Genomic DNA, 72,089 nt, shown 5'->3' with positions numbered 1-72,089 from the left:
TCCTGCCAGAATGGCTAAACTTAGAAACACCAATGCCAACTAATGCTGGAGAGGATATGGAGAAATGGCAACACTCCTCCACTGCTAGTGGGAGTGCAAACTCATACAGACATTTTGGAGATCAGTATGGTGGTTCCTTAGGAAAATGGGAATTATTTTACCACAGGACCCAGCAATCCCCTCTTAGGCATATATACCCAAATGATCCACATCCATGCAACAAAGACATGTGCTCAACAATGTTCATAGCAGCATTATTTGTAATAGCAAGAACCTGGAAGCAACCTAGCTGCCCCTCACTGAAGAATGGATAAAGAAGATGTGGCACATCTATGCAATGGAATACTACTCTGCAGAAAAAAAAATAATGGTATCTTTAAATTTGTAGGCAAGTGGATGGCACTTGAAGAAACCATCCTGAATAGGGTAACCCAGTCACAAAAAAGAGGAACATGGTATGTACTCGCTCATATATGGATTTTAGACCTAGAGCAATGGATCACCAGGCTATAATTCACACCACCAGAGGAGATTCATATAAAGTCCCTCACAGAAAGTGGAATTGACAATTCCCCCAGAGCAGATGGGAAGGGGGGCAGTGACTGGAGAGAGAAGTAGGACAAAGAGAAGGGGATGAGAGGAAAGCAGGAGCGACTAGGAAGATTGAGTCGGGGTAAGTAGAGAAGACAGGAGAGTGAGAGAGAGAGAGAGAGAGAGAGAGAGAGAGAGAGAGAACATAAAAAAGAAGCCATTATTGGTTTGAAGAAAAAACTGAACCTAAAGAAAGGTCTAGAGACCTACAAGACTACCGCCAACTGACAGTTTGAGCAACCGTGGAAAGGCTACCATAAATGCTCTTTCCAGATAGTGAGATCAACAACTAACTTATCCACCATCATGGAGCCCTCATCTAGTACCTGTTTGAAACAGAAGCAAACACCCATAACTAAACACTGAGTTGAACTAGAATCCAGATGCAGAGGGAGAGGACATGACCAGATTGCAGAAACACATAGAGACAGCTGATGAACAAGGAGATAACGGGTCCCCAGACTGATAGCTGGGAATCCAGCATGGGACTGACTCAGGCCCCCCTGAATATGGGTCTCAGCCAGAAGGACTGAGCAGTCTAAGGGACCTCAGAAAGTGGAACCAGGATGTATTCCTGGTGCACAAAAGGATCTTGCAGACTCATCCCCCATGGAGGGATACTGCCTTAACCTAGAGACAATAGAGAAGTCCTAGTCCCTACTTCAAATGACTTGACATATTTACATGACCCCACATGGATGGCATTGCAATACATGTGGAATTGGGGTGGGGGATGGGAGGGGAGGGTGGTCAGGGTGCATGTGAGGGGGCAGAGAGGGATAGAGGGAGGGAGGAAGGGAGGGGGAATTGGGATCGACATGTAAAATAAAAAATAAATAAAAATAATTAAAAGAAAAAATGAAAAGTGAATCTGCTTCCTTCAACAACTGTCAGCTGCAATTAGCTCCTCATAAAGAAGCAAGTCATATGGAGCTCCCACCATTTAGCAGGCTGTTCTTTAGTATTTCTGTCTATTGAATTCTGATTTTACCTTGTATAACCTTCTTTATATTATTCAGTCATCTGTACATTTGTATTCTCAGTTGGGAGCTTGATGCGGGATGCCTTTCTGTATTCTATAAATATATGTTTCTCTTATTGGTTGGTGAATGGTGAATAAATGCTGATAGGCCACTAGTCAGGCAAGTATAGGCTAGGCCACCAGACTAGGAAGTCTGGGAAGAGGAAGGCAGAGAGAGTCTTTCTCGAGAGATGCCATATAGCCACCAAAAGAGTAACATGCCAGACTGTTACAGGTAAGCCATAGCCTTGTGGCAATACATAGTTTAATAGAAATGGGTTAATGATTAAGAGACAGCTGGCCAATAAGAAGCCTGAGCCATCAGCCAAACAGTTTATAACTAATATAATCCTCTGTGTGTTTATTTAGAACTAAATGGCTTTAAGACCAGGCAGGACAGAAACTTCATCTACAAGAGCTTGTTTTCTTCCTTCCTTCCTCCCTTCCTTCCTTCATTTCTTCCTTCCTTTCTCTCTCTCTCCCTCTCTTTCTCCCTCCCTCCTTCCCTCCTTTCCTTCCTTCCTCCCTTTCTTTCTTCTTCCTTTCTTTATTTCTTTTTTACTTTTTTTGGACATTCTTTAGTGTTCTGTTTCTGGAGTGTTGTCTAATTAATTCATTCTTACTGGGTACCATTACCGTAAGATTAGTAATTTTTAGAGGGGTCGTTACTTTTTTTGGGTATTATTTCTTTACTTGAGACATTTTTAATCACCATATTCCATATTGTTTTAGTTGGAATATTTGAAGTGTACAAGTGGAACTTAGATTGCTATAGTTGAGGTATATAGCTCAAAAATACTTCCTCTGGGAGCTCATGGTGCATGGTACAGCTCTCCATTATTCCCTGGTAGATATTAGCAGCTGCTGCAACCACAGCTGTAGATAGTCCCGTATTCCCTGTGTTAATAAGCTTTCCTAGTCAATGAACAACTGTGAGCACTGTTGACTGCAACAACTATTGAAAGAAAAACAAAAAACAAAAAACAAAAAAAAAACGGATAGTAAAACAGGATAGTAAGGTTGGCTTCAAACTCACAGAAATCTGCCTGCTTCTGCCTCCCGAGTGCTGGGATTAAAGGTTTGTGCCACCACCACCTGTCCTGGAAAAGCTTTATATACATAAAATAAATAAAATCTTAAAATTAATATAAAATAAGAAATAAACATAATACTTCCAGAATGAATTGATGGCCTACTTGTGCTGAGTTGATGTGTAATATTCTCAGATCTCTATGGCCCTACAGGCTGCACTTGGTGCCATGTTAGGGTGATGGAGAGCCATATGTCTTTGCAGCCCCCTTTTTCCATGCTGATCAGGTATGTGAAAAAATAAAGATCCTAAGTTCTTCTTGGTGGATCCCTCTGACCTCTGCACCCCACCTTGACCTCTTCCATTCCTATAGATCTGGTGGACATTAGGAAGAGCACTTCTTGTACAGTTTCTCTTGTCTTGCTGTCCACAGGCTGCTTGATTTGACTAGTGTAGTGCTCACTCAAAGGGACTTTGTAGCACCTTCAGTGTTCCAGCCCACTTACATGGAACCATCTCCTCAGGTTTTAAATGTTCATTTTCAGATATTGTCTCTTGAAGGCAAGGTGCTTATTGTGTATCATCTTGGCTGCTTTCTTTCTCTGAGTGTTAATGGTAGGACTTCTGAAATCGGTCTGCTACCTAGGAGCCTTTTGTGGATTTTTATCACAATGTCATACATATAACTACTTATACCCATGAGTTAATGCAGAAACAAATTATATATTCCATCATGAAAAGGATTAGTTTGAATGAGCATGTTTTTTCTTTTCTTTTTTCTTCTTTTCTTTATTTTTCTTTTCTTTTTCTTTTTATTTTTCTTTTCTTTTTTTTTTTTTTTTCTTTTCTTTTTTTTTTTTTTTTTTTTTTTGAAGCAGGGTGTTGCTATGTTGCCTTGGCTAGCCTGCAGCTCCCTATGCAAACCATGCTGGCCTTGTCCTCCCACAGATCACTTGCCTCTGCCTCCTGAATGCTGTGATTAAAGGCATGTGACACCACACACTCATTTTTATATAAAGATACTGTGTCTTCCCAAACAGCTGGTATCCCTCTTTTGCTTCTGGGAGAGATGTTTGATCATTCAGTAATGGCCTCTGCAGTTCCTGGAAATGAGACCTCAGAGGCTGTGGATTTGCATCCCAGCATGATTTATGTAGAGTCGACCTTGACACTCATCTCATCCTAGTGGAGACTTTCAATGGTATCTTTAATTTTCTCCCATATTCTCTGTGAAACATTTAGATTTTCCTCTGGTTTTAACCAGTCTACTAATTAAAATAAAACACAGTTTATGACAAAAATTATATGGAACTAAGATAGTGAAAATAAGGGTACTAAATATGTTTAATTTAGTGGACTGAAGTCAAGAAAAAAAACCTAAGATCTCCTTGTGAATATTAATTATTTTATTTTAAAAGACTTTCTGTTAAATTGTCCATAAATTTGTTAGCAGTAGGTTTTTCAGGTACCAAGTATATGATTCTCTTCTCTTCAATAGATAAGCCAACTTTGAAATTGCACAGCAGACTAGATGTTAAAATTTCTTTACTATTCATCATTTTTATATCTAAAATTCTTAACGACCTTGAACCTTTGTATGAACCAACATTCTCCATTAAAACAGAACCCACATACACAGACATTGAGGGATAAATTGAGATTATTGGGTTGGCTATGTGATTAGAGCCTGAATAGTCTAGTAATAGCTGCTGCATGCTGTAGAGTAAGATAACCTTATATCTGCTCAGTCAAGAGCTAGACTAGTCAAAGAAGAGGGACCAGTATCTGTCTCCATTGAGGGAAGAAGACCTGAAAACTGCCTGGAAGTCTCTGGTATGAAACCATCAGAGGATGAGAAAGCCAGTGTCAGATGTTCTACTGGGGTAATAGTATTATTGGTAGATACACCAGGAAGAATGGAGTTTATACGTGTTAGTTACCTTCCTCCTTCCACTTTTCTTACACACACACACACACACACACACACACACACACACACACACACACACAGAGTTGGGTGGTACCACCCATATATGAGGTTGGTAATTCCCCTCAGTTGTTTTTGATACCAGTTCTCTCACAGACACATCTACAACTGTGCTTTATTAATCTTCTAGGAATCGTTTACCTGGATCAAAGTGACAATTAAGATTAACCATCACACTCTCCATGAGGTTTTTCATTGTCTTTACCAGCCAGACTCTTAAACCATATTTTCTATCACTTATACCTTAGACTTTAGTCATATCTAACACATTATCTTGACAAATTCATTTTGACCTATCTCTATTACCTTTTCTAATAATGCAAGAATGAATGCCCACAAATCATTTAGAGACACATAAAAACTACCACAGAGGCCATATTGTCATTAGGTGACATTTCTATTATTTATACTTAAATCAATGTGTATTATTTTTGTTCAGTTTAATTAGCATTTATTCATTGTGTGTATTTCAGAGTTTCATAAAGACATTTTCATACATATATAGTTAGTTATCTTTTTAATATGATGCTGCAGTTCTATATTTGCCGTTAATACAATGTGTATGGTATAGTAATCATGTTAGATTTCATATTCTGTACTTTTCCAATTCTCTATTCTCCTATAGTATACTGGAGAAAACCTGGTATTTCAATGTTCAAAATTATGAAACTAGTGAGCAACGAAGTCACCAGACATAAGATTGAAATTATAGTTCTAACTCACCTTATAGGACTAGTCCAAACACATTAAAGGTTAAGAACCTTACCCCAACATTTGTTTCCTAATGTTTAAAGTCTTTAAAATCCACTAACTAAACAGAATTGACACAATTTGTGAATTTTGCATAACTTTTCTAAACATAGGTTCATTCTATTGAGTTTTTCAATGGAAATGCACAATTTGTTAGCAAGATTGAAATGAGTCTTTGGGCATGACCTTTGGGGAAGTTCTAAATGGCTTGTTCCATCCCAATGAATCAACTTAAACATGAAAACCTTGAGAGCAGAGATCAGCCAGCACATTTTGGCTTTTGTTCCCATTGAGTCATGCTGTGTCTAAGAGAGGCCACATGGCTTTCAGCAACAGATCCTTGCCCCTGTCTGGGACACAAAAGGAGAGAAGGATGTAGATTACATACCTATATTTGGTACTGAAACAAATAGCAGCATTCATGTTCTGACACTCAAATACCAAGAAAACAGAAGAGATTGCTACATTGGGGCTATTACACCCTTCCCGACTTTGATTTAAACGTTTAGTGAAACTGGTCAGCTAAAAATAGTTTTGGAGGTAGAGAATTGGTTCCATGGTTAAAAGAACTTGTTGCTATTGCAGAGAACCAGGATTCTATTCCCAGGACTGACACTGTGGCTTACAACCATCTGTAACTCCAATTCTAGGTTCATCCATGACTTCAATTCCAGGGGTCTCATTCATGTGCGTGGTTCACTTACATACATGCAGACAAAACATTAATACACATACAATTAAAATTTTTAAATAGATTACTTTAAAATAATACCAGGCTACAGAAACATACAGAGACATCTGATCTGAACAAAGGGAATCATGGATTCCCAGAATAATACCTGGGAAACCAGCATTGTACAAACTCAGACCCTCTGAATATGGGTCTCAGTTAAAAGGCCGGGACAGTCTAAGGGACCACTGATAGTGGAACCAGGATGTATTCCTGGTGCATGAAAGGACTTTGGGAGCACATTCCCCATGGAGGGATACTCCCTTAGCCTAGAGGCAGAAGGGGGGTCTAGACCTTACTCCAAATGACATGACAGATTTTGATGATCCCTCATGGAAGGCTTCACCCACCCCAGGGAGTGGATGGGGGTCGGTGGGGGGCATGGAGGAATGGGAAGGAGAGGGAACTGGGATCGATATATAAAATATTTTCAATATATATTAAATTTTTTTAAAAAAGGAAAAGAGATACCATAATAGAGGGAGTAATTATATGTTTAATGAGAAACCTGCCACTGGGGAAATGTCCAGAGACCTACAAGGATGACCCCAACTAACAATCTAAGCAATAGTGGAGAGGCTGCCTTAAATGCCCTTCCCCAATAATGACATTGATGACTAACTTATATGCCATCCTAAAGCCTTCATCCAGTAGCTAATGGAAGCAGACTCAGACACCTAGAGCTAAACACTGAGCCTAACTCCTGGAATCCAGTTGCAAAGAGGGAGGAGTAATGAGCAAAGGGGTCAAGAACAGGCTGGAGAAACCCACAGAAACAGTTGGCCTGAACAATGGGGAGCTCATGGACCCCAGACTGATATCTGGGAAAGCAGCATATGACCAATCCAAACTCCCTGAATGTGGGTGTCAGTTAGGAGATCTGTGCAATCTATGGGGGCCTCTGGTAGTGGATCAGTTTTTATCCCTAGTATAAGAATGAACTTTGGGAGCCCATTCCACATAGATGGATACTCTCTCAGCCTAGACACACAGAGGAGGGCCTAGGCCTAGGCCAAATGATAGGACAGACTTTGAAGATCCCCCCCATGGAAGGCCTCACCCTCCCTGGGGAGCTGAAAGGGAATGGCATAGGGGTGTGTTGGGGGTCAGGGGATCAGGAGATGGAGAGGGAACAGGGATTGACATGTAAAACAAGACTGGTTCTCATTTAAATTTTAAAAATAGGGGGAAAACAAAATTAACATAAATTTATCCAAAAAGAAAAAATAAGGCAAAAAAAAAAGTCTTCAGAGATATTCTTTAAGCCAGCAAATCAAATCTTTATGTCTTTTATCAATAATCTCTCATTTTGACAAGCCCTGAAAATGATAGTGAAGGATTTATTAGTGAAAATTCTCTCAAATAACAATTATAAAATATAAACAAAATATATACAAAATGCTTTAAGGGCCAGTGAGATGGCTTGAAGAGTAAAGTTTCTTGCTAAGAAGCTAGATGACTTATTTACATTGATCCCCAGAATTCAGGCAAACAGAAACTTTACTCCACAAGGTTGACCCCCACATATGCAGCATGACTACTCCCTCATGTACAATAACAGTAAACAAATACATTTCTATTTTAGCAATACAAGTAAAACTCTTCAAAGGCATTGTAAGGACTCTGAATTCAGAGAGATCCCTGAAAAGGAGTGAGAATTGTGTGAGATACCTGTGTCCAAAGGCATTCACCTTGCTCCTATGATGTATTAATCCCTTCAGACTGCTATGACAAACCAGCATAGTCTAGGTGGCTTATAAACAATAAAAATAAATCTCTTGATGGGAAGTTCAAAATCATGTGCATAGAGGATAGGAGCCTGGTGAGAGGCTGCCACCTTGCTCAAAAAAAAAAAAAAAAAAAAAAAGATCTCTTCATGTAATCTCACTATCAAATATGCAAAAGAGCTGTGGCTTTCTGACTCGATCCACAAACACCTCACCCAGTGCCTTGCTGGGGACTCGATTTCAACCTTTTAATGTGAGGGAAAAAGCAGTTTGAGGCACATGGTTGTAGTTGAAAAACTCTTCAGCTTTATCGTCTTGGTTCATCATAGCAAAGAGATCAGCAAAGAAATTATATAAAAGGAATCCAGGAAGCAAGGGAACTAAGATTCAAAATGTCATGTAGGAATATATGTTCTGTATAGATTGCTAGCTGGCTGCTGGCAGAGGGCAAGCAAAGGATCTAGAAAAAATCATGTCAAGTTTAGAGGAAAACCTAAGCAGGAAAGCCTTTGCTGCAGCAGCAGAGGAGTTTCTCTGAACTAATTTCATTGACTGCATCCCTCAAAACACAGATAACATGATAATTTGATAGCAAATAGGCTAAAGCTCACGGATATCCTTAAAATATGGAGGAGATTTTCTTAAAAGTCCACAGGAAAGATGTGCCCTGTATGCAGAATAAACTTTGCCAAATTCCTAAATGCATGCATTCCAGAAGCTAGCGCCTAGGAACTGTTGGGACATAAATTTGAACAGGGACAACAGGAGAGCTGTAGTATGCAGTTTGCACTGTCTTGCAGTTAACTGTCTTGAACAAAACTGTGACCAATTCAAAAAGGGGTACAAAAGATATAGAGTTGCTATCCAGCATTTTATCTGCCATGTCCAATCCCAACAATCCATCATCTGATCTACATAGAAACAGGAAACTGTGAGCAAACTCAGAAATTAAAAATTAGTAAATGGAAATTGACTTAGGGCTAAAGCAAACTCTACCTTTTACAGATGTATCCAGAGAATTAAATATGTGTGTTAACAGAAGTGGTCTTTCAGAATAAACTCTACTGAAATCAGTTGGGTTATATATTTTCTTAGTTCTATTTCTACTGTTATAATAATGGACAAAAAGAAATTTAAGGAAGAAAGGGGTTAATCCAAGTCACAAGACCACTCTTGTAGGGAAATCAGGGTGAGAGGATTGAAGCTGTTAGTCACATCCACAGTCTACAGCAGAGAGAGCATGAATGCATGCATGCATATTTCAGCTCAGATCACTGTCTCCACTCTTATACATCTAGGATGCTTTCCTTAGGAAATGGTATCATCCACAATAGGAATGACTTTCCACCTGATTTATCTCCCACTTACATACCCACATCCCACCCTGATCTATACAATCCTTCATTGATCCTTCCTTCTGAGATGACCCTAGATTGTATCAAATTAGCAATTAAAATTAACCATATCTCTACCACTTGACAACTTGACACACAAAAGCATAATATACTTTAAACCATTACCCCCAACCTCATTCAGCCTATATCCACATTAAAATATGCAAAAACTAACTACACTCACTCCAGCTTAAAAGTTCCTATAATTTTCAAAAATTTAAATTCTTTAAAAGTTCAAAGTCTCTTAACTATTATTTTTTTTAAATCAAAACCAACCTATAAGAGTACAGAATAGACAGTGGAACCAGGATGTATTCCTGGTGCACCAAAGGACTTTGGGGGAACATCCTCCATGGAGGGATACTCCCTTAAACTAGAGACAGAGGAGAAGTCCTAGTCCCTACTCCAAATGACTTGACAAATTTAGATGACCCCTCCTGGAGGGCATCACCCTACATGGGAGGGGAGGGTAGTCAGGGGGCATGAGAGAGTGAGAGAGAAAGAGGAAGGGGAGAGAGGGAGAGAGAGGGAACTGGAATCGATATGTAAAATAAAAATAAAAAAATAAATTAGTATATATTTTTTAAACAAAAAAAAGTGTACAGAATAGATATTCCTACTCAAAAATGTGAGAACTGGGCATAAAACAGTTACACCAAAACAAAACTAAAATTCAGGGTGGTAAATAATAAATCTCACAGCCCTAAGTCCTGAATTTGGTGCTCATGCTACAATCAGCTTGAGCAGCTCCACCTTTCACCCACTATGTTAGGCAGAGGGGAGCGCCACTCCACAGCTACAGGATTTTTTGGTAAGTGATCCATAATCCTCGAATCTCTGAATTTTAGATGTCTAATGAAAAAGCTTACTATGATAGACAGAGTGCTAGATCCTAAGGACAACCCTAAAGTCTCCAAAGAAGACAGATGGGACACAGACTTGGATTGTGATGACACTAATAACTGGGAAAACTCCCCCATGCCTGACTTGCTGCTGAGGTCGTGCACAAACTTTGGACACTGTTAGGTTGAGTTTCCTACTCTGCCTAAGTCAAAGCAGGCCAATTTTCCCAAGTTTCTCATTCACCGGAAGATCTCACAGTCCTTCTAGATCTGACTGTTGAAGGCCTATGCTGTCCTATGCAGCAGCTGAAGATGCAATGACGTTCTGTTTAACAGTCAAGACAGACCTCTGTCTCTAAGAAAACTACCCCTGTAGCCTAGGGTAACTGTCCAGGTAACAGTAAGTCTCTGTGTTTTACTTGTTTGGATTAGATTTCCTGCTATAGTTTTTACTTCAGATATGTGATGGTGTTCACATCTAACCATAGCTTTATCAATTTAGCAGCATCAGCCTGCTCAATGCATTTCATATATAAAAAAAACAGGCTTTCTAGAGCTATTAGATTACCTGATGAAAAAGGCAAACTCACAGACAGGTTTGCCTTACCAAAAGCTCCATATTAAAGGGCAAACAGGTTTCAGATGTAACTTTTTACTATTTCTTTATTTAAAAGAATTTGCTTTGCAATGACTGCTCTCAATAATCAACCACTTCCGTCTAATGATAGAGTTGAACAAAACTTAATGTTTATAAAGTATAAAAGTCTGACATAATTTAAATATATAGATACAAGTTACAAACATGAAAATACAAAAACTTAAATAAGTCATGAAGACCTAAGAATGATTTAAAATAAAAAATGTTTCATATTTCTTTCCCTTTCTAGGTTACTGTTATTCTAAGGTGTCAAAAGTTCAGAATTTTAACATCAATGAAATTCTGGTAAGCTGGTAAAGTGCTGAATACTAATACCACTTACAAGCTTAAACTTTTTAGTTTCCTTTATTTTTCCTCTAAATATATACTTAAAGATGCTCCTCATCATGCTAAAAATGTATCTGGATCACCTATGTATCCAACCATCTGGACAGAGAAAAGAATATTTATGCTTTTTAAATGAAAGCCATAGCTTTTGCAATGACTCAAAGATATGAGTCTCCTCCAGCTGTTTTACAGACACCTGTTAGCTACTTTTTCTACAGTACTAATTTCAACACAGATTACAAACTATGATAATGTGTCTAAAACTTTTATCTTTTTGTAAATATTAAGATTCATATGAGCTTCAGGGAGTCACAAACTGAATCCACCAGTCAGAGGTCAAATGGACTACAGATAAGTGCTCCTGTCTTGTCAATCAACAACTTCCCTGCCTACTCCTATGCCTGAGGGGGACATTACAAATGTATGATTTTTCCTTTAAATTCCTAATTTTAACATCTGTCTCTAGTCCATCTGTGTCTCTGAAGATTTCCTTTCAGCTGGTAGACACCATCTAGAAATCTGCCACGGACTTCAAACAGACCCACAAAATTATGTATTCTATTCAAGCCCCAAGTAGCCCTACAAAACTAGAGTTGTGAACTTGCTGAAAGCTTGTATGTACAAGTCCAGCTGACATAATTACATCAGCTGGGTCAGTAAACCAGATGCTTCTGATGAATTCCCTATTGTCTGAATCCCATCCTAGATTCTGACTAATGTTCCAGCCTTCCTGGGCCCTGACAACAGTGTCCTAAATTGAGGTGGGAAGCAGTTATAGAAGAGAATACATCTTGCCCTCAACAAAAGTTGGATGGAGTGTTAGATCCAAAGGAAACTCAGTGGCAAAGGAGATAAAATGGCTGTACATACCAGGCCCCCTCATGCCAAAAACTAGATCTACCAACAGGTAGGTTCGTTCACTAAAAGTGTTCTATAATACAATAAAGTACTCAAGCTACTCTATGCAGAACAAAGAGGATGACTTTAAGTGTATTCTTTTTATGTTAGTCAATCAGACATAATTAAAGAGATCCTAACGATAACACAAATTTTCTCTCTCTCCAAATAGAACATGGGAAGATACTTGCCCTTGCTGGCACTGTCAGCCATACAATAAATAGAAATGACAGTTCCCTGTGAAGAATATGAAAGAGACACATAAACAAGGGATGAGGATGATTCACCTGACCAGCTACACCTTAAGATTAGAAACCATCTTGTTAGAAGGTCAAAATAAGTATATTCCCATTTTCTGTAAAACTTAAATTTGACCAAGTCTTGACCTATTTTCTGGAATTTGACATGATCCACTCCCTATACCCTAACCTCCTCCCTGACAACATAAAATGTTCTACCAAATAGTTTTGAAATGTTCTGCCAAGTTCCTACACAACAACAACAACAAAAATTCTTGAAACCCCTCTGGCCTGAAGTTTGGGGGCCAATATAAACCTACCCTTCTCATGAGTTTGATGCTACTTTCTAAAAGTCTGCCTCAGGGAGATCACACTGTCTGACAGAAAATAAGCTTGACATAAGGATTTGGGTAATGGTCTTTACTCTTTTTTAGTGGGATTACCACCAGGTGGAGGTATAGCCTGGCCACCTTGGACTACAGCTGTATCAGCTTCTGTGTGCTGACCCTAAGATGACACTTTCCCATTGTCTCAGTGTAGCTGAGAGTCTTCTGTGCAAGGATTCTGATATATCAAATACAGCTGCTCTCTGGCAATAATATGAATATCACCTTTCTTAAAATTCTCCTGCCAAACAAGTCAGTTCATTATCATTACTTTCCACTTAACTTGGGTTCTTGGGACAGGAGAAGATGAAGCTAAATTATGATCAAAGTATCACAGATTCAAATGGACTCTACCCTGGTAGAGTCCTTACTGCTCTCTGAACTCTTGAGCCTCATGTCTCCACAGTAGCCATTCCTCTGAGCACACTTGTTTTCTTAGTTCCCATTATAATGGCCACAGCCTTTTCAGGCTAAAGTTCAAAACTCTTGCGCATTCTTCCCATAAAACCTTCCCAAAACAGACTGGAGAGGTGGCTTAGTGATGGAGAGCACGGACTACTCTTTCCAGAAGACTCGGTTCAATTCCCAGCACCCATATGGCTAGTAGAAACGGTCTGTAACTTCAAGATCTGACACCCTCACACAGAACTACATGCAGGCAAAACAACCAATGCACATAAAATAAAAATAAATTCCCACAAGTCCAAGAGTCACAGAAACAGGTTTTTTCATAGCAAAAGTCCCATCTCTTGGTGTTTGTTCCATTTCTACTGTCAAGGAAAAAAAAACACCTTGACAAAATCAGTTTGAGGGAGAAGAGTTTATTTGGCTTATAGTTCCAAGGCATAACTAACAAAATCCGGGAGCAGCTAGTCACATCCATAGTCAGGAGAAGTGAGACGAAATAAATGTATGTATGCTTCTACTCAGCTCACTCTATCCATGCCTGAATGGTTCAGATCCCCTGTCTAGAGAATAATACCACTCCCAGTAGGAAGGTCTTCTTGTCTTAATACAATCAAGATAATTTCCCACATACATTCCCACAGAACAAGCTGACCCTCACTAAGACACCTTTCTCAAATGATTCCAGATTGTGTGAGTTAAGAATTAAAACTAACAAGTACACATATGAATATACCTTTTCCATGATAATTTTCTCCCTTGTAGAATGAAGAAACGAAATATAACATGCATAGTCATGACAGAAATTAAATAACATATGAGGGAAGAGAAACTTTTATTCACTGATGATGGGAGTAAACTGGTGTAGACATTGTAGAAATTAGTATGGAATTTTCTCAAAAAATTAAAAATACATCTATTATATAACCTTGTCAGTAAATATCCAAGAGTCCAGATATTTGCACAGAGATACTTATGTATTCATGTTTACTACTGCTCTGTTCATAACAAGAAGGGAATGGGAGCAGCATAGCTGTCCATCGACAGATGAATGAATGGATAATGAAAATGTGGTAAGTATACACAATGGAGTTTTATTCATTCTAAAGAATAATTAAATTTTTTAAGTATATAGGGAAATGGATAAATCTGGAAAAACTCTTACATTAAATAAAGTAACTCAGCTTCAAAAAAATCAGATACACATGTTATGTGTTATATCAGGATCCTAACTTTAAATTATATATTATCTACCTACCTATCTATCTATCCATCTATCCACCCATCCATCCATCCACCCATCTATCTGCCTGACTATACACAGGGGTGGAGAAAATGGAACATGTAATCCTAAAAGCAACAATTAGGGGAAAAATGGTGTTGAAGAAAGGAAGTAATAGAACTAATGTGACAAGAAAGTATGGAACAATCTCAAAGGAAGCAAATTTGTTTGAAAATACCATAATAAAACTTAATGGGTTGGATTAATTTAAGACATAAATTTTTCAAAAGGGAGGAAGATAATTAAATGAAATAAATGTAGCATGTGTCATTTGGTTTCTAATACCTAATTCGAGTCAGTTCAGTAATGTAGCTGCTCAAGTGATACACGATTAATTTCTTGGCAGAGCATAGGACTTAAAACTGACCTGTTCATGTGGCCAGTGCAAATGCAGGGAGTGGTGTTTGGAATGGTGACACTGTCCTGAGTCTACTTGTTCTGTTACTGTCATTATTCTTCTCTGATAATACATTCTGTACATTTATAGCCTGTTTTTAATTTAGATGTAAGCCAGTTGCTTTTATTCTTTTTAAGTTATGTATTGTTTGTCTCAATAACGGGCATAGTCAATTTCCTTTTTCCCCTGCATTCATTTGCAGAATGTCTGTTTGTTTGTGGATGGGTGTGTGGGATGTTTGTCACACACTGTTGCTACAGCAAACCCAGCACTATCTAAGGAAGGTCATGCTTACAATATATCAGGAACATTTTGGTTATTTTAAAATGGGCAGAACTTCTAAAAGTTAGCAATTTATTACCATGCACACTACTGATGAACAGGCACCTTTTATTTGCTTAAAATAAAAAAATAGACCATAGACAATAACTTTTGGATTGTCTACAAGTATTTATTCATTCACATTTGGACATAAATTTCATTCTCTGTTTCTGTTTAAGGCAAGCTGTATTACATAATGTTTTGGCTTCTGCAGACCTCTCAGTAAACTCAAGTTGCATGGATTGTTTTTCCATTGTCTGTTGGACAGTGCTCCTTGTTACAACCTAGACAGTGGACACATATCAGTGTATTGGTAAAATTACTTCTCTAGGAAAGACATGAAAACATCTTCACCCTCTCCTAAGGTCCTAAAAATAAACCCAGATGCAGTCTCACCAAAGTTTACTCTGGGGAGCCAATGAATTTATTATTCTTGCTTATAGAGCAATAAGTGAGCAGTTATGATAAGAAGTATAACTTTAATGCAGCCATACTTGAAGTTCTGCACTCAGCATCATGATGAATCCCCAGGGCCGTGTCAATGGAGACACTTCTACTCTGTCCCTGCCTCTCTATATACTCTGGCCATCACTGAGAGTCTTACACGGGACTTGGGTGAAGGATGGCCATGTAGCTGAGTAGCTGAGATCATTCTATGAGAAAAATGAAGAACTGGTCTTGGGCAAAGACAGGAATATATAAGGAGCAACAGCAACAGGTGCCAAGAAAGTAAAAATAGCATGAGGGACTGAGCAGGACAAAGAGTTCCACACAGAGGCCCTGGCCAGTCCACTCCAGGCCTTCAGGATGAAGGAAGTGTGATCCTGCTCAGCAGTTTTGGGGCACCTCAAGGAGAAAACACAGTCCCACTTGGTGCCTTACTGCCCTGGAAGACTGTACTCTTATGGTGAGCAAATGAATCATATGGGAGAGACAAAATGGTTCTTGTCCCATGGACAGAGGCAGATGTAACGAGGTGAAAGTGGTAAGGAGTGGGCTGATACAGGGGGCTTGATGGCCACGCAGGGCTAAGGTGATGTCTGGACCTGAGCCTTCCATGCTCTCCACGTCAGTGTGCCCTAAAATACCCACAAAACTTCCCATGCTGTGTTTACATGGTGTTAATAACTCTTCTAGTAAATCCCTTACCCCAAAGACTCTCCTGTCCTTGTGGATCCTAAACCTGAAAACTTTAACTGAATTTTTTGGGGCACTCATTATATATGAGAAGTATTCAAATTTTCTTAGTTGCCTCAAGAAAAAGTTTTCATTTCTCCAAATTGCTTCTTGTAGGTATCTCTCCCCCACATTTCTATTGCTGGGACTCAGTGGGCACAGTGTTGGCCTAGTGTGCATGAAGCCCTGGATACAATCTCTTATACCACACAACAGTTGATGTTGTGGCACACACCTTATAATCAATCCCAGTGCCTGGATAGATAGAGGTAGGAAATTCAGAATTTCAAGGCCACTTTCAGATATCAGGACTCAAAAAATGTTTATGGTATTTTTTCTGTAGTGCCTTAAATCACCCTCCTCCTCTCTCTAGCAGTTCCAGGAAATCCAGCCATGGTTCTGGGTGGTTGTATTTGCATTTGCTTTAGCCCACATATGCTTTTTTTGCAGAAGTTGTTGGATATGGATGCTTGATGAGAACAGAGTTCTGCTTTTGTAGGAAATAAAATTTAGGTAAGGTTAGCAGCTTACTTCATCTCACCATCATACTTTCAGAATAAAATTTTCCTCACATAAGTTCTCTTCACAGTGATTAGACACACAAGGTTGTTCCCATGTTCCAGCCACTCATTTACAGAATAAGCAACCCCTTCGTTGTTTCATTTGAGATGGAAGGTATTGATCCACACCAATGTTGTGGATTGTTTGGGTCAGTCAGCTGCACTTCAGTCTAATCTCGTATGTACATGGATCTTGGAAGATAGACATACAAATGTACCCAAAAGAGTAAGTAAAAATCCATTTTTTTCTTCTTACAGAATGTCGCAGGGGAGGTCATACAAATGTGTAACCCTTTGAAACATCTTATATCTGAGTTGGACTCATCTTTCTTTACAAGACACTTATCGTTTGTTCTTTATAACACCTTCCTCTCAGGATATAACTCTAGACTTCTATGTTAAACTCATTTGTGACTCTTCTTTTCCAGATTTTGACTTTTGGTCATTGTCCCAACACTCAATTTTTCTAATCTTTCCTCTCCTAAAGCTCCTATCCTAATTTCAAAGTTATTCAATGTCTCGGGGCTCACTGACTCTCATATTCCAATGATGACTTTTCTTATCGAAAAAAACCCATCATTTAATCTGGTGTTGATTACAAGTACACAGTGTGCATGCCTGAGAGAAAAGCAAATGCCTAGATTCCTTTCAGGATTCCTATTGTCATTTTTATCCAGGTCATTTTAGTCAATGTACTTTCTTACAAAATAGCAAGATATTTGAAACAAGAGTCAACTCTTTTCTTTTTCAACTCTAACAAAGCATTCACTACAGTTAAAGGAACATCCTAAGTATGACTTTAGCTGAATGACAGTTTGAAAGGTGTAAATCTATTACTTTTTCATATATTCTGTCACTGTTCACTTTAAAAAAAATGTGTCATATGCATGTGTTGTCTGTGTGTGTGTTGTATGTGGTAGTTTGCATGTGGAGATCAGAGTACAACTTGGAGAAGATAATTCTCTCCTATCATGTAAGGCCAGGAATTGAAAGACCTCCTGGGAAATAATTTAACAGTGGGTGATTTATCTGGTGCTGGTCACCTCCATGTTCTTCATGGAGCCCAAGACCAAAGTAGAGGAGCTAAGTCTCAGGAGCAGATAAGAACTATATCTACATTTCTTATCCACATTTTTTTTATCATGGTGCTTCTTTATATCATATTTCACTTGAAAGCCTTTTGGACTAGTCATGAATAAACATCACAGTAAGCAAACAATGGGTAGAACTTCCATACAGAGCTGCCTTTTGTGCAGGGCTACCAGACATATCATGAGTGAAGAGAGAGGTACCTTGCAGAGGATCTGCAGTTTGTAACACTGTCTAATCTGCTCCCTCCACAGTCTTAAAAGCTATATTTTCCATTTTATCCATGTGAAGCACACACATTCAAACAAACAAACAAATCAACAAGCCAGGCTATCTGATGATTCTTAGCTCAGAAGAAATGCTTTAATCCCAATACAATTAGTCATGAATGTAAAGAATTTCTCATGAGAGTCTATGAATCTCAAGCTTCAAATAAGAGGAAATGGACATTTCCAATAATAATCTAAAATTTAACCTGTTAAATTTGGTGTGTGATAATAAAAATTCAAATATCTTGAGTCAAAATGAGTATGAAATCACAAAGATAGGCATTTGTATGTTTCGAGCTAAGTTCAAAGAATCAACAAATAACACTCAGCCTTTAAGCCTTCATATTTAAAAGAACATTTTAGAAGCAAGTGATATGGATAGGTTTTAGAGTGATTTCCCAACATGCATGAAATTCTGGGGTGGTTGGTGCATACTGTGTTTCCAATACTTGGGTACTGATGTCTGAAGCATAAGACACAGAGTTTTGAGGATAACCTGGGATAACACAAGACTATCTGAAAAGAAAACAAAATAACATATTAACAATAATATATTTTTTACCTGTTGTACATAGAAGTATTCATCAATTGTGAAAACATCAGTTAAAAACCTGCTAAGGAAGGGCTGATCATCACCCTTGCAAACCCTGCCTGCCATTCCGGTGCTCACTTGGGAAACAGAGGGTCTAGGGAGAAAGGATACCCTTCTTTGTGTGCTCTAAGTTCAGTTGAGAAACCCCACCTCAATGAATAAGGTGTAAAGGGGTATAGAAAATTTTGCAAAGATAGTTTCTGACTCCCACATGTGTGCTTGCACGCACACACACACACACACACACACACACACACACACACACACATGCACACACAAATGCAAATATACATATGTATATAATGCATATGTATATAAACCACACAGACACACATAGCAGAAGGGAGTCTATTCATAGAATACTGAAGAATACTGAAGGATAAATGAGAAAGCATAGATACTCAATACTGGGAAAGAAAATAAAATTAATTTGTAATTAAACTAGCAAAGTTAAAAGTATATATAATATTGAGAAATCATGAGAGTACTAAAGATTGGTTCTCTAGTCAACATGGACAGACTGCTACAGTATAATTGCAAGGGAATTGGCATTATGTTTTTAAAATTATCTTTTAATTAGGAACACCAATAATAATAACTTATGGTGGAGAGGATGTGGAGAAAGGGGAACACTCCTCCACTGCTAGTGGGAGTGCAAACTTGTACAGCCATTTTGGAGATCAGTATGGCGGTTCCTCAGGAAAATGGGAATTAGTTTACCATAGTACCCGGCAATCCCCCTCTTAGGCATATACCCAAATGATTCACATCCATGCAACAAAGACATCTGTACAACTACGTTCGTAGCAGCATTATTTGTTATAGCAAGAACCTCGAAGCAACCTAGATGCCCCTCAACTGAAGAATGGATAAAGAAGATGTTGCACATTTACACAATGGAATACTACTCTGTGGAAAAAAACAATGGAATCTTGAAATTTGCAGGCAATGGATGTCACTTGAAGAAACCATCCTGAATGAGGTAACCCAGTCACAAAAAGAGAAACATGGTATGTACTCGTTCATATATAGATTTTAGACTTAGAGCAAAGGATCATTAGCCTATAATTCACACCGCCTGATTTTGTATTTTTATGCATTTTGTATATGTGTGTGTTTCTTGTGCTCTTTCTTTGTTTCATTTTTTGTTTGTCTTATTTTATTCTTGTTTGTCTTTTTTACTTGCTTTTTTTTTCTTAAGAGAGAGAAAGGAGGCATGGAGTTGGAAAGGTGGGGAGGAGGGAAGGATCTGGGGGGAGATGATGGAGGGAAAACCATGATCATAATATATTGCAAGAAATTATCTTTATTTTTAATTATAAAAGAAAAAACAAAACAAACAAAAAGAAAAGACATACTCTTACAGACTTGCCTATTGTCAATCTAAAAAAGCAGTTCCTCTCTTAAGTTCCCCTCTTCCCAGATGACTCAGATTGCTTGTCAAGTTGACAAACATTAACTGTACAATACACTGTTTTCAAATTCCTAACATTTTTTAGTGCTCCTGACCAAATACCTATCTTGTTTATTGTTTTAAAGTGTTTCTTTTAATCCACTAAGTATTTCTATGTGTGTTTTTATCAGTATGTTCATTCAGATCTCTTGTTTTACCAGAAATGTGTTTTGAAAATCAGTTATCCAATAGAGGATATTTCTCCTTTTCTAACTTTTACTCAACAAATTATTTTCTTTAAGGTTTAACTCTGAATATAATTACATCAATTCTACTTATTCCCTTTCCTATCCTCTCTCAAACCCATCCCATGTCACCTCCCTCATTCCTTCTCAAATTGATTGCCTATTTTAGTTAGTGTTATAAATATATATAAATTCATGGATATGTAAACATAACTTGCTGAGTTCATTTAGTGTTGCTTATGTGTGTATAATTTTAGAGTTGACCACTTTTTATTAGATAACAAATTAGATTTTTGCTAAGTCATTTGGTGATTTTGTTTATTTAATTAATATTTTTCATTTATTTTATATACTGACCACAGTTTCCCCTCCTTGCTCTCCTCCTGTTCCCTCCTGCCACTTCCCTTCTATCCCACTCCCCATCCACTCCTCCTTCATCTCCATCCAGAAAGAGGTGGGCCTCCCATGGGCTTGAACAAAGCATGGTACATTAAGTTGAGTTAGGACCAAGTTTCTCCCACTGCTTCATTTTACTCTATCCAAATATAAAAATTAAGTCATCATTGTTAATCTATTGCCATATATGTAAAAGATCTAGCTAGAGAAGCTAACACATAAATGTGTACCCATTTTAACATAAATTAAAATAAAATTCAATATAGCAAATTGACAATGCTTTAGAAAGTAGTAATTTCTAAATAATTTTCTCTGTATATCTGCTGGTTCCCAGAAAACAAATTCAAGAAAACATATCTAAATTTAGTACTTTCCTTGGAAGATTTATTACTTTAAAAAAAATTTAAGCCCAGCTCTATTTGCTGTTTTATAGTGATCTCAAGGACAGAATAAAATAACTTCATTCAGGTTTTTTTTTTTTTTTTTTTTTTTTTTTTTTTTTTTAATTCACTACTGGCACTGTCTTCAAGAGTTTTACAACTTCCATAGCAAGTTAGAATTTGAAACCTGCAAAATACTGAGTTCAAGAACAGTTTATATAAACAGTTCAAAGACAGCAAAAGGTTTTCCAGAAGCCTGTTTCATGTCTGCCCATCGCTTGTTGGCTATAAATTTGTCCCATGATCATGGCTAGCTGCAAAGGAAATTAGAGGTATAACTTACTTCTGTGGTATCTGCAGAGGAAGTCAAGTGAGAACTTGATTCAATGATGTCTGGATTGAACTATTTAAACTATATGTCATTAAAGTGTATGTACTAGGATGACCAACCAGCCAAGATTTCCTAGATGTAAAATCTTCTTTTAGTTATTTTTGTAAATGATAGTAGCATCACCCATTAAGCTTTTCTCTGTGCCAATGGTTAGACTGAGCATATTATTAATTGTTCAACAATTCTGTATCGGGTTTCATTATATTCATTTTACAGACAAGAAAACTGACATACAAAGAAGTTAAGTTCCTTTTCCTCAAAGTTCACCATCTAGTATAGCAAAAATAGAGACACTTTTCAAATCAGTCTTTGTGTTTTATACCATCCTTGGTTGTAATTTATTCTGCTATTTAATACCTTAAGTATTTTCTTTTTTATATTTCAATACATGAATTTTAAATGAATTCCATTTATTTGCTTTATTTTGCTCTGCATTATTCTTTCAACCAGCCATACTATTCTGTATGTGTGTGTCAGATAATTTTCTGAGCAGTAATCTACAAAAACAACTTAGTTTGTGTTCATCATATGGTAATAGCTGTTCTTAAATGTCTCATCCTTCTTGAATTTCATAAGGATATTATTCCACATCCTTAAGCAACCTTCTCTGACTTAACATGACATAGTTTTAGAATCATTTTTAAAGGATTGTGAGAGCTTAAGTAGAATATAGATTATCATCCCTCTATTGTTTTTACAATAGAAATAACTTTCAAGATTTATGTAAACCATAATTTTCATATAATGTTCAAGAAAAAAATCACAGTAAAAGTGATCTGTTGAAAACTCGAGGAACTACAACCTGAAGTGCATCATGGGTAAAGGAAAGGAGTATCTTTCAACTCCTCAGACCTTCCTCTGTACTGGGGGGGGGGGGGAAATTGCAGTTCTCAGTGCCAGAAGTCTATTTGATTTATAGGTAGATTTGGTTGATATAAAAATAATTGTTGTAAATTACTCTGAGAACAATATAAAATCAAGAATACATTTATTGCCCTAGTAGTGCAGGATCCTCATGGGCAAATCATGAAATGTCACAGCCTCTGACAAAGTTCTTACCACATTGGATAAACAGATTCTGCACATGCTATTAAGAACTTGAAGAAATGCCAACGTTGGGAAATGTTTGGAATTTAATTCATAGTCAAATACAGATAGATAAAATTCCAGTGTTGGCTCTGGTTTGGCTCAACTAGACCTTGAGCTAATCATGCTACACAAAATAATACACAATGATAGGTGAGAATATTGAAATGTTGGTTGGTGTTTAATGGAAATGATTTACCAAATGTCAAACAATGATAACTGTGATTACACAGAGCTACCGTTAAGGCCGATGCACTTGTCACTAAAATATGCACTGCAGAAAAACAAACTGTTCTTTGTTGCATGTTCTTTGGTTCCTGACCACTTTTGGCCTCCCAGTTAGCAGTATCATATTTTAAAATACTTCTAATCTCGTTCTCATCTACCCTCCCTTTCAAAAAGCACCATTTAGATCTACCAGGACCATCTTTCATCTTCTCAAGGTCTTCAACTTCATAGCATCTTCAAAGTTCCTTGGGCATTCAAAGTCACGTTTTAAGATATGAATGCTTTTAGCATTAGAAATAAAGCCATTTTTCTTCATTGCTGAGAAACATACCAGTCAGCTGGTCTCATTGGTAGCAGTATCACATCTTACTTATGTTTGCATCACTCCAACATAGCATAGTCATTGTGTGGTACTTTCAGAACACACTGAGCAAACATGTAAAAGTGCTTAAATTAAAGTATTTGCTGGGTATCTACTATGTTAAAGATACTTTTGTAGGTGGTGGGAAATATGACAATGAATAAAATATCATGTTCTCATAATCATTAGCTTTTGTTTAGAAAAGTAAAGAATACACACAAAAATGAGAATTGTGTGATGGTAAGAACTAATGAATGCAAAGTGTTCTGGACTACTAAGAAGAAGCCCTTTTATGAAAAGTGCCATTTGATCAGAGACCACAGAGAACTATAGAAGTAGAAGAAGATCCCTGAAAAAAAAATTCTTTAGAAAGAAATGAGAAGTACAAAGATTCTGAGGTTGGAATATATTTTGAAACTCTTTAGAGAAGAAAAGTGATGCCTGTGAGGTTTTGAAATAAAAGATAAGCTCTATGACAGAAGATGAGATTAGGGAACAAAAGAGTGGCATGGCTGATTGCATAGATTTTATAGTCATTGGTAAGGATTTAGATTAGGTGTCAAGTGTCTAGATGGAGCTCATACAATTTGTATCCTGTGTGAAGAAAGAGAGTAACTAAAATTGACTAGAAGGATTTGGGCTGAGAATTTTGGCTGAGAATTTGACAAGAAGGAAGAACCACTTCCTTAACTTGGGAAGATTGTAAACAGTTCTTGATATGTTCAGAATGAGCTACCTTTCAGAAGTTAAGTATAGAACCTATGCAGGCAGATGGACATGGGAGAGTGGTGTTCTAGAAAGAGACTGTAGAATATGGTATATATTTAGAAATCTCAGCATGTTAGAGGTCATGTAAAACTGTGGCATGATATTTTATGAAAAGAACAGAGACCAGCACTCTGGGGTTTGGAGATCAGGAAAAGAGAAGAAGGGGTAGCAAGCTTAAGAAGCAGATAGCACAGAAAAAGGAGGAAGCAGAACTCTGGATCCAGGCAAAGAAATACTTTCAAAAAAGAGTAACCAAATGTGTCAACTACTGCTGATATTTTAGTAGGTCCAGTATCTTTTTTTTTTTTAATCATTGTGGATATGACTATGTTTTGATGGAGTAGTGGAAACAAATGCTTTAAGTAAAGTTATTTGTAGTGATCCAAATGCCTTATAATCCAAACAACTACAAGGTGTCTATGCTGCATCTCTGAACACTGAAGAATATTCAGAACTCTAAACCCTGACCCCACATAGTGGAGAGTAGTGCCAAAAACATATTGGCATTGGCTTGCCTGAATTGTTTTTGTTCAATTATTTCTCTTTATTAAAAGATTAACAAATTCATAAACTGGATTAAGGTAACCCAGGCACATTCTGGTTTCTGGGGCAAACTCAGTGTAGACAGAATAGTTTGGAAAACATTGCTTCTTTAATTTCTTAGCCCACTTCATCATGATGCTAACAAAGACAAAATATCAAAAGCTCAAGATCAGATATTGGTAATAATAGTCCTTTGTTGAAAATGAGGCACTTCTGTGCTTTTGGTTTCATGAGATCAATAACCATAACTAACCTGCCTTATTTAAGCACACATTCTCCTATCAAAAATTCTGTTGTTGTTAAGTGATTCTAGTATCTAAACCATATGTGTATCTTTTGAAAAAGAAAAAAAGGAAGCTGGGTATGGTAGTGCACAGCTTTAATACTAGCACTTGGGAGGTAGAGGCAAGTGGATTTCCAGGTTCAAAGCAGCCTAGTCTACAGTGTGAGTTCCCTGACAAACCAGGACTACACAGAGAAATTCTGTCGCAAAAGAAAAAAATGGAATAAGTACTGAGATTATAAAATATTGAAACTCATTCCAAATGGGATATAAAGCGATCTAAATATTCTGCCACTCTTCCTACTAGGTTCCTTAAAATATGATGTCTCAATAAAAACAATTCCATATATTTTTGTCACATTGTGCTCTAAAGAAGGGATAGTCACAGGTAGCATGAGCAAATAGCTTGAGAAGTTGGTTTGACAAGTATGTATAAAAGAAATTTGTTAGACTGAGTTCAGTCTGAAACTATACTGAGAACAGCAACTTGATGGTGCACAGCTTGTTCTAGACAAATGTTGGGACTTAAAGATGTTAGAATTTGATTGTCTCTTCTATTGCTACCTACCAACTTCACTCTTGTTAAAGATAGTCTCTTCACTATGCTGTAGACATATGGTTACATAGTACATTGCCTTTTGCTTGAATTCATCAATCTTGTTTTAAAGGATATGTCCTCTATTGAATCACAATTCATGCTCTTGAGTCTTAATCTGATAAACAATCTATGCTAAATAATTATTGCTTTGATTCCAAATGACAGCTAGAGAAAATAGCCAATTAAACATCCTTTACTAAATTGAAAATAAAAGTATACAGAAAGAAGGGACTAGATGAGCAAGAATTGGCAAATGGCCAACTTCTGACTGCCTTCTCTGGATGTATGATTTCAAGAAAGAGCTTGGTAGTTCACATTGGGAAAGCTAGAGACACTGATTACCTGAAAAACAGATGGTTACATTTTTATAATTGTGGACTTATATTTGCTCTCTAATCTACATTTTATTTTTTAATGTCAACAAATAGTTTTTTAAAAAAAGGTGGGGAGGCTTGTTAGTGAGTGTAGTCTTTAAGAACAATAGAGACCTCAGCTCAATTAAAGCCCTAGGGTTGACACTGGGGGACTCTCTCCCTCAATCCATTACTTATATTCTACGTGTCTAGTTTCCTTAAACATAAATTGGTGTCGATCCTCACATCCTGAGACTGTTGTGATACTGCTATAAACATTTTATGTGAAAAATTTATAGTGTCAAATATAAGACCTGACAGATTTTAATTGGAAATTGAGTGCTATATCTCAGAAACAAACAATAAATTTGACAAGTATACAATGAGCATATACGGAAAGAAAATATTTCCTCAATGGGGCATTTCTTGGATGCAATGCAAGGTCTTATTGACTTATGTTACCAAAAGTTCAGAAAAGTTCAATGCACAAACATGTATTATTTCTTATGATACTTTGAAATGTTAATAAAGCTGCCTCACTAGAAATAATCAAGAAAAAATGTATAGGAATAGTAACATGTATAGGAATAACAATACCACCTCACAATTAAGTGGGGGTGCAGAGATATCTCAGCTGGTAAGAGCTTGTGCTGCTCCCTTGTGGGACAGAGTTTGATTCCCAACACCCATTTTGGGTGGCTCACAGCTGGCTCTAATTCCAGAGTAGTTAACAGAGTTGATCACCACAATCACAGGTGTCCATGTTCACATATCCACACCAAACCCACACACATAAAGTAAAATGAAATGAATACCAAAATGAAACTAAGTGTTTTGACTCATCACACAAATGAAAATATATCCAGGTAAGAAATTATTTTTTCATCCCAGGATGTTGGGTTCTAGTCATGTTTGTTCATCTATCTGACTGTACATGTTTATATCTTCTATTAGCTTGTCAAATATATGTAAGAAAATATCAATAAATCTCAAACTGCCTTTAAATTTAGGGCATTTTAAATAGTTTCCTATTGAAACACTATACCTCCCAGCTTCCTTGCGACCAGATGAGGCAACTCCTAAAGGGAGGGGACTTTGAGACAGACCTTAACATATATGTGGTTGTCATTTTCACCCCTATAAAGAGTATAGCCATCTTTGTCCTGCAGAGGGTTTCCCATCCACCTGTCTGGCTCCACCATCAATGTTGCAGAGATGATGCCCTTCACCATGTGTCCACCAACATGGTCCCACCTAAAATCTCTCTTTTAAGCCACCCAGGAAAATCTGTCTGTGCCTATACTCACCTTGAAAACTACTGTCCACTCTTTTTTTGAAATCTTGTAGTGTAATACATATTGTAACACAAATAATCTCAAGATTTGAGTTAAACTCATTGCTTATAAAATGCTAATCTACAATATTAACAGCAGAGTGGACTGAACCAAATCTACACAATTGGGGTCTTCCAAATGTCAATCATGTTGATGAATGTGACTGAGAGTACTGTTCATCATGCACTAACATGTCCTGGCTTTGAATTAATGACTCTATCCAAATATTTGTTAAAATTATTATGCGAAGAGTAAAATATCTGAATATCTTTTTCCACATAGAAATTTCAAATCACTTAAGAACACAGGTAACAAAAAATGAAGTTATCAGACTTTGGTTTATTGTAAAATTTAGCAAAGTTTTCCTTATAATCCCTGACCCCTTGCTTGAAAACAAAAGTGGAAATAATTATTGCTTATTCTTTCTCCTCTGCTTATCTGTGCTACTATTTATGAAGAGAGAAAGCTTATTATAATAAATAAAAATAAAGATGTAACAGAAAAATAAATCAGTCTAGATGAAAAATATTAGGAGCAACAGAAATATCATTAAGCAGTTTAAAAATAAGCTTCATTAAAAAGATAGCCTTATTAAAATAAATCACACCAAAAATATAGCAGCAGAAGAAGGATACATACAAGTTAATTGCACACCAGTCCCATGCAAAAAACTGGGTCATTAGCCAAAGCAGTAGTACTCAGAATCCAACTTGGGATGCTTATGCAGAGCCTGTGAGTCCTCTATGATGGAGCTGTCACTGAACTGATCAAAGTCTGAAGGGGTCTGATGGCCTGGTACATCATCTGCCAGAGTGTCCAGGTAACTCCCCACAGAGATGCCATCCAGCCCATCACTGCCATCATGAAGGCTGTTGTAGCTGCCATGTAAGGAGGTATCCTGACTCTCCAGCAGACTGCACAGACTGCCACTGAGACTGCTGCCTCGACTGGTGATGGTGGCCTTTTCTTCAATCATCCACTTGATGGACTCGATGCTCTCATTGATGAGGAGCAACTGACGCATGAGCCTCACATCAGTGGCTCTGAGGTTAACCTATGGTAGAGAGGAAAAGAAAAAACACATGTCAGTTATTCTATTCTAGAAAAATCTCAATTCACTTCTCCTGTGTATTGCAGTCCACAACTTTACATTCACGGAATTAAAAAACAAAATACTCTGGTCTCACTCTCTTTGGAAATTATTGGCTCCTGATAGAAGTTAGAATCAAGAACTCACTTCCCAGCATATGTAACAGCTTCCTAACTGGCCAACAATAGCCCCATGATATTTCTGAACCCAATCAAGTTCCCCTTGAATGCACCCATCAAATGGCAAGTTGTCTGTTAAGAATTGCATTCTCTTTCTGGAAAACTAATAACTTATCCATATTTATATGGCACTAGGTTGACAATCAGGAAAGTAGAGAAATTAAAGAATCCTCACTAGTTGTATAAAAACCTCTGCTTATTAAATGATAACATGCCAAGCAACACAATGAAAACATCAACATTCATTAGAAAAACTTAATTATCCTGTACTGCAAGCAGTATCACTTTCTTCTTCTTTTACAAAGAGCTAAAAACTTCAGGGGAAAAAAAGTTAAGAACACAGCAATCCTGACTGCATCTGCTTCTAAGGATAACCGAACTGGGAGGCAGTGACCTGTCTGGCCACATGAGGGCCAGCTCACATTCATTACAATTTGAAAATGGATGTCATTCTTCCACTTGGGATAGTAACCCAAAAAGCTGGCCATGCCAATTCTCTCTTCAAGAAATAGGACTGATCTAGAGGACTGATAGCCTCTAGACTTATCAAAAACATTCATTCTTGAATGACTCAAATCACAAAGAAAAAGAAGTCTATTGTCATCAGAAATATGCTTTCATCCAAAAGGACTTCCTGCTGGGGAGTTAATCCATAACTGAAGGTGGACTTTGGGTTGAGTGAATGTGTGAGCAAACAGGGTGGGATTAAAATCTCCACCAAGAGCAGCTGGGGATAGTGCTCCTTGAATGGAGAACTTGCCTAATAAGTATGCTGGGTTCAACCCAAAGAGTCAGACAGAGACACAAAAAGAAGAGAGAGAGGGAAGAGAGAAAAGGATCCACTCTAGAGTACAATTTTCACAACCTAATGAAAATATAATTGTAAATACAGGAAGTACAAAGTGCACTTTTAAATACTTTGGATTCACTAAGATATTATAGCAACTTTCACATCTTCTTGGTGAAAAGCATAAAGAATAAACCCACATAGACAGTAACAGATTAAAATTAGTCTCTCTCCACTATTGCTTCTTAGTTTCAGGGGGTCCTATTTATTAATTGTCCATCTCAGTGTCTGTGCTACTGGTGTCAATGACTACCTCAAATGCCATCCTAGAGCCTTCATCCAGTAACTGGATGAAGCAGAAACATAAGCAGAGACCCACAGCTAAGCACTGAGCTATACCCTGGAACCCAATTGTAGAGAGGGAGGAGTGATGAGCAAAGGGTCAAGACCAGGCTGGGGAAACCCACAGAAACAGCTGACCTGAACAAGGGGGAGCTCACAGATCCCCAATTGACAGCTGGGAAAGCAGCATAGCACTAAACCAGGCTCCCTGAAGATGGGTGTCAGTTAGGAGGACTGGGCAGTTTATGGGGCCTCTTGCAGTAGATCAGTATTTATCCCTAGTGCACAAATGGACATGGGAGCCCATTCCCCTATGGAAGGTTACTTTCTCAGCTTAGACATATTGGGGAGGGCCTAGTCCCTGCCCCAAATGATGATGGTACAAACTTTGATGATCCCCACTGAAGGCCTCACCCTCCCTGGGGAGCAGAAGGGGCTTGGGATGGAGGGTTGGTGGGGGTCATGGAAGGATGGGAGGGAGAGGAAACTGGGATTGATATGTGAAATAAGATTGTTTCTAATTTACATTTTGAAAAGTGAAAAAGAAATAGTCTATGGTATTCTTAAACAGAAGAATATGAAATCAGTAAGCCTCAAATTGCTTTGTTTTTAATAGTGTTTCAATGACCTTGCAGTGACTGTGACCATAAAGGAGGCTTTCTGGAAGTCTTTGTGCTTATATTCACCCACACACCTTAAAAGCCATCAAGACATAATTTAAATTAGAACTGACATATTTATCAATCATCAACAACGTGCATGGGTCCACTAGTCAGCACAGAAAACCAGTGGGTAGAACTCCTACAAAATTCCCCTGAAGACATTTCCCATGCCTGTTAGAGACACAGGACAAGATCAGCACGACCATCTCCTGACCACTCCCCAAATGGACAATAGATGCCTGTTCCCACATGCATGCTTGATCTCAGGAAAATATCCAACTGGATCCAGCTCTGATTAGTAGATCATCACCATTCTTTATTCCTCCAAAGCCTCCTCATTCTTTGAGATGGACTATTCCTAGCTTACTGAATCTTGTCATTCTGCTGATCCACGAAGCCTCTATGGTGCTTTGTGTTTGTATCCCTGCACAAAACTGCTGAATTTTGTTGCATACTGTGACAGATTATTGACACATATCATAAATATGTGTATTTATGATATGCGTGTGTCTTCTCAGTTATGTAAATAAGCCCCTTAATAAGCCATACTTACTATTCTCCTACATTGTAAAATCTTTCCTAAGCACTCTTAAAAAATTAGTTGTATTTCTAGATCTTTGAAATATCTTAAGATATTAATAAACTCACACTTCTAGAAACTGTATCACTCAAAGGTTAATAAGTATTAAGAACACATTTTCTGTCAGAAATTTTGGTCTTGTACAGTAGTAACATCTAATAGACATTTTTCCATTTTATTAAGCAATAGAATTAAAAAGAAAGTAGGCTATGGGGAAACAAAAGATTCCCTACACCATGTAATGATCTAAGTAAGGAAATACTTTGCTTCTAAAAGCAAAACATTCAGATGTCGTTGAGTCATTGTTAGGGGGAGGGTTATGAGAGTAGCATGGCTAAAGCCGGTTGATGTAGATAATGATTATAGATAGAAGTGCGTGTAACCCCGTGTCCTCTAGGGCAGTAAACAGTATCTGCCACATTGCTGGGTGTGTTGGTTTCTGTGCCTGGCTGCTGGTCTGTTCAGGAGTTCTTGTCTGTTACACAGGACCTTCTCCCAACACTAAGGTGTGGTTATGGTATTGATGGACCCTGGTAGTATGAGCAATCCACCAAAAACTGAATCACAATGTTACTCCTGTCTCCAGTGGCTGCCCCACCTTTCCATGGTGTGTGTGATTCATCTCAGTCCTTGTGATGGCTGCACCAGGAGCAGAGTAGTTTTACAACAGTGGCAAGGAACCTATGGTTCTCTTAGCTGGAGTGTTGTAAGCTCCTTGACTTTATTCTGAGGATACTGAGAGATGGGACCCTTCTCAAGCTCTGAGCTTCAATGTTGGAGAGTCCATTCCTGATCAATTGGGCCCAGTCCTCAGACTGAGTTTCATGACTATTGTTTCCTGCATGTCTATGACTTGTTAGAATCAATTTGCTTATTACTTGTGCATGAAGAATTTTCACAGTACAGAGGCCTTGGTCTGCCTTCTCACTACTCCTTGGCACACAGTATCTGCTCAATCAATATTTGTCCAATGGCTGAACACTAGTCGTGCTCCAGATTGGACCCTTGGTGAGAAGCCTGGAACTGTGTGGGTTGGTGGTATAAGACTTGAAAGGAAAGAAAATCATCAAGAATAAACACTGCAGCATTCTCAATCATATATGCATTTCTATTCACTCACAGGACTTTGGCACTGAATAACTGGTATAGAGCCTCCCTAGCTGAAATTTACAGAGTATAAGATAGCATCTCAAAGGGCAGCAGACTTCAAGCTGTGAGTCACAGTGCACACATGATTCTGTTTGCTCAGGGGTGAAAACTTGTTCTAGCACAGCACAGGTGTTCTGCAAACACCCAGTGAAAGGAATTGAACAAAAGAGGCCAAACAAACCACGCATCTCCTTCCCCAATACATGTGTCCCATACTGTCTGATTCAAAGCCATGTCACTATCTGCCCCTTTCCCTTCTCATACCCCACACCCTATTCTGACCTCGATAATTCCTGCTGTATGGTTTGTCTTCACCCTGAATCTTCCAGCCTTCGGGTTTGTGCCAAGCAGGTTTTTGGCCTCTGGGGAAGATGCTGAAACTTCATGTCAATTCTGACAAGTGGTGGACTGGGTTTGTGGAAAATTTTAAATGCAGGGCACAGAAAGAGCAACTACTCCTAAGAACACAAAAACTTCAAGATATGTTCTCTTCCAAATGGATGTATAAGGAACATGGTACATGGTACAAGTCTGCCCTTGACATGATCTACCTGTGGATAAACAAGCTTTGTGTGTAGGATTTCACATTCCCCCAAACACTGAAAAATCATGAAGTTCTATTCACTGCCTTATGAGCCATGGGGCTGGATAAGGACAGCAATGCAAGTTCGATGAAATGAAGAAGAATCCTGATGACTGAGACTGAATTCAGCCCAAGAACCCACCTCGTGTACCAGTCTTCATTCCCTAGTGAGGTTTCATCTTGGGTATTACTTTATAAGAAAGCATTACTGATCAGATACTCCAAGGTTTTCCTTCCATCTTGATATATTCATTGTCTTTTTTTGAGACTGTGTGACTACTAAATCATTTTTGCTATGACAAAATCATATGGGCCATAAGGAGACAAACAATTCCTGCTCAAAAGTTTCAGCAAGATATGTTAGCAAAAAACTTGTAGTTCAAACTGAAATCCTAAGTCAATGGATATTATAATTAGCTTATCAGAAATTGTGTGATGATAGTAATTCTGATAATCAGCATTTGAATTTAATAAAGATCATATTTATGTTCCAAGGCAAACATGAAGTTTTATTTATTGTTATTTTGTGAGTGTGGATGTCTGATGCACACACATAAGTAAAGGTAATTGCATGTTGTAGCCTTTCTGGAGTCAGTTCTCTCCTTCCACAAAGGCATCCAGGGACAGAACTCAGGTTGTAAGGCTTGCACAACAATATTTTTATGGACTGAGCCTCTTGCCACACTTCCTTTCAAATAATCTTTAAATTGACTAACATGCACATAGCTGCTAAATGTGTCTCCCCAAGAGGGGAGTTGCCCACATTGTCTTGTCATACTTGGCGACTAGGTAAGATGCCTCTCACAAAGTCCTCTATGTTTATCCCTTATTTATTAATGTCAAGTTGAATAAACAAAGCATGTCATCTCCCAGTTACACGTTCCTACTGTAAAACCCACAATATAAATCCCAAATGTGCCGAAAGCTGTAATAAGAATTAGGAAAAGGAAAGTTCTTTTCAAGTCCATCGTGAAGTTCATGGGATAAAGGAAAAGGTTAGATGTGCCTTTTAACAATATGCTGTATGCCTAGGTACCAGCCAGAAGAAACAATGAACATCCATTTCTTTCTTTATCCTTCCCGATTATAGCTTGAGAAAATATTTAATTCTAGACAGCTCTCTTTTATAGTCAGAGTTATTTTCAACTTTCTTACCTTACTTATTTTACAGATAATTTAAATTTCAAGCATGAATTGGAGAGATGTTGGAATATTACTTTTTCAGCATCATATTCTTGTTCATGCATTGTCCTAGTTAGGGTTCCTATCACTATGATAAAATGCCATGGCCAAAATAACTTAGTGAAGAAAGGGTATGTTTTATCCTTATACTTCCACATCTCAGTCCATTAACAAAGGAAACCACGGCAGAAATCTGGAGGCAGAAACTAAAGTGGAGGCCATGGAAGAGTGCTTACTGGCTTGTGTCTCATGGATTGTTCCTTCTTATACACCCCCCCCAGGATCACCTGCCCTGGGGTGGCAGCACCCACAATGGCCTGGGCCCACCTACATCAATCTAGTGAAGTCATTTTTTGACTGTGGTTCCCTTGTCCTATTTTACTTTAGGTTGTGTCAAATTGACGTAAAACTATCCATAAAATGCACTTCCCCATTGTGTAACCTTCTGGTATCCAATTCTGTTCCCTCTCTGGATTTACCACATAACCCTCTGAAGATCATAAGAGATTTTCTGTCTACTGAGGGTTAGATTCTCCAGAAGTTTTATTGATTGCTGTACTATACAGTATGCCTCTCTATCTGCCCTTCTGGGCAGATCCATGAAGACATTACTATCTCTCTGTAGTCTGAGAAGCCACTATATTACATTTCTATTCACTGACTTTGGTTTAGAATCTTCAACAGGAAAGTCTGAGACCACACACACCTGTCTCTTTTGGCTCAAAATTTAGAGCAAAATTTGTTTCTGGCTGAAAAATTGGAGGGTTTAATTTTTCTATCAGTCAGCTTTGACAGCCTTCATTTATGTTGCTCACTGGTACAACTGAGTAGTAACTACAACAGTTTGCTGTTTTCCCAAAACCTGATAGCTGAGTAATTTCCCCCCAATGACCACATTACTGACAAAAACACTGCCATCAGTCCAGCTGACCAATGACACATTTGACGACACAGAAAGTTGAGTTTGGGAATAAGATTGTTTTTAATTTAAATAAAACTTAATTTAAAAAAAAAAGAAAGTTGAGTTTGTTTATTTGAAAGAGTTTAGTTATGTGACTTCACTGACTCTGACACCAGTTCCAGAACAAGGGCAGCTTCTGAGTGCTTACCAGCTCCTTCCAATGAGTCTTCCATTTCCAAAGTGAGCTGCTTTAGCTTTCTTTCTTATCCCATCAGGTTATAAGTCAAACTAATACCTTTTCATATCCTAATGGACTGAAAGTCAATTTTCATTTTTTCATGCCTGAAGCATAATTAAGGTTAATGCAACATTCTGAAAATTGCCTGAGCCAAGACTTATTTAGAGTGAGTTAACAAGAATGTTTCACATTCAGGACACTGAAACTGGTCCACACAGAACATAGATGGGAAGTTTGTCCACTAACATAAATTTACATACCCATCTTTCCAAGTTAGACCCTAAAGCAGTATTTCCAGATGAGGTTAAGGTCATAGCCTGCACTTCTCTGTGTCTGTAGTGACCAGGTTTCTGTTCTAAGGGGAAGATGCAGGGTGGTGGTATAATGGCAAGTGTTCAAAGCCAACCAGTAGCCAAAACTACACACACACACACACACACACACACACACACACACACACACACACTTATGTACTGCTTTATCCATTGTTGGCTACTTTATGTCAACTTGATACAAGCTAGACTTATCTGAAAAGAGGGAACCTCAACTGAGAAAATGCCTCCATAAAATCCTGCTGTAGGGCACTTTCTTAATTGGTTACCTATGGGGAAGGTCCCACACAATTGTGTGTGGCATTACCCAGAGCTGATAAATCATCGACGTGATAATCCAACCACACTTGGATAATTCGGGACAATGGCAGACCACTGTTGTCTACAGAATTCTACTCCTCTAACAGGTTAGATACATCTAACAGGTTGGTGTTTAACAAATGAGTAAGTAGTCAAGTATTTATTGGTGGAAACAAAGAATATTCTAGGTAAGGCAAAGTCAATATTTAAGTAGCTATCTTGATTTCCCACAGGGCAAACTTGCTTCTCCAGAGATTGCTGATTCTTACATTGAGGATTGATAGTGGGAGAAATGTTTGATAATTAGTGACATGGTAGATACATTCACTCAATGGGTATAACTCACATGATACTCTTGAGGGTAAGTAAAAGGTAAATAGTTCACAGAGTAGCAGATCTAAACTTACATGATAACATTCAGACACAACATGAAGAAGAATTTGGAACAAACTAAAAGATGAACTTAGTAAACATTACTGAAGTTTCAATATTTACAATTTCTTCTATTGCAATTTTTCTTTTCAAAATTGTCCATTTAAGTTGAAAATATGCTTTGAGTTGGCTTCAAAAGAGAAAAAAATTAGAAGGGGCATGGGAAGGAAATAAAAGTTCCCTACAAAAAGCAGAATTTTTCATATGTTAATTCATTTTCTCTACAAGGGGTCCAGTGGCATCTTATCATGATATTCATTTTCAATTGTTGTTAGTGATTTGGCCTCATTTGAAGTTGTTATGCAACGTGAGTCTCGGGGCTTGTCTTACTTTCCATACAGTGACCAACACTGGCTGAATATTTTCACTGGGGGATTTCAGGCAGGACTCTTCAGTGATGTAAACCTCAGTGGGCAGAGTGATGAGAAGGGCAGCCCATAAACAACACTTGCACCAACACTCACTGTAGTACCTGGACCTGGTGCTCTTGTGACTTATTCAGTCTCGGCTTTGAAAAACAGTTTTGGGAATACTTGAAAAGTATGTCATTGATCATCAGCTTCCTATGCCATATACTTTGTTGATAAGTATGCTAACACATGCATGCATGCATGGGCACATGCACACACACTCGTACATACCCCCCCACACACACTGCATACACCCCCCCCCACACACATACACCACACTGCACACATACACACTGTACACACACTCACTGCACACACACACATACACAAACACACACTGCTGCAGCTGATATTCTCATGGTGGTTTCAGTATAACAAGTGACAAACAAGAGAAATAGGCTGAACAAGCTATAGGTCAACAAAATCCCTAGAATAAGCAGATGATTGAGGTCACAAGACTAACTGCAGTCTGGGATACAGGTCAATAAAATCAATGTGTACAGAAACAGAAGTTCACAAGTCCAAAAGCAGAAGGTACCGATGTCAGTGGTAACGTTCTAAAGGGCAATTTGTGAGTTGGTGGAGGCTGGGTGGCATCTGCTTGTGACTTAGGAATGGTTTCACCTCCAGAGTCTTGCTGGGTTCTCACCATCTCCTGGGTTTCCTGCAGGAGGAGGGATGCTCTAAAGGATGAACTCCCACACCTTTCTGGTCTCCTGAAGCAAGACTCTCCTTAAAAGAAGTTTGTTTTCAAAAACTAATAAAGTTAGGGTTTTCCTAAAGCATAACCTTGTTCAGAGAATAAAACCATTCTAGTCAGGCTCACTGCAGAACACTCTGCCTTGGACTGCCCTCCAGCAAACCAGCTACTTCTGTGTAATGTGGGGGTTAAGACTGAAAGCACTTCAGGCCTTTGATCCTAGTTAGATTGCCTTAGAAAATGAGAGATAATAGGGTGCCAAAACAGGAGTCCTGGAGGAAACTTCAGTCACTGACACCCACAGCTAGAGTAAACAGAGCCCAACTCTCACTATTGCTAACACCCAGCCCCACCTAAAGGCCTCCAAACCCAGCTCCTTTTTAATACCAAACAGCCACAGAAAAGCAGAGAAAAGACTAGAAACAGCTCGGAGCAGCATAAAACAAACAAACAAACAAAAATCCAACCAACCAACCAAAAAAAAAAAAAACAGAGAACCACTTCTTCTTTTGCAAACTATTTCAGCTAGAGAAATACTTAGTCCTGAAGGGAAGGGGCAAATCAGTTCTACCACAGGAACTGCATATCCACAGCATTTTAGTGAAGAAGAATCAGGCTAAAGTTTAATCAAGTATGGACTGTTCTTCCTTCTCTTCAAGCTCCAAGGAAAGGACTTCGCAGACGCGGTGGACACAGTCAGCCTCTCCCACAGCCCACTGGCAGCAGACTACTTAGCAGACTTGGGTTGTTGATAGGGGTAGCATGGTGTGGTTGAATAGGAGCCAAAACAGCAAGGTTTTTTTTTTTTTTGTTTTGTTTTTTGTTTTTTGTTTTTTTAAGAGCTTAACAAGCTTAATATTAGTGTGCCTGAGAGACTGGGTGTGTGACAATCTGGTACTACCCATAGACATAGCAGAGACTATCACCCCAACTGAAGAACTTCACATTCAGGAAATAAACCTCATTTCCTTATCTTTTGTTCTCTGGACCTATCAGAAAAGTCTTAAAAATTTAATACAATTATTTTTATCATAAACTTCTAAACTTTGTTGAAGATAGACTTCTGAATATAAACATAAAATTTCATATCATTTGAAAATATTTGATATAAAATTTCAACATATCCTCAATGATACCCTAAAACCGATTAAGGGTATGACCTGATCTCCTAGGTTGATTTGTTTTTTTCCGGTAATCTGCTATTTACTATCAATTTGTCTTAGATTTACAAAGTCATAAGTGAACTTGGGTATTTGTGTCTTTATGCAAATAAATGACTTCTGCCAGGTTGGGGAAAAAATGATAATCTTAATAACTTAAGTTTTATTGTGCTAAGAGACATTTAACAGTTTTATCTCTAAATTAGGAGTTTGGTCTTAGATTTTTCCTGAGAAAATATATAGCCACAGCATATTTATCTAATTCTGTTTTGCATGAACTCTATCCATTTTCTAACTAAGTGCTCCATCAATTTTTGACATGTTTCTTCTAAGGTTCTTTAAAAGTCAAGGTGTTAACTCACTGATGTCCTGGTGAGAGCCCTGCTATGGACTCACCACTAGAACTGCTCATACAGAATTGCTAAAATGCTCTTGGACTGAGGAAGGCATAGAAGGGAGCTTCACCTTCCCGGAACTTGGTTTCTTCTTTTTTTGTTTCTGGTTTGTTTGTTTTGTTGTTTCTAATCCTGGCTGTGTAGCTCCATGTTTTATTTAACTCTGTGATCATATCATATCCATTTCACAACCAAATAATGGCAGGTTTTAATTACATAGCCAAGTATGACTCAAAAACAAGATGTGTGTAAACAGCCAGCAATTAATGAACACTGGGGCCAGGAATAGTCTTGAGTTCTATACATCTTTGGAAGTGCCTAAAGCAGACAATGTAGTTTCATGATGGGAAGACAGAAATCTGTCCAGATAGCCTAGAAGGCAATAGTGGATAGAGTCATTTACTCTCTATTGTCTGCTTGTAAACTTGCTAAGGACTGTGAAGAAAACATTCCTTTTCCACTAAACTGGCATATAACACTTTGAATTGGTGGCCTGTGTGTTCTAGTGTCCTGTGCCCAAGACCATGGAACTTAGGTTTCAAGTCCTGTAGGAGAATGCAGACTTAACTGAGAAAACTCCTTTACAACTCACTATGATATATAGGGCCTGCAAGATGGATTAGCAGGTAAAGTCCCTTGGTTACATAACATGTGACCTGAGTTCAATTCCCAAAACTCACATGAAATCATGGATGCAAGCACAGACACATATAATAATAATGATGATAAATATTTATGGAAGAATATGAATGGACTGGAGATATGCCTCAGTAGTTAAGGACACTGACTATTCTTCCAGAGGACCAGAGTTCAATTCCTAGCACCCACATGGCAGTTACAACTATCTGTAACTCCAGACCCAAGGGATTCAAGGCTGTCTTCTTCTGACCTTCATGATCCCCCAGGCATACATGTGTTGTATTTACATACATACAGGCAGAACACTCATGCACACAAAATTTAAAAATAAACATATAATTTTTTTTTTGAAGTGTCCTAACTTCAAACTAAATCTACTCCGAGAATCCTTCCTGTTTTCCCTTCTAATATAACCCCGAATTCGGGGGTGGGATGGCTAGAATTTAAAAATGTCTTTCCATAGCCAAACTCTTCTTGTATTCTCTCCCAGGTCTCTAGGTGAATGACCCTCCATGAAGACAGCTAGACAACAGCCATAAAAAAAGCATGCTCTGATCCAACTAAAGTATTTGTAAATAACGAGAGAGCTAGATGTAGTTACTGGGTTGCTCAAATCCCAGGCACAAGGAATTAAAAGAAGAGGCAAAAACAAAGTAAAATTGTAAAAAGACAAGACACTTCCTGTAAAACTTGTCTGAGAGCTTTCTTTCTAGATCGTTTGAAGTCTGGCCATGGGAGTCTTGTTTACTTTGCCCACCCTTTCCATCCCAATGGCTGCCCTCACTGGCTGTAGAAGTCTCAGCAAAGTCTTGTTTTATATCTGTGTTTCTTGTCCTTTCCCTCTTTTGAAGAAACGGTATCAGCTGATAACCACTGAGAGTACTCTTATAAGAACTAACACAAATGCAAGTGGTTTCAGAACAATATAGATGATGAAGAGGAAGCAGAAACCGAGGCATTGTGGCAGTATTGTAGCATGTGACCATTAAGTTTGTGTCTCTGGGCCTTCAATTCATTGTTAATTTTAATTTATTCATTCCTCACCTTTTGTTTGATATAAAAAGCCATTTCAATTGCCTGGCACAATCACACACTGAATTTAACACTTAAGAATAACTAAACACATCTTTGGGGTAGGAACAAGGTGAATTCCATGAGGAAAAAGTGGGACAACCCAGGAGACCAAAAGGTATGAAACAGACATTTTGTCACACAGGTTCATACCAGCAGGGTGGTCTGAAATACATCGAGCTCTGTTGTCCTCAGTTCAGTTTAGTTCAGTTCAAGTGCTGTGTCTGAGCAGATCCCACAGGTTAAGGGTTCAGTCTCACTTTTATTGTGAGCTCCATGTTGTTTTCCCACGTTTCTGACGAGCCATCTATGTATAAACCAGGTTTCTGGGATTCTCCTTCTTTGGTTATGTAGTTTGCTAGCACCTCCCTCAGAAATCAGGGTAACACCTTCCTTAGATTTACCAGTGTATTAGAAAGGATACAAGGTACGAGAGAAGGTCCATAAAGCTTCCCATGCCCTTTCTAGTGCTCCAGCCTCCAGGTAGCATCATAATCACAGCTACCTGAATCTTTCCAAGCCCTGTTGTCTTGTGTTTTCATGGAGGCTTCCATACATAGGCTTGATAAAGTATATCACTGACCAACTTAATCTTCATCCACTTTACTGGTCCCAGAGTTAGGGGTTTGGGTTGACGTTACCAGTCTTCTGATCATGCTGTTGTCTTGCCACAATGACCAGTTCCCCAATGGAAGCTGCCAGCAGGCCGATAGCCTGCAGTCAACTTAGTGCCATACAAAAGGTATTTGTTACTGCAGAGGTTACAAGGATTTTGGGAGCTTTATTAAAAAAAAAATGCATAAAGACAGACCAGTCACAGATTTCACAAAGTCATAATAATACGATTCCTAAATGTTGTGATGATTCTGCAATAATCTTCCTTAGCTGCTAATAGCTTAATGACACAGAATATCAATGACCCAAGTCATTGACTCTCCTAACTCTTCTTTCAGATGTATTTAAATAATCCTTTTACATGGCACCATTTTGAACAGTTAGGCTTATTCTAAAGGAATCTAGAGTAACAAAAATATTCTTTCTTTCTAATTTAGTTTTTTCAAAAATTTCACTTTTGTTCATTAAAACAAGTTTACTGGAACATGTAAGAGTTTGTTCACTTTTCAGTTTGATATAATGTGCCATGTATCTAGACAGATGCATTTCAGCATAGTGTGTAAACAGATTTAAAATGGAAGTGATAGGTGTTTCACTATTTATTTACTGCTATGATACATTGCAATTCAAACATCCATTAATAGCTGAGGGCCTTGATGAGACAATGTAACCTTTATTTGAGTTTTGTTGCCACCCTGCCTTCTCATGCTTTTGTTGTCCTCTTTGATGGGTGAGAATACTGAAGATCATTCTTAAGATGCCCCTCAAGCCCCAAAATGCCTTGACTCTCAAATAAAAAGGCTTGTTAGAAGCTCATGGCTTCTGTAGAGCTTGCAAAGGAAAGGGAAGGGTTCTCCACTTGCTCCAAAGACATCAGAGTGAACTACCATTAATTCTTGAAGAAACTATGTTGGAAGAAAGTAGACAAATTGTAGACAACGATTTTCCGAGGTATTGATTTCTTTAGATAGGAAAAGCAAAACACCAAGGATGGTCATGCACACAAAAGCAAAAATGTGAACTTGCAGCATGTGTTCACCCTATCCATTGACATAGACAGCAACCTATACTAAAGAAATGGGTGAGAAACGAAGAGCAGGGATGCATCGTGGAGTATATGCAGAGTAAGACTCGCTATCACTGGGGGAAAAGCTCATATGGCAACGAAACCATTTGAGTTAAGACTAAGGGAAATAACCACTTGCCCAGAAATACAAAGATCCTTTTGTGCTTAAAGCTGCCAATCCACCTGGAAGAGCTAGGATGTAAATTTGTGGTAAGTGGAAGTGAGAACATGTGTCATGGAGGGCCTGAGGTGGGGAGGCGCTGACAGCACATTTATACGGAGAAGCTCCATGCATTTTCTTACATAGCTCTTGAAGAGAGATCTGACTTTGCTGTGCTGCAAGCTGTTCAGTGAACTCTCCGAGAGAGCTCGTTTCATTCTGCAGGGCTTTATGAGCAGCTCAAGTCCAGTCATTCTCGTGAGCAAAAATGAACCAGTAACAATAGCAGAGGATATTAGAGAAAACTGACTTGGTCATGTAAGAAGCGGATTTAAGTTCTTCTGCTTATATTGACACGGGCCCAATTTAATCAGGTCTCTATAGAAGGAGTGCTGCCTCTCCTAGAGCTGTTTTCCAAACCGCATGTAATTACCTCATTCTCCTGAGTTCAAAGTGACAGGTCCACTCTGGAGGAATTGTGATGGGAATAAAAAGGGGGTTAATTTGCACATGAGAAGCACAAGCAGGCAGCTTCCTATTTCTCCAGCTGAGTTAGCAGGCTGCTTCCCACTTCTCAGTTGGAGTTTTAAAACCAGGGCAAAGAGCTTTTTGAGGTCGACACGGAAAGGCCTAGCCCACTGACACCAAATTCTTATTTTGATCTCCATTTCCTCCCCATAAACTCAACTTTTGCTGTTCCTAAATTCTCATAGAAAATATGTTCTTTCTCTTGGGTTTTGAGTTGTTCTCCCTTTGTTGGGGAGGTGGGGAATATTCTTGAGTTTCTCCAGCTTATGTCTTTAAAAAAAAAAAAAAATGGACACAGAGGAAATTGTCACGTGACCTCAATTGCAGTAACACTCATAATTCCCAGTTTTAATTTTCAAATGCATCTTATGCTTTAATTTGACTTTTTGAAAAGTATTCTCTGTTGAGCATGGTTGTGCATGCCTCTAATCCTAACTACTTAGTAGGTTGAGGCCAGATGTGCTGACTTGAGGACTGATGGGCACTATCTATGGGCAAGATCTAGTTTCAAACAAAAAGGGAAAACTAAGATTTCCTCAGGGCTAGAGAGGTGACTCCAAGGTTAAGAGCACTCATCTGCTCTTCCAGATAGTCCTGAGTTCAATTCCCAGCAACTCGTGGTGGCTCACAACCATCTAAAGGAGATAGGATTTCTTCTTCCGGTATGCATGAACACAGAGCACTCATATACATAAATTACATGAATAAATAAATCTTAAAAAGTATTTCCTCTTCAAGTGGCATCCTTTTAGCAGTCTAATAAAATGGATACAGAAAAAACTTTTTAAATGATCAGAGGTGAGCTCAGGAACAGATTTTCTTGGGGTGGGGGGTACTACCTATGTGGAACGGTTAATTCACCTATCTCTGGCAGCATGTTTCAATATTCCCAACCACATTTGAAGTCATCGGCCGATGTGAGGCCTCCTCCAGGAGAACAGCTGTTACAGCTCCTGGAGTTGTTCTGAGTTTTTGGATGAATGGGCCTACGGGGATGACTATGTAATAATTATAATTAAGTGACTATATTTTCTACTTAAGCAACTCCCTAGAAAAATAGTTTAGTTCTGAAGATAAGAATTATGATCTTTATCAAGATGTAAAAGCTCTAAAATTTTTCTGTTGCTTTATGCCTTAGAAGTCACAATTAACTTTATGACTAGAAATTATCTAAAATAAGAGGCTTTAATTTCTCTTTGAACTTGACCAGAGAGACAACCACAGACATTATTTAACTGTAGAAATTACTAACGTATCAAATTTTACTAAGGCATGGTTTCTACATTTTGTAGGAATGTACAAAAACACTCCCTCAAAAATCTAAACTCAGTACTGGACAATAGATTACTTTTTTTTTTTTTTTAACTTTTGGATTCCATGATTTGCTATTATTATTACTAACCAAACTCTTATGAGTTCTTAAATGTAGATGAGCTAAAATATAACTGCAGATACCTTGATAACATATTAAAACAAACAAGCCTAGTTTTAACTTCAAAGGACAGATTATAAAATATTCTTCCACTTCTGTTCATTAGACAGGTTACTTAACACTTTTTCTACACCAGCTCTCTAACCCACAAAATGATTGTATAGTCGTGCAACTTCATGAGATATAGTATGCAGCCTGTACTCAATGGAATTTAGATAACTCCTTTACTTTTGAAATAGGTCAAACACTACTCACTTGCAGGTATGTGAGATCAATAAACCCACACATTTCATGTACACAAGGACTGCAGTTAATAACACAGCATGGCATACTAGAAATTTGCTAAGAGATTATTAGTTTTATATGACCTTGCCACAAAAATATCCTAAAAGGTAGCATATGAGATATGTTAACTTGCATGAATATGGAGTCACTTAACTATATATGTACAGCATGGTGTTTACCTTAGAAATAAAGAATAAAAATTATTATGGCATAAATTTTTAAAATGCTTGCCATGTTCAAAGAAGAGAGAATGTATATATGTACTTATTTAAAGACTGGCTGGCCTAGTCCCTACTTCACAGGACCTGTCAGATCTACATGACCCCAACTGGATGGCATTCCCCTACATATTGTATTGTGGTGGGGGGTTGGGAGGGGAGGGTGTTTAGAGTGCATGGGAGAGGGTAGAGAGGACAAAAGGGAGGGAAGGAGGGAGGGAGGGCTTGGGGGGAGGGAGGGAGGGAGGGAGGGAGAGGGAACTGGGATCGACATGTAAAATAATAAAAAAAAAAAAAAAAAAAAAAAACGCTTTGACTCCAAAATTTAAGTTGAAGAACAAGTTACTGGGGAAAAGTATTTCTATTTTTGTTTCCACAGAAAATGAAAAGATGTGGATTCCTTCCAGACTAATGTGGTTTGATCACACCAGACCGCCTGAAACAGAGTACAAGCTGATCCTACATTCCAAACAGCTGGACAAAACAGCCCTACAGACTACAGCTAGGATATCTGAATCTTCTTCGAATCCCCCAAGACAGCGCCCCTTACCAGCAGGAAGTAGTTTGGAAAGAACGACGCCCAAATTCCCAAATATTGTGTATAAATGTTTGTTTTCATTTAATTGGACTTTGTTATATAAAATTAAATAAAAAATACTCTATATGCATAAAAAAAAAAAATAAAGACTGGCTGGCCTAAAACTTTGTGTAGACCAAGCTGGCCTTCTGTGATTAATGGTCTGTACCAACATATCTGGCATGAGAATGAATGTGTTGAATTTTATTTCTGATAAAGATTTGGTATTCATTTGATCAAAAGTGTTATTTAAAAGTTGACATTAGCATAATAAATGCATCCAATCAGCTATACATTACCACACCCTTAATCTCAGCACATGACAGGCAAACACTAGTGGCTTTCTATGAATTTGAGACCAGCCTGGACTGCACAGTGAGATCAGGCAAGCCAGGCTACATTGTGAGACCCTATCTCCAAAAAGAGAAAGGAGGAGGACAAAAAAGAAAAAAGAGGGAGAGAGAGAATGAGAGACAGAGGTAGGAGGGAAGAAAAATATGTATAATCCATATACTTAAGTGACTATAATTTTTATTTATAACATTTAAATCTAAATATGTGGTTGTACCAGTGACACTATATTGCTCTGAATGTTCAGCTGTTTGAACTGAGTTAATAAATTCCCGAGTGTGTCAATGAAACAACAAAAAGCCTCCAGCTAGGCATAAAAGTTGTAGATTACTAATGATAAAAGAAAGCATAGTTAATGGTAGAGTTGGATTACTGTATTTTATGAAACATGAACAAACTCAGGATTGCTGATCCACTTGCAAGGTAGCTTAAATTTTAACAGCCAACCACTGCCCAATACATACATACAGCTTGGATATAGGACATTCCTCTACAATTCTACCATGTAATATATTATGCCATGCTTGATTTAAAGGAAATTCAACAAATGACAACCCTTCTCATTTTAATAATATGGAAAAGGAATAACAAAGGCTTTATAATTAGACTCAAAAAAAAAAAAAAAACAAAGGTGGCTGAGAATACAAATATACTTCTGCTTTCTATTCTTAGCCTCTAATATTGCTAATTTCTGAAAATTGCTGCTGCCGGATTAAATGTCTTACAAATAGCTGTTCTAGCACTACAAATTAGCATATATTCAATGTTAATTCTAGTTTTGAAGGACCACAGATGAGGGTGATAAAAGCAGATGTCTGACATATGGCAACAGATGGGTCAACACATTTTAAAGAGCTGCTGGGAACAGAATGATTCACTTTTCTCAATTCATATTAAAAAAAGGTGATAAAAATGGTACAAAAGCAACCCAAGCAAGGAAGGATTAATAGATTCCTAATTTTCCCACAGTTTTTATGTGTCCTACAAAAACATGGGACTCAGCAATTTGCTAGCATGTTTCATGTCACAGTGTTAGTCTTAGCCAGGTAGAAAAATTCATACAAACATCCAAGACCTGGAGAAAGGAACTTGCTACATTACTGCAGAATATGTCAGTTGGTGGCAAGAATTATTAGACCAGATGGACATGATGTATTCATCAGGACATGTCCAGACCTCAGCTCCTGATTCCAAGTATACAAAGCATGCTCATGTGATTCCCTAGACTAATGTGACCTGAAATTTTTCATTTGCAATTTTATACTTGTACATGCCTTTTGTTATAATGCACACATAGGAAAAACTTAATGTGTAAAACCCTGACTCAACAAGATACTCCAGAGGCACCTTAAGAAAAATGTTTGCCCATAGAAGTAACATTAAATTACTGCTCTGGAGTAAGAAAAATTCCACCATCACTTGGAGGTGATTCAAGTAGACAAAACAGAATCGAAAGGTGCACACACAGTGAAAAATGAATGGTTGATATTTGTTACATAGCATTCTTCATCACATAGTTCGTCGCGATTTGAAATTTTATGCTTTCTCTTAGGCATACAGTTTTTAAAAGATTTTGTTAGTTTGATTTGATTTCTCTCTGCTAAGTCAAATAAACACTTTCACACAAAATCCTTATAGAATTCCCTAAATGAAAGCAAAGCCGACACCTTCCATACATTTGAACACAGGGTCAAATAAACAAAATAGAACAACAAAAGTTCATCTCTCGCTCAACCGATCATGGGAATATGAGATGCTTTTATGGCACTTAAGATCTTGGCAGACACAACTTTGAAAAATCTAATCTGTATTGCATGTAGACTCCTGTGACATCAGTAAAAACAACCTGGTTCCATGGCCAGTGTCTTTCTCCTGCTTCAGAAAGATGACTACAAACTGAATTCGGAACTTGCCTCCGTTTTGCCTGCATTGCATTTATACAGCAATCAGACTGTGATTCCCATTGCCATGTTTCGTCCTAGTAACAGCAGGCTCGGCTTTCTGGGATGATTTGCAATTATCAGAGTCCACTGCAAGGGAAGCAGGGTAAAGGAGAACCTGAAGTGATGCACTGAAATCTGCAGAGGCCAAGTTCCTCTCAGTGCAGCTCCAGCTGGAGGCTGAAGTAGGGAGAATTTTGCTAGTCATGCACTGCAGAGACAGTAGAGGGTTGGGTTGTTTTCCTGTTGGTTTTATGTTATAATCCCACAGACAGATTTTTCATTTTCAAGGTGGCTTTCCTACTGACTGGGATATGTCACAGTAACAATAAACAACAACACAGACATAAATAAGTAGTCTTTACACACCTTTAGTGTCATAACTACAGCTAATACTTCAATGCATTTCCTTTCACCCAATCTTAAAAACTACTAAATGGGAGAAATCGCAACTTTGTAGAAGTCATTCTCTTATGAATCAGTAGGAATGTGACTCAGGCCATATTCTCAATGGTTCTGAGGCTTCACCTGCTACTTCATCTGACTCCTGATAGAACTCTGAACACTTTTCTCTTTTACAGAAAAGATGCAATGTAACAAGAGAATGCTCCATTGGGAATTTGAAAATCAAGTAAAACAATGACATCTATCCCTTGATCTAGGAATTATTTGAACATAACATGGCATTTGGAAAATATTCATCAAAATTAAAATCTAAGAAACAAGTTAAGATTGCAGTATGAGAGGAATGTACACATGAAAGACAATTTTTCAGGTAATACAAGTGATGTTAAAGACAGTTGTATAGAAAGGCCAGAGAGATGGCTCAGAGTTTAGGAAGACTGACTGCTCTTCCAGAGGACCTGGGTTAAATTCCTAGCACCCACAGGGTGACTCACAAGCATCTGTTACTCTGGCTCCAGTTCATCCAAACCCACCCTTGACATCTGTGCCTAATAGGCACGCAAGTGGTGCACAGACATACATGCAGGCAAAACATTTGTACATACAAAATAAATCCTTTTGACAGCTACATAGGGAAAGCATATATATATATATATATATATATATATATATATATATCAAGCAAAGGACTGGGCTCCAAAAAAGGTAAAGATATAAATGGCAAAGCATACCTTCTACAATGATGATTAAAAAAACACCCAAAGAAAATGAAAATGTCACTAATAAATAATTCAGTCTGGGCAGAATAATCATCTTTTTGCTTCTGCTCTTAGTGGAAAATTCTGGATCTATGTCATTAGGATGATTGAAACATTTAATTTTTCTCTAGAACACTTCAATACAGTAACCCAGGCAACTTTTATTTATTGAGATCGTATTATGAAACCACAAAAACCATTATAATAGTGGGATTACAGTCAGTAGGAAGAAAGCTGATATTTTTAAAATATTTGTATTATATAAAAATTTAATGGTCCTATTTTGCTTCTATTCTTGTTCCAAAAGTATGCTGTCATGTTTTACTTTACTACATGTTTTATTCCTCAGTAATCAACAGTGTTTTCTTGTTATCGCTAGTTCAAAGGTAGGTATTTTAAAGATACTAGATATAAAACACATGGAAACTGTTTTTCTCTGTAGAAAATAAATATTTTTTAAAAAATGAGTAAACATACAAAAGCACCTCTACCTGCATTATATATATCCCCTAAAACAGCAACTATAACTGCTGCTTATTGATTATTCGGCCATACTGGAACTTCTTAGTTTGCCATTCTCTTATTTAAGATTTTTCCACCTTGTTATTAATCTTATTTTCACTAACTCAACAAAGCCATCCATCTGTCTCGGCCACTAAGGTTTTGCAGTTAATCCATGTTTCTTAGTACCTTTGATTTGCTCAAGCTATTTAAAAAAAAAATCACACCTCTGAGTCATCTCCTCCCCAGAGGGGTAATCAAGCAATTAGCTATTTTATTATTAATTTATTCCTAATACTGAATTCTTGTACTCTCTTAAATTCTAAAGCTGAATAAGTTAAATGTGGTTCTAGCTAAGAGAGAATGTGTCATCTATTGAGAGATCCAAAAGAGAACAAAAATCAAAACCAATATGAAATAAAATGTAATTAATTGTTTGACCGTCATTATGATAAGTCAGAATTAACTACATGTACTGTGGGAGTTAAGGTGGGAAGAGAGGGAGGAGCCAGGCAAAGGGTATGACCGCACAGATGGCAAGAGGCTAGAACACTAGAAGGGTCTGAGGAAAGGGAATGGAGGGAGCTCCAGTTTGAAATTTAGATAAAGATATATAACTTCTGGGCCCAGCATCAGATAAACAGCTATAAAATAATTATTTCCTCTATAAATACATAGACTTTATTACAAATCATGAGACCTTTGAGCTTCAACAAGAATTTCTAATACCATTGAAATTAAATTGTTTAATAGCAACCCCATGACTTATTACCTGATTTACCTATAAGTTACCTGAACCTGTGTCTCCAGTGTTACCTGTATCCCTTATGGGGCTTATCACAGGAATCGATATTGCCAATGCCGAAAAATGTGTGCCATGTTTATTTCATGCCTTCTACTGAAACATTTCTTGAGGTGGGGATGTGGAGCCCCCTCTAGGGAACATATTTACACTGTGAAATGGTGTGTGCTTGTGAGTTTTCATCCATTCCTGATCCAACAAGAAGTGAGGATTTGGAAACACAAGCTGCTTCATCTTACTACAACAAAACCAAGTCAGTGACTTAAAAAAAAAAAAAAAAATATCGTAACAGTACATTCCTCTGTAAGAACTGGGTGAAATCCAAATGGAATCCATTTGACTGAATGCAAACAAACATGACCCAACACTTCATGTGGTGAAACTGCAGAGCATTCCCAGTAGTGATGCTGGACTTTTGGAATCAGAGTGTAAATGGAAATGCATTTCCTCTATTTATGTTGGCCAAGCCCTTACACCTGGAACAACCAGTTCTGGAAGTGGGAAAGCTGGCCTGTATTTATCAGTGTGAACTCTCTTCATTTGCAACTCAGCAACGTGAGCATTTGCTGTTGCTCCTATGAGAGTTAACTAACAGTGTAAATGTAAGAATTACAGAGCAGACAATGATCCCTTTGGCCCACGTGATCACTGGTGCCAATAAAGAATATGGTGCAGCCTGACAACCATAATCATAACTCACAATATGAACCTAAATCAATGCAGGCATCTGAGAGGATAATTCCATCTTATTCCAAGCACAGAAGTGGAGAATAGGAAGTCCATTTCCCTTTGGTATACATTGCTATGACTTGTACAGGTTAATATGGTGGTGGTTATATTCAAGAAAGTTGCTTCTTTGGTTTGTATTCATCCTTCTCTGTAACTTGCCTAACAAAAACAGCTCAGAGAATACTCATTCTGTTTAAGCCCAAGGTGATGATGCTGTTCATTTATCTCTTATTCCAATTACAATTAGTGAATACCTTTGTGAGCAAAATCTCCCCATTAGCCTTTCAAGTTTTCTCATGGATCAAATGATTTAGTAAAGAGACTTTCTGGGACAGAAGTGGCATAAGCCAAGCAGGAAGAGACATTTCTGCACGCTGTTCTGAGGACTTTATGATGCTTTAGGCAGACCAACTTGTATCATTTAACTCAGTAGTTCTTAACCTTCCTAATGCCTCGACCCTTCAGTACAGTGCCTCATGTTATGGTGACCCCCAAACAAAACTATTTTCATTGCTACTTCAGAACTGTAATTTTGCTACTGTTATGAATCATGATGTAAATATCTGATATGCAACCCATGTGCAGGTGGCAACCTGCAGATTAAGAACCACCGACTGAATGCTGGTCTCTGGTAGAGTTTTGTGAGACAGGTCCTAGCAGTGTTCTGTCACAAAAATGTCTAAGGAAAAAAATCTGAATTCAGCATGCTCAGGAGAGAATAAAAGAAGACATGTCCCCCTGTCCCCCCCAATCCCCCTCACATCTCGTCCCTCCCTCACATCCCACCATGAATGTTTCCCTTGGGAAATACTAAGTTATTGAGAATCATAGCAGTACAGCAATATTATACTTGCAGTATTTAGATATTTAAGAATTTTTAGGGGTAGGGTTGTCTCTCTCTCTCTCTCTCTCTCACTCTCGTGTGTGTGTGTGTGTGTGTGTGTGTGTGTGTGTGTGAGTGAGTGTGTGTGTTATGTTGAAAGCAGAAGAGGGAAGAGAATGAAATGGACAAATAGAAGGTTTGGGGGACTCAGGGTAAGCACAATGCATTGTTTTGGGCCCAGTTTTACACAACTCTTATGAAAAGTCTAAAATGTTATGAAACAAATGATTTTTAAATGCCTGCTGCATATTTAGAATTTTTCCCATAGAGGATTTGAATTAGAAAGACTGATTATAGGCAGGAAAATTCCATGCAGTGGTACTTCTCAAAAGACAAATACTGATGCTTTGGGGAAAGGCATTATTCACACAGCTGTGAACAGACAAAAATATGCAGAAGGAAATATACAGTTACTGCTTTAGTTCCAACCCTAGCTTATGTGATCTTTATTAATCTTTCTAATTAATACAGTTTCAAATGAACACACACACATAGATTGACTACTCTAAACTACAATTTTATAACCCTATAGAGAACATTCAAGAAAGCTGTCCCTTTTCCTATTCACTCATCTTACCCATGGCAACCTTGCTTTTGTGAAGATCACTACAAGTTTGTTGAGTGTTTCAAACACCTCAGATACAATGTGCCCCAGCCACACTGCCCTCCTAATGCCCTAGTTCCAGACTGACCCCAAGCCAAGGACAGTCAGAGAGTTCATACCCTAATGCTACCTATCTCTCAAGTGAGGCTGTCAAATTAAATGATTACTCATTTTCAGCTAAGAATGTGCAAATTGAACCATGCAGCTATATTTCTCTATGTGCACCACATTATATGAATTCTAATCTTTGTGTGTGTGTGTGTGTGTGTGTGGTGTTAAATTGTCTCTTCAGCCTGAAACCTCAACATCTCATTACAGAGCAATAGGATGGCAGAACTAGACATGTGAGCTCTCCGTGCACAGGCAAAGAGGAACACTCCACCCCATGCTGTGGTCTGTCACCATTTCTAGGCACATGGTCACTGGAAGAAGCTGTATGTGAGGACAGAGGAGGACCTGCAACCAAGGACAAATTCTCCAACACTCTTTCAAAGCAGGTAGAACATATTTTATTTTCTTAGGCCTATCACCACCATCTCAGACAGCAGAAGATGCTGCAATTTCTAATCAAGAGCCTAGTTCCAAATGATTGGGTATGACTGGTGTCAAGCAGACAAACTGTTAGTACTCTCCAAATCTGAGAGTTGGAAACAAATTGAGGTATATTTTAATTCACATTTAGCTCTAAATAAATGGCTAGGCCTTTGGGAAACAGAGACATTAAATTGATTAGTCACAGTGATGACCTAGAATTGATTATATTGTAGGAGAAAAGAGAGAGTGAGTAATGCCACTAAACACTTTGGGATCCAGGATCTAACACTACCACATCAGGAGAGTGTCAAATGAAGTCACATCTGTGGAATTTTGTTAGACTTTCACCCCATGTAAACCTTTTACCAAGGCTCCATGAATGTCTTTTGAACAATAACATTATTTCCCTATAGAAAGATTTTTGTCAGCTCAGTCTTTATCTGCCTATAACTCATTAAGTTTTACAGTGTGACTAAAACCACTGATCTAAGTGATAAAACACAGTTATACTGGGGGTACTATGTGTGTTATTTCTGCAGTGCAATTTTATAGTCACATTGTAGTGGCAGAGGACTAAAGTGCAGGTTCTCATTCTCGTCCATGAGTCATCTATAATCCTAAAAAGAAGCTTTTCTGTGCCCTTAATTATTTCTAATCCTCTAGTCTTGACAGGGACTATTTTTCTTTTAAAAGCCTTTATTTAATCGTTTTGGGGGGCCTAATGCTTTTTTTCCTCAACTAACCTAGCCAGAAGCATTCAGGCTATTATGAACACTGCATAGAATGTTTTGCAACCACCTTGGAGTATTTATTAATCCCATTATTACATAGGATGGACCGGATGCTTGGTACAGAGTTATTTTTTCTTTGCTTGAATTTGTTTGTGACTGTGCCTGGGTCTTCCCTCTTAAAGGAAGAATTTAATTTGCTTTTTATTGTTTTTTTTTTGTTTTGTTTTGTTTTTTAATTCTATAGGAGCCCACAGTTGGGAGTCTTTGACTATTTTAAAGAGACTGAACTTTTAAAGTGTTTGAATTTTTTTTTTTTTAAGATTGTGAGACTTTATATTGTGATGTTGACAACATATCTCAGGTATAAACAAGCGAGGGTTATAATTTAATAGAGATATCAGGTTGTGTCAGGTTGACAAGGGTTCAATTGTCCTGTTTGTTGTCAGTTTGAGAGAGCTGGACTCATCTAGGAAGAGAGGATTGCCATTGAGGAGTTGCATCCCAATCATATTGGCCTATAAGTCTGGAAGCAGATACTTGATTAAGGATTGATATGGGAGGGCCCAGCTCACTCACTGTGAACAGTTTTGGCCCTGGGTAGATGGTTCTGGACTATATCAAAAAAGAAAGCTGAGCAAGCAATGTGTCTCGATGGCCTCTCCTTCAGTCCCTGCTTCCAGATTCCTGCCTTGAATTCCTACCCTGACTTTTCTTCATGAAGGATTAGAAGCTGTGAGAAGAAACAACCCCTTTCCTCCCTAAATTGCTTTTGATTATGGTGTCTTTCCATAGCAACACAAAGTAAGCTAATACAATGTCATTATATTGGTTCTGTTCCTCTAGAAAACCCTAACTAATATAGGATGTATATATAATTAATTACTTAGGTCCATACATTTATAACATATTAATGTCAAATTCAACAATACTTACTGTATTAATAATAACATCTCAAATTTCTGTTTTATGTACATATACAATCTACTTGCCACTATTGATTTAGGTTATTCAGCTCTCTTTTTTAATAAACATGTTTGTATGAGATATACATGTTGCATGTGTTTATATGTCAGTAGGTACATGTATATGAGCAAGCATGTGGAAGAAATCCGATCTCTGTCATCCTGCAGAATGCCATATGCTTCCTTTAACACAGGGCTTTTTATTGTTCAGGACATGGTGAAGTAAGCTAGACTAACTAGCCAGGGATCCTCCTGAGTCTTTCTTTGCAGCTCTGGGAATACATTCATGCACCATCATGTACTAAGATCATCGTGTTCATTAGGCAAGTGCTTAACAGACTGAGCTATCAGTTTTGTTGGGCTTTTAATAATGACACACAGTGATAAGCATACATACAAACTGTACTTTTACATAAATTTATGATGATTTCTTTTGGATAAAATTCTGCTGCAGCACTGTTGATGCAAAAGTAGTACTTTGTTTTTTTGTTTTTGTTTTTTTGTTTTTTGGGTTTTTTTTTTTTTTTTTGAAACAATAACATGAAGCTCATCAAGGTGCTTTGAGCACACCTTCCCAAAGCAAAGCATTGGGGACATTTCTTCCAGTGTACAGTGTAGCACATTGGCACTCTCTTCTCTTTGCAAACAAGCATCACAGTTTATTGCTATTAGTCTCTAATGGCACAACATAATCACAACATCCTTAGTATGCTTTGAAGCACCATGTACGAATGATAGATCAGAGGTAGATAGATAATAGATGGTTAACATAAATAAAAGAATGTAGAAAAATTGCATGAGCTGCTAAGAGTCATAAATATAGCTGGGCATGATGGCACATTCATTTAACCCCAGCTCTCTGGAGACAGAGTTGGGTGAATCTCTGAGTTCGAGGCCAGTCTGGTCTGCATAGAGTTACACACCAGCTACAGCTTCATGGTAAGACTCTGATGGGCTAAAACTCTCTATATACTGGAACTCCTGTTGATGTTTATTCATTCACTCATTCATTTACCCATCCTTTCTCTCTCTCTCTCTCTCTTTCTCTCGTGTGTGTGTGTGTGTGTGTGTGTGTGTGTGTGTGTGTGTGTGTGTAAGACAGATCAATGTTGAGTGATTTTTCTCTATAGTTCTTCACCTTATTTGAGGGTCAGGGTCCTGCACAGAATCTGAAGCTAAACAACTTAGCTGGACTATGGGGCCAACCAGCTGTGTGGACCCTCCTTTCTCTACCCCACCCCGAGTGTTGGGTTATAGGCTTTACTGCTGAAGCTCTAAACCCTGGTCCTCAGGCTTGCTCAGAAGGCACTGCCAAACTACAGGGCTGCTATTTGAATCGCAAAAGTGTGGGGTTGAAAGGAAACAAGGGTCTGGGAGATAGCTCTTGAAGAGATTTGGTTCCCATCACCTACATGATGACTCACAAATCTCTGTAATTGCAATTCCATTGGATTCCAATTCCAGAGCCAATGCATCAGAATGATACTGACAACTGTTCAGGGATTCCTAAGACTTTTATTATGAATCCCAGTTCCATAGCTGTCTTAAAAACTCATGTCTCAATGCACGCAAACATCTGTTAAATGTGACTCACTTCAAAGGAAGACAGGAGGTATATTTTTATGTCAGCACAGGATGGGAATTTTGAGTTTAACATTCCCAAATAATTTGTAGTATCTTTGAAACAATGCAACAAGTTTCTATTATGCAACTTGAACGGAAGGAAATTCTTTTCTTCCAGAAAAACGTTCTTAGGATAGGTGTGGTGGTGCATTCCTTTAACTTTGAGCATTTGAGGGGCACAGGTAGTTGACCAGCCAGGGTTACACAGTAAGGCTATGTCTCAAGAAAAGGGAAAGAAAGAAACAAAGGAAGGATAGAGGGAACGAGGAAGGAAGGAATGAAGGAAGGAAGGAAAGAAGGAAGGAAGGCAGGCAGGAAGGAAGTTTATTGGGACATCAAGATGGATTAGTAGCTTTAATAACCTGAGTTAAATCCCCAGGACCTAGATGGTAGAAAGTTGTATTCCCTGCTTCCCCCCACCACACACACACACACACACACACACACACACACCCCACATTTTTTTTTTAATTTAAGAAAACGTTCTTTACCTGTGTGCCAATAATTCCAAAGCATAGTCGTGGGTATGGGATGGGACATTAGTTTGTGGAAATGTGATGGCTTTCAAGTTATATGTTTACCTTCTATGAGTGTCTAGCAAAATGGCATTAGGGTTACTGTTGATCTTAGTGCCACTCATTAAGGAAGCATGTCTCAGAATATTTACTTCCTACATTAAGAATGCTAACATTCTGTACAAAATGACAGAAGCAGCTGACTTCAATAAAGAAATAAAATGGAAAGGACATGACTGCCCCTAGGTATGGTGGAGGAGAAAGTTTATCATAGATAAAAGTGAGAACATAGCCAGAGGCAGGGACATCTAGGAGAGTCTGGGGTGAACATGACTCTGAGTCATGTGAGGCGAGGTGGGGAGGGGAGAATCAGACAAGAGCCCAGGATGTTAAAGGGTAAATGAAAGGACCAGGCAAACCAAATGGTTGGATTCTATAGAAAAGGGCAGCGGCACTAAAGCAGCCCAGCTCCTGGGCTGGAGAAGTCTAGGATAGGGGGCTGGGCACTCCAGCCACACCCTTAACAGGTAGGGACTAAGGATGCAGGCCTGGAGGCCAGGTCTACTTTGATATGCTAAATTGGCACCTCAGCCTTTTGTCCCTGGTTTGAGACCTATCATCAGCTATGGCTGGGAACAAGCTGTCCTTCAGGTCTTTATCCCTGGGTAAAACCCTTAATTTGCATGGTTTCTAGAGTCACCTGTGGGGCTCAGCCTCCTGGGTCACCTCCACAGCCAGGCTCCCCAGTCTCCACTGTGGCTTCTGGCACCTGCTGACATGCTGGTTTACCTTCTTTTTCAGGCCAAGTTCTGGCCCCTTTTATCTTTGCAGCTATCTTGAGAGCTCATTAAGGAAAATGCCTTCCACTTCCTGCTTCTACCTTGAGATCTAAGTGTTAAAAAAATCTCCTTGCCCAAAACAAGTGTGCAGTTAATTTAATGAAATGAAAATCTGCTTTTTAGGGGATTTCAAAAGTTTTTTTTTTTTTTTTTTTTTTGCTGTTTTGTTTGTTTGTTTAAGCTACAAAAGCAAAGAAGCCCTTTAAAAAACGGCTGGGGCATAGTAAAAAAAAAAAACAAAAACAAAAAAAAAAAACAGTGGAAAAGTCAACTACAAATCTGTTTCCGAGATTTTATTTTCAAATATTTTAAATTGTGTACTAGTGCTACCTATGAATTTTTTTCTTTCAACAAGTGTTAGCTTTATTTATTTTCTGTTGTGTGTCTGAGTGCTTTGCTTGCATGTATGTATGTGGATGCTGGAAATTGAACTCTGGGTCCTTCACAAAAGTAGCAGGTGCTTAGATGCAGATGGAGAGGACAAGACCAGGTGGCAGAAACACATAGAGACAGCTTACCTGAACAAGGAGGAGCTAACGGGCCACCAGACTGATAGCTGGGAAGCCAGCATGGGACTGATTCAAGCCCCCCTGAATAAGGGTCTCAGCCAGAAGGACTGAGCAGTCTAAGAAACCTCAGACAGTGGAGCCAGGATGTATCCCTGGTGCACAAAAGGGCTTTGAGAACACATCCCCCATGGAGGGATAACTGCCTTAATCTAGAGACAGGACAGAAGCCCTAGTCCCTACATCACATGACCTGTCAGATCTACATGACCCCAACTGGATGGCATTCCCCTACATATGGAATTGGGGTGGGGAGATGGGAGGGTGGTTAGAGTGCATGTGAGATGACAGAGAGGGTAAAAGGGAGGGAAGGAGGGAGGGAGGGCTGGAAGGGAGGGAGGGAGCAAGGGAGGGAGGGAGAGGGAACTGGGATCACATGTAAAATAATAAATTTTAAAAAAAATGCTTTGACTCCAAAATTTAAGTTCAAGGACAAGTTACTGGGGAAAAGGATTTCTATTTTTGTTTCAACAGAAAATGAAAAGATGTGGATTCCTTCCAGACTAATGTAGTTTGATTAAGCCAAACCGCCTGAAACAGAGTACCAGGTGATCTTACATTCAAAACAGCTGGACAAAGCAGCCTTACAGACTACAGCCAGGATTTCTGAATCTTCTTCGAATCCCCCAAGACAGCGCCCTTACCAGCAGGAAGTAGTTTGGAAAGAACGATGCCCAAATTCCCAAATAGTGTCTAAAAATGTTTGTTTTCATTTAAATGGACTTGGTTATATAAAATTAAAAAAAATAAAGTAGCAGGTGCTCTTAATTGCTGAGGAACTTGGTGAGCCCCATCTTTTCCCACATGTTTTTTTTGTGTCTAGTCCAATGGATTGCTCTAAAACTTTATTAAAACAAAAGTTGACAATCAGTTGCAGTATGTGAGTGTGTTATAGTAAGAAAGTCTAAGTCACTTCGTTCAAATTTCTATGCTCACCGGTTTTGAAATCTGCAAACTATGCTCCCAAAGAGTTCACCATGCACAAGCTTATTGGGCAGATTTTGTGTAGAGACTTGGTACCTACCTCTAGTTTCATAATAAATTTCGCGTGAAATTCTACATTTCTTTCTTGTGTTGTCAAATTCCCTAATCTCTACCTTCAAAATAAGAGCTGTTCACATTGAAATTTTTGTTCCTCCTCCTGAAATTACTTAGGATTAGCCTATTGTATACACTTATGCTTGCAAACATCTTTACCAATATTTCCCCTACGTGTGACACTATTTGTATTGTTAAGAAGGGTTTCAACTTTAAGCAGTTTGGCCAGAAACACCTCTTTACTCCTCTTCAGTCTCTTTACTCACTTTTTTGCTTCACAAACTACCTCTCTCATCTCTAAGAGCTACACCATGTATAGACAAGAAGGAAAGATATTATCCATGGAAGCATAAAAGGAGATGACAGAGATGAAGAGATGGTTCAGAGGTGTTCTGTGGGAAATGTGCTTGCTGCACAAGCATAAGGACCAATGTCTGGATCCCTCAAATCCACACAAATGCCAGATGTATTCATGTAATCCAGTGAACAAGTTGGCTAGCTAGACTAATCAAATGTGCAAGCACTGCTTCCATAAAAAAGGTGGAAACAAATGGAGAAAGACATATGATGTCAACCTGCACACACAACACACACAGACACATGCCCAGACACATGCAAACATGTCAGGGGAGGGGGAGTTTTAAAGAGGAGAACAAAAATAATGGTGGGGTCATATGTATATAAAACCTTAGGTGTTGAAACTAACTGCAAGTGTCTGCTGCACTGTGTCCTTGAGGGCACTCATCCATTCTAACAGGAAAAAAAGAGATGCCTAATCTGGGAGATACCTACAATGACTTGTCCATAGATAGAGTGCTTTTTAGGAAGGAATGGTGAGGGAAAAAAAACAAAAAGAAAAAACTGATTCTAGACAATCCAATCTATGAATAACTCAAAATAAGGAGTGGGATTGGGCTAGGACACAGGACAGGAAGGTTGAGCCCTCACTAAGCTGCCTACCTCCTCTACTTTGGGATGCTAGGTGATAAAAAGAACTATAGAGGTGTATCTGTCCCATCTTCATAGCAAAACCACCAGCTCTACATAAAGACAAGTTAATTGCTTTGCAATTATGCCTAAGCAAGGATTTTGAAAACCCACAAGATTTATGTAGGCATGGAGGAAAATGATGACCTTCTTGAGAAAGAAATATACCTCCACTACCTTCTAAATTTATAAAAAAAAAAAAAACTCCATGGAGTCCATTATTAGAACCCAGTTTATCACAAAGCATCTATTCTGACATATTTTTTTCTCAGTCTGCAGAAATTGAGATATCACAGAGAAAATATTTTTAAAAAAGTGTCATCAATTTGCTGTTGTTGTCCTTGCCTTTTCAAAAATTAATACCAGAGTGGTAGACAGATGGCTCCACAGTTAAAAGCACTTGTTCTTTTAGAGGACCCGTGTTCAGTTCCCAGTACCTGTAAGGGGGCTCACAACTGTCTGTTATTCCAGTTCTGGAGTATCAAACGCACTTTATGGTCTTCTAGAACACCAGGTACAAATACTGGGTAAGACATCATGCATGCTGAGCGTCCATACACATAACAAAATAAATCTTAAAAATAAAAAACTGATACACCATGGTCATCATAAATAGCAAGATATAGTTGAAAGAAAGGATTTTTATCAACTTGGAAATTTCCATTAGGAAAAACAGATGTCTGTAGATATTCTTATTTTAAAATGACCAGTTTTCATTGTCCTACAGAATTCAACACCACAAATAAAGGACAAATAACTGCAAGAGATTTGAAAGCCCTTAGTAGACAAATTCATTGAAAAAAAAGTTTTTACAATTATGAATTCAGATTGTGAGGATGTACATACATGTGCATGAGACACCATGGTGCTTGTGCGTCAGTCAGAGCACAGCTTGTAGAAGCTGACTCTCCATGTGAGTCCTGGTTGTCAGGCTCAGGGGCAAGGACATTTACACCCTGTAAGGCCCAGTATTTCCCAACCTTCCTAATACGGCAACCCTTAGTACAATTCTTCCTGTCGTGATGATCCCAACTATAAAATTATTTTGCTCCTACTCCATAACTGTAATATTGCTACCATTATGCATTTTAATGTAAATATCTGATAGGTGATCCCCAAAGGGGTCATGAACCACTGTCTAAACTAAAAAGTATTATCAGTAGTGACTCTGAACTTGGTAGATGTTTTGAGTGCTCTGAGTTTAGGCAATCTCACTTCCTTTACTTTTTTATTTTATATTTCAGAGCTCATAGCTTGCTTATATATGGAAACTACTTAATAAATATTTGGCAAGGTTAGTATGCATAACTTGTATATGTGTATTAGACATACTTAGTGAAATACGAAAAGCAATAAAATAATCTGCAATGAAAACGTATATATGTACATATATTCATATCCAGTTACACGCAGAAATATACATATATTTCAATATCGGGAACATTCTCAACTGATAATCGAATATTTAAGCAGACCAGGTTTAGACCTAGTGAGGGTCTTTGGAGTGGTATTCTGTAGTGTTTTGATAGGCCATGAGCTCCGAAGACTCATTTTGCTTGGAATATATTACTAGTGTTTTCCAATCACAGGAAGTGAGAATGGAAGGAAGCTTAGACATGCATGAACCCGGACAGGCTGCTTCTGTGGGAAGCCCTTCTCACTCCCTGGGTCCTGAAGGCCACTCTTGGAACCTTCCTCCCCTGCTAGTTGGTAGAAAATGTTGTTGGTTTGTGGACATTTTCTTTTTCAGAAGGCTTAGAAAGAGATCATTTCCTCCAATCAGCTCATCACTGTAAAGATAAACTGTGATCTGTAGAGACTGAGGCTCGTCCAAGAGCTCAAGGCCAATGAATGAGTGCCTCAGTCTAAGTATATCCGGAATAACGAGTCTTAGATCTACTTGACCCATTGTCCTAATCCGAGGTTAACAGAAATGGCAGAGAAAACAAGTGCTGATTGAGGAATAGAGGAAAGGGTAGGAGGCAGTCATTAGCAAATCCCTGGGCTCGGGTCACCTGTTCTCCGGGTTCAAAACAGTGAAACAAGCCATTCATAGGCACACCAAGTGCTAGTAGCCATTGTCTTCAGAACCAGCTGTGGAGAATCTACTCTTCAGTGGCCTTGGGACAGCTGCAGCTGCTGCATCAAGGGGAGGGTGGAGGAGAGCAAACTACCGTGCCAGGCTTGCACCCGGCCGCGCCACCTCCCGGACAACTGGAAGGCATTTCTGCGTTAAGTGCACTGGACTAAACCACCCTTTGAACCAATGCAAAGCATAAACAGCTCACAGCAGGCCCAGACCCGCGCAGCAACTGCCGGCCTTCGGCAGGCTGGTGCTGGAGGGTCTGAGGCTGGCAGCTGCAGAGTGATGTGCAGTGAGTGAAGCTGTTAGAAAGTAGAGCCGACTGTGCTGCAAGAGTACCCCATGAACGAGCAAAGTCCTCAGGGTTCGAGCTTAGCTGTAGTCTAGTCCAGAGACGAGTTCCTGCTCTCCTCCTCCCTGCCTCTCCTCGGCTCCCAGGTCTCAGGCCCCCGATCCCCAGGTCTCCGCGAACACATCATACTCACCATCTCCTGCCTGAGGACGTGCAGTTTGGTCTCCAGCCTCTCCAGGGCGCTGGGGTGGCTGCGTCGTAGAGAGCCAGAAGCAGGGGAGGATGAAGAGGAGGAGGACACAGAGGGCGCGAAGCTGCTGCAGCTGCTGCTGCTACTGCAGCTCCCGCCAGCCCCGCTGGGGTCCGTAGCCCCTTCTCGGGGCGCCGGCTCCTCCCCGCGCAGCGAGCGCGCTAGGCTCTCGGGCACTTTGCGCCCCAGCTTCAGCTCGATGTCTCTGAGGTCTGGCAACGGGCCGTCTTCCATGACTCTTTGAGAGGGGCGACACTGACAGTAAAGGCAGAGGGCGCAAGGAGGCGGCGGCCTGGCGGAGTCGGGAGCTCAGCAGCCGGCTCCCCGGGCCGGGCCTGGGTCCCCGCGAGCGCCCGTGCGCTCCATGCTTCGGGCGCAGTAGGCAGATCTGTACCCGGCCACAGTTCCAGGCTCTACCGCTCCACAGCTAGCAAGATTAGCTAGATCGCTTCATTCCTTCCTCTCTGGTCACTCCACCTCCAAGTTGAGTTAATTGATACTGCAGAGAGAAAGGGCAAAAGCTAGTACGTTATACCAAGAGACAGGAGAGAGCAACGGAACCTGCTCGATGGGGGAAAATTACCATTTCAAACTGTCCATTCAGATCTCTGCGCCGTTCACAGTGCCCATCTGGTATTACACCACACAGAATAACGATGTAGCCACACTCCCGGGTCGTTTCATTTTCCAGCCATATGTCTCCAAGGATCAGGCTTCAGTGGATCATCAGGGGAAAAAAAATCTCTGGTCAGTGAAAAAAGTGGCTCAGTCGTGTTTGCATGCGGTATAGACGCATTTAAAAAGAGAGAGATGGTTAGCTTAGCTAGGGCTTAAGGGCTCCCTCGTTGCAGCAGCAGTGTCCTCCCCATTTAGGCTGTCTCATCCAAGTCATTGTGTTCCTCTGAGCCTCGGAAACTTTAAACTCGACTGGCAGGTGGACTAAATCAGGGCCAACCCTTGTACCGTATGTCCCAGATAAGAAGAGCAGCAAAATCTTCCCAATCCCGAAGCTAAGGAACTAACTTGCCAAGTCCTACTTCAGCTGAGCATACCCATATTAGGTTACTAAATTAAAAGTTGTCCCGCTGACAAATACAACCTATCAAACCCATTTTTAAAGCTAGAGGCAGAAGAATGGTTATATTTTATATGTTTTATGTTTTGTTTTCTGTCTCCCAATCTTCCTAAAAAACAATTGCTTAACATTAGCAAGCAAAACTGCCCGATAATTTTCCAAAGAAGACCAAAAAAGATTTAATCAGTCAATAGTTCAATGAAAATGTACAATGAAATATAACTGCCCTAGCAATATTCCAGTATACTACCACACGGCACGGCAAAATGAAAATTAGAGAGAGAGAGAGAGAGAGAGAGAGAGAGAGAGAGAGAGAAAGAAAGAGAGAGAGAGAGAGAGTATAGAGAGAGACAGAGAGAGAAAAGAGATGGCAGCAGAAATTCAGAGAAGTTGCTGAATCCTCTCTTTAATTGTGGAAAGAAACTACTGAGAATAACTGGTGAACTCATACATGTCCTCTTTCACACTTTATCTATATTTTCCATCTATTTAGGAAGACCCACAACTTCATAAACTATTAGTCTACACTACTCCTACCAAGTAAATTAGTATAAAGCACACAAACATTGTGTTTGTGTTAATGAGAGGTGACAATACTATTTTCAACCCAGGAAATTAAAATTTTTGCATTCTATTGGTTTCAAAGTTGTGCTTTTATTTTCTAGAACAACTAAATATTTATGCCCTTTGTTGTTCTTCTGGCCCCCTTCCCTTTCAGCTTTTGCATTCAAAATAACAAAGATAAATGAGACTGGAGTTTGTTTATATCATTTTCACATCTAAGAAAGCTTAAAAGGAGAGAAAACAGACATTCTGAATGAAATATCTCATGTCAGAGAGAATGTTGTTGAGATTGTCTTGTCAACAAGCCAGGATTTTGCATGTGTTAACTTTTCTTCTTGAAACACACACACACACACACACACACACACACATATCACCACCATTTATGGAATCAAAGGAGAACAAAACTAAACCTCAACTCTCCCATAAAACTGCATGTATTGTCTCAACGCTGGCAAACCACAAGCTCACTGCATGAGGATTGCACTGTGGCATGTAATTATGGACGCCTCTCATTTGAGTCATGGACAGCTTTCCATTATAAACTTGGTCCAGCTCAGATCTGGGTACAAAGCAAACCACATGTGTTCAATATCTAACTTGAACTTGCTCCAAAGAGTCATTGTTAAATTATCATCAGTGGAGTACCTGTACATAACTGAGACAGTAGTTGCCACTCACAATAACTTTAAAAAGATATGTGTTATTCTTGCTTTTTACATATGTCTGAAGAAAAACCTTATAATACAGCGTGTTGAGTAAAATTAACACTTTGTTCTGGTGAAATGTAAAACAAACAAGCTTTAAAAAAAGGCTAGTTATGTTAAACTTTGAAAAGTTCTGTATGATGCCTTATGATATTTTTAAAATAGAAATGTTCTGAAGGCCCAAATTTCCTAATTTGGGGAAAAACTTGAGAGTTAAAATCCTTACTAGGCCTATAATAGAATATGGTAGATTTATCTTCTCTATGGTCTGATATGATGATATTTCTCACTTTAAGTATCTGAAAATTAGGGATGGAGAGATGACTCAGCTGTTAAAGGCTAGGCTCACAACCAAAAATAAATATCTGAAAATTGGATTATTTTTTAACTTTTGGTGTTATGCACATTTTCTGTAATTTCAAAGATGTACCTATGAGAAAATGTGTGAGAGATTTGACCAGAAGTTCTTGCCATGGTGTGGGATATTATTCATTAGCAACAGCAATGGTATCTAGATGGGCTGTGGGCTACAAGTGGCATCAACAACAGTTCGAAGGGAAACCAAGGAGAAGAAATAGACAAAGTGCTCTGACTCCACTCCTTTAATGGCTCCCTGCCTGTTCCTACTTCTCCACCTCATTGCTATCCAAAACTCAGGGTGTTTACCCAAGCCTAAAGTCCTGAAAAGCAGAACTGTAAAAACACTGAATTTGGAGAGTTCTTATGCTTTAGTAGGTAATAGGTCTGGGGACTGCTTTAGGTCTAAGCTATATTAGCCTTTCTGCTTTATTAACATGCGTAAGCAAACTAAGAATGTATGTGAAACCACAGAAAACAGAGACTCAACTTTGTCTACTGTTGGACTGTGTTCACAGAGAAGATAGGCCTCTAATTTATTGTAGAAAATCCCTGTCAGTTAATTAAGTAGGAGTATTTTTGGACTCAGATGACACGTTCTCAAAGAATGCCCTGGTCACAACAAACTGAGGTGAGGCATGCTTCACACATTCCTCACTAAGAATACTTCCTGGTCAGAACCCAGGACTTAGAGCCCAAGCAGACTCAGCAGGACTCATGTGTGGCTAGCACCACTCCCTAGTCTGCTGCTGCCATTGTGGTTAAACAAAAACAGCCTACCACCTTTTTTTCTGGCACTGACTGGAAGCCTGCCCAGCTCTTGCTGGCACAGAGTTCAAGGACTCGGGCAGTCTCTTCCTGAGACTCCACTTCCCACAGTGGAGCTGCCGACACCGTCAAATTGCCCTTAAGAGTTTTCAGAAGTAACTATTTAATAAGTACCATGTTCTTTGGATCTTTGATTTAAATGCATAGAAGTGCTGTGCCTGTGAATATTTTTGTTTAGGTTCTAGGTGAAACAAGGACCGAAGATGATGTCATAGCAAAGCTCAAGGATGTTGACCTTATCCACATATAGGAGAATTATATCCTGCTAAAGCCACTAAGGTTTCATCTGGCTCATTTATAATGTCATTTTATTTGTCTATGATTTTGTTGATGGCTTAAGAGCTGTTTGCCGAGTAACGTCATTGAGTTCACTATTGCCACAACTATTGTCATCTATCTACCTTCCTTCTATCTCCCTACTCCCTGTCCATGTTTTACCTTTTGTGTTTCTGAAAGAGCCCAGTGACTTTAAGTAGCACTCTTTGGAATCTAATTAATACTTATAACCAGAGCTAACTACTTCCTGAAGAGATTTAGTACATAATACTAAAAGTAGGTCACTAGCACCTAAGCCTCCCTTATCCCCTCTTTACAATCCTCGTCAAATCTCACTTTGCCTTCATTACTAATGCATGGATTTTCTCTTTCATGTTTTATTCAGCTTTTCCAAACTGAACAGATAGAGAAATCTTGGTACTTTCTTCTGTAGCCATCCCAGATGTGTGATTTATAGGATGACAATTTTGTTTCTGTGTTGGCAAATGTTTGCAATGGGCTCCAGCTCCATACAAATATAAAAAGAACTGACTTGTCACTTTCTACAGTGACGTAAATAACTTCATCATATCAATATCTGATACCGAGTAACCTACATGAGTTGGGAAAAGATGTGTAATAAATAGTATAGTGTTTCCAGTGTATAGGTCAGATAGATATAAATAATTGCTATATTTATGTAAATTAGTAGTAGTAAATTCCTTATGTAAATAAATACATTCAAGAACATTTAGCAATAAAATGTCAAATATGAGAAAGTGATAATAAAATTTAAGGATTTATTGTCTTTGTTTTCATTTTCTAACCAAAAATTTATACAATACAATTTTTAAATCATAGGTATGGCTAGCAGTAGGTTGGCAAAAATTCCTGGAAATTTAACAAGAATTTCATACAAACTGGTATGGGCTGGTTCCTGTTCACCTCTGTTTCAGAGTTTACAATGCTGTGACAGAGGAAGCGAGTGCCCAAGACAGACAAAAAACAGTTCACTTGTGTTTGTTTCCTTGGATTGCCATAACAAAGTTTCCCAGAGTGGGGAGCTTAAAACAGTAACAATTTATTATTTTCAATTTTATAGGCTAAAGGTCTCAAGCCATGGCTGAGTGGTCAAGGTGTCCCCTGGAAGCATAGCTCTAGCCACTGCTTTCATATTTGTTGGTTCTTCATTCCGTGTCTGTATCTCAAATTCTTTCTTTTAAGAATTGGATCATAGGTCCAACCACCATATCCCAGTGTATCTCATGTTAGCAAATTATAATTGAAATGATCTTATTTCCCAGTAATCTCACACTCTGAATACTACAACTGAAAATCAACTTTCATAAGCTCCTGAGAAGTCTGTCTCTCTCTCTCTCTTCTTCTCCCCCAACTCTCTCTCTCTCTCTCTCTCTCTCTCTCTCTCTCTCTCTCTCTCTCTCTCTCTCTCTCTCTCTCTCTGTGTGTGTGTGTGTGTGTGTGTGCGCGCGCGCGTGTGTGCGTGCATGCTTTTAAAAGCAGTTAGTGATTCGGTAAGAATATTTTTGTGATCATAGCAAGACATACAGAGCATTTGTACCATATGTAAAAGATAAGTACTATAATCATGTTTTCAGAGTAATAAAGCAATGGCTACTGGTCATTATGTCTATCATATTCATATCTAGATGATGGGTCAGCAAAATATTTCTTATACTAGAAAATCTTTTAACTCAGAAAAGCAGAAATTGTTGTGATAATTTAGAGGAAAGGTAGGAAAGTTCTAGATGGAGGCTGTTACATCCTGACTACCATATTGATGACCAACCCCTGGAGGATTTTACTGTTTAATGCTCCAAATGATCCAAAGAACAAATAACCTCTTCTGTGAAGGTACATTCTAAACCCCAACTGATGAAAATTCAGTGTTCTACTCATGGCAAATAAGGAGGCTGGGACTACTAAATTGTATTCTACTACCAACTAACTCCATGTTGTTTTCATTCTGCTTTTTGTTTGTTTGATTCTCAGGTTTTTGTATTGCTTTGGTTTTAATGTGTAAGAGTACTTGGCCTGCATGTAATTCTGGGTACCATAGTATGCCAGTTGCTCTCAGAGGACAGAAAGAGGCATGGGATCCCACGAAACTGGAGATACAAATGGTTGAGAGTCACCATGTGGGTTCTGGGAATTGAACTCAGGTCCTCTGAAAAACTAATCAGTGTTCTTAACTGACCCATCTCTACAGCTTCCTACACAGTTTTTTTCACCTCCAAATGAACGTTTGTTAGCCCTTTTTCAGAGCATTTAAGAGTGGCTGGGCATGGTGGCACACACCCTTGATCCCAGCACTTGGCAGACAGAAGCAGCCAGATTTCTATGAGTGTGAGGTCAGCTTGGTGTACATGGTAAGTTTCAGGCCAGCCAGAGATAGAGAGAGACTATCTCAAAACAAAACAAACAAACAAAAATCCAAAAAAAAAAAAAAAAAACAAAACCCAAAAAAAAAACAAAAAAAAAAAAAAAAAAAAAACACAAAAAACAAAAAACTGAAACAACAAGAAAAGTCAAGTTAGGGGGCTGATCTTCTGACCCATGGCCTCAGACAAGCAAGGTAAGTAATTGGCCACTGGATAATGTCTTCAACCCTGAACACATATTTTTTGTCTCACTATATAGCATTGGTTAGTTTGGACCTATGTATGTAGACCAGACTGGCCTTGAACTCAAAAGAGTTCTCTGGGATTAAAGGATTGTACCACCACCATCTTAACATATACTTTTAAGAACTAAAAATATAAAATCATCTTATTTTTTCTGATGAATTAGGGGAGTTCATACACTAGCTGAAGCAGACATCAAAAATATAAGAGACAGAAAGAAGAAATAAAGAGGGAAGACTAGCTGAGGCTGCTGCATAAGCATCACACTCAGTGAAAGGCAAGCGATGTGGGAAGGCAGCTCCCATTGTCATCTCCCATTTCCTATAAACTCTCACAGCCTTTGGAAGGGCAAGGCTAACACTTGAGGTCAGCTCTTCATTTGGGAGAACTCAGGTCTGGATAGATACAGAAATTACTGATCTGGCTCACAAGTTATGGCCCCCAAAACTGTGGAGGTGGAAGACAAAGTGCTTATTATGAAAAGGTGCCTGATTAAAGTGTGCACCTAGTCCATGATAGGTAGTGGTATTGTGATCTTGACCTTTTGTCCATGGAAACTGCTCCTCTCTGTCTGATGAGAAAATGCCTAGGCATGACAATGTCTCAAGACAAAAAAAAAAAAAAAAAAAAAAAAAAAAAAAAAAAAAAAAAAAGAAAGAAAGAAAGAAAGAAAAATCAAGGCACCCTGACATTCCAGGAAGAAGAAAGGCAATTGCAAGAGTCTTGCTCAACCCCTCCTTCATTCCTGTGGTCTTTCTATATCTAAGCCACCTATAGCAGCTGCCTTTGTGGTAGCTGACCCTTAATTCCATAATAATCTTTGTGGAAGTTCAAACTCTTCAAAGTTTATTTTAAAAACATGCTAAGTTTTGTTTCAGTTACATCATACCATACCAGAAAGCATTTCAGCTTTGATTTGAACTTGTGATTCACTGTTGTATCTTAAGGGGCCAATGGAGAAGATATAATCAGACATATCTGTGAAGTCACAACCTAGATATGATCTCAAAACTGGATTGAGGTCAGGGGATGTATGTGAGCATCTTAAATGGAATGGCCTTGTTCTTCTGTGAAACTTCTGGTTAACTAAAGTAGATATAGCATAGAAATCTTCGTTCTTTTCCTATTATGAACTCCAGACAGATTCCATAAGTACATGGGTCATAGATCCATTACAGGAATGGTTTAGTTGACATATAACCTGACATTACATCACTCAGAATTGAATGTGAATAGGGATTAGGTGGAAAAAAAAGAAAAAAAAAAAGGTTTCCTAGTTTACTGGAATGTAGATGCTGTTTCACAGAACTTAGCTTTCTTGGTGTAATGTGAAACGTTTGCTTTGTGTTATAGCACCTTTCCTACTTGTGTAAATACACTTTGGCTTAAACAGTACTTCAGGTCACACCATATTTGACTGAGAAGGCTTGCTTTTCACATAGTTGTTCTTTTATTGAAATAGATTTTTTTTTCATACAATATATTCTGATTACAGCTTCCCTTCCCTCTCTCTGAGTTACTACCCACTTACCCTCCCCTCCAGATCTATCTTCTTTTCTATCTTGCAATAGAAAGAGAAATCCAAGGAATAATAGTAAAGAAAATAAAGTAAAATAAAAAGATAAAACAAAAACTAACACCAGACTAAGACAAAACAAGCAGAAGGAAAAGAACCCTAGGAAAGGCACAAATAATGTAGATACAGAGATCCACTCATTTGCACACTCAGGAATCCCACAAAAGCATAAAACTTGAAAGTCATATTAAATGTACAAAAGACCCGTAGGGTGAAAAAAAAAACAAAAATGGAAGAATTTAAAATAAATAAAGAAATAAAAAATCCCAACCTACATTATGAGACAAGGAACCTTGAAAAATCCACCGAGATCCTTTTCTGTTGGCCATCTGTTGCTGGGCATACAGCCTACCCTTAAGAGTAGTTTGTTTCCCCAGTGAGACTCTCTTAGAGAAAACTAAATTTCCATTTGCAAATGGTTATCAATTTCTGAGAGATTCTGGGTTAGTGGTGGGGCATATGACCACTTCTTCTTTCAGCTGTAGGGCCTTATCTGGTACAGAGCTGTGCAGGCTCTGTGTATGCTGCCTTAGGTTCTGTTGTGTGGAGAGTACCTTGTTTCCTTGGTGTTCTCCATCCCTGCTGGCTTTTACAGTCTTCCCTCCTCCTCTTCCACAGGGTTCCCTGGGCCCCAAGGGGAAGGGATTGGATGTAGACATTCCGTTTAGGGGTGAGTGTTCCAAGGTCTGTCATTCGCTGCATTATGTCTGGCTGTAGGTCTCTGTATTTGTTCCCATGTGCTACAGGAGGAACCTTTTCTGGTGATGGCTGACCAAGTCACTGATCTATGAATATAGCAGAATGTACTACGAATTAGAAGTCATTTTATTGCTATGTTCCTTTAGTAGAAGAGTAGCCTTTGATTTTTCCCTGGTCCCTGGCCTATCTAGTCTCAGGTATGGTCACTCAAGCAGTCTTGGGTGTGATTCCATCTTGTGGAGTGGGCCAGAAGTCAGATCAGATCTTGGTTGGTTATTCCTACAAGCTTTGTGCTACCATTGTATTAGCATAACTTGCAAACAGGATACTACTGTACATTGAAGGATTTGTTTCTAAGTTGGTATTTACTTTCCTTTTTTGGTAACAGCATTTCACATTATTTAAACAAGCACTTCAATACAGTGACAGATGTATAAGGAAAAGACAAAGAAAAAAGAAAGTAATAGATGTTAACACCCAGAGGTTGAGGTAGGAAAATAGCAGAGTTTGAGGCCAGCATAGGCTATAGAGTAAGACCCTGGTTCAAGAAACAAGCAAATAGAAACAAGGATAACAAAAAACAAAACAAAACAAAACAAAAAACCCAAAAGACAATAAAGGAAATTTTGAAGTCCTATGTCACACTGTCAGTCATTTGTCTGCTTTCAATACCAAGGCCCTTTCTCCCTTTTCCTTTTGTTCTCAGTGGGTGTTTCCTTAAACATTCTTTTCTATCTCCATCATGGCAATGCTTCATTGTGCTCTTCAGCTATTGTGAAGAGGAATGAGCCTGCAAGCTGTAAGCTCTGCAGTGCTCTCTCCTACCATGTCTTCCCAAGTCTCTCTTGGTGTTTTGCCTTTGCAGTCTCTTCTCTTCAGTACTGTGTAGCGAGCCCAGTGCCCTACTGCTAAAACATCATCTTCAGTCCTCTCCATTATTTTTATCTCCTT

The 72,089-nt window shown here is 38.6% G+C and overlaps 1 protein-coding gene across 1 annotated transcript; it reads right to left on the bottom strand.

Moving 5' to 3' along the window:
- Positions 1 to 27,348: 27,348 nt before the first annotated feature.
- Positions 27,349 to 63,296, bottom strand: Lurap1l (leucine rich adaptor protein 1 like). Its single transcript, XM_051188101.1, has 2 exons — positions 62,379 to 63,296; positions 27,349 to 28,083 (listed from the first exon to the last, which is right to left on the bottom strand). Exons 1-2 carry the CDS (start codon positions 62,667 to 62,669, stop codon positions 27,709 to 27,711), a joined length of 666 nt encoding a protein of 221 aa, XP_051044058.1. The 5' UTR covers positions 62,670 to 63,296; the 3' UTR covers positions 27,349 to 27,708.
- Between the last annotated feature and the right edge of the window lie 8,793 nt (positions 63,297 to 72,089).

This window comes from Phodopus roborovskii, unplaced genomic scaffold (assembly GCF_943737965.1).
Source record: "Phodopus roborovskii unplaced genomic scaffold, PHOROB, whole genome shotgun sequence".
Classification (NCBI taxonomy): domain Eukaryota; kingdom Metazoa; phylum Chordata; class Mammalia; order Rodentia; family Cricetidae; genus Phodopus; species Phodopus roborovskii.
The sequence above is the reverse complement of the archived record's forward strand: the minus strand, read 5'-3'. Positions and strand labels throughout refer to the sequence as shown.

Coding starts and splice junctions, on each gene's coding strand:
- Lurap1l (XM_051188101.1), bottom strand. CDS start 62,669: ATGGAAGACGGCCCGTTGCCAGACCTCAGAGACATCGAGCTGAAGCTG. Junction 28,084..62,378: donor ACGTCCTCAGGCAGGAGATG/GTGAGTATGATG, acceptor TCTCTACCATAG/GTTAACCTCAGAGCCACTGA.